Here is a 72,089-nt window from a genome sequence, read left to right as displayed (position 1 = left end):
GCCACCTTCCCCAGAGGTCACTATTTATTATGTGAACACCAAGAGCCCCTCTCTTATCCTTGCTGGCCGTGACCTTCGCAGCTCTCGGCAGATGGCACAGGTCTAGTTGAGCAGCCATTCTTGCTGGCCAGTCAGAGGGATGTGTGATGGTTTCTGAAGCCTCCGCTTCTAAGCTTCTTTGCTGATGGGCTCACCCAGTGTCTCTGTCCCTGTCTTGGGCTCAGGTGAATGTCCTGTGGATGATGGGACTTTTACTCATTGTGTGTGTGTGTGTGTGTGTGTGTGTGTGTGTGTGTGTGTGTGTGTGTGCGCACACATGGGCCACATGCATATGCCAGCAGTGGGGCTTAACTTGAGGCCCTCATCTCTCTAACGTGGCCTTTTGTTTTGCTCGTGGCTGATGCTCCATCACTTAAGTCACACTTCCACTTCCAGATTTTTGCGGTTAATTGGAGACAAGTCTCATGGACTTTGAACTGTGTCTTTCGTTCTCAGTCTCCTGAGTAGCTATGATGAGTCACAAGTGCCCAGACTTTCAGTGTTTGTTGTTTTTGTTTTTGGAGGTCCTAGGGCTTGAACTCTGTCTGGGGCTTGGAGCTGTCCTAGAACTTCTTTTGCTCAAGGCTAGCACTGTACCACTTGAGTCACTGCACCATTTCCAGGTTTTACTGTGATTAATTGAGTCTCAGACTTTCAAACCTGGTCTGGCTTTGAACCTCGATCTTCAGATCAGCCTCCTGAGTAGCTAGGATTATAGACATGAGCTACAGTGCCTGGCCAGACTTTCAATCTCAATGGAGACCCAAGTCTTTTCCCACTGCGAAACTGTTGTCTTCTTGTCTCTTATCAAAAGGGGCTTCTCAGTACTGCAAAAATTAACTGAAACCCAAAGCATTTATATCCAAGGGTCTTTATGAACTCTTCTGTGTCTGAAAAGCAAGAGCTATCCCAGTATCTATATTATGCAGTAGCTAGTAAGTTGTGATTTTTTTCTTCTGAAGTATCAATCGTTGCCCTAAAGAGGGCCCAAGGAGGAGCCTGGCATGTAGTGATGGTTTAAATGATGAATAAATGGTATAATGATGGTATAAATCATATGATGAATAAAATGGAGGAGGCTCCATGATTGTTACATTCAGGAAAGACAGTCTTAGTCAAATCTTAGAATTGTTCCCTTTCTTGATTTTTCTTTCTCTCATGCTAGATGCCTGAAACAGAATTTTTAAAATGTGCTGGGAGGGGGAGTGTAAAGAAACTCCATTTAGTTAGTTCAACTAAATGGAAAAAGACCCCAGGATCAAGAGGTAGGGGCCCACAAGCTGAGATTTCTGTTGTTTCTGAAGCAAAGGGATTTCTAAATTTATACTGGGTACAAATACATTGACATGGTAGTTAAAAAAAAAGGAGGGTCTGGGAATGTGTCTTAGTGGTAGAATACTTGCCTAGCATGTATGAGACCCTGGGTTCGATTCCTCAGTATCACATAAACAGAAAAGTGGCACTGTGAAGTGGCACTTGGCTCAAGTGGTAGAGTGCTGCACTGAGGAACAGAAGCTCAGGGATCATGCCCAGGTCCTGAGTTCAAGCCCCAGGACTGGCAAACAACAAACAGACAAAAATTAGCTAACAAGCAGGCTAAGATGTGAGTTTGAAGCCAGTTCTGACATTGAGCAACAAACCCAAAAGAAAAACAAGACTCTCATCTCAAATCAACCAATACAAATCTGGCAATAGAGCTATAGCTTAAGTGATGGAACGCTAGCTTTGAGTGAAAAAGCAAGTGCAAGTGTGAGATCCTGAGTTCAGGTCCAAAGACACACACACACACACACACACACACACACACACACAGGAAGGAAACTGATTGATGACTGTCAACTAATTGTTGCCAACAGAATGCAGTGGGAATTCTCTGGATCAGACATCATCAGCTGTCAGGGAAGTCACTACATACCTGGGTTTCAGTATTCTCCTCTGCTCCCCACAGGTGTGCAGCTACTGGGATTGCTGTGAAGAGTGAACGTGACCAGCGAACTTGAGGACGCTTTGTCAGTGCCAGTCAAGCTTTCTTGTGGTGAAATGAATTGCTTTTAGAGTGATGTGAATTGGGTGCTGAGATGTTTAAAAATCCTTCACTCCTAGTGGCAGAGTTCACAGAGACTGACTGACTCACAAGATTCTAATCTGTAAAATGTCAGACAAACCCAGCTTTGGGGAGGCGACAAGAGTTTGTGGCTGAGTGTGGTCACTTCACACCTTCTGCTCCCTCCCCCCACCTCCTCTTCTTTCTCCTCCTCCTTCTGCTGCTCCCCTTTTGCTGCTTTGACTTACTCTCTCCCCTCCCTCTTATCTCTCCTCTCCTTCTTCCCACCACCACAACACACAATGGGCAGGCCCGGGGTAGATTGATAAATATTTGTAATTAACCTAAATGAGAATATATCAAGTGTAAAAAAAGGCGGGCAGTTTCTAAAGAACAGATAAAGGAAGACATATTTGAAGATCAGCATAGTGGGCAAGCTTGGGCTTCCATTGAGCATGCACAGGCTGGTCCCAGCAGCCACCAACTGGCCGGCCATACGAGAGCTAGCCAACAAGCCAACAGATACCTGCAGAACTCGGCCACGTTCTGAGACACTCAGGGCCAGAAGCAACATTTAACCCTGGCCTCAACCCTGGTTCCACCAATGATAGTGGGAAAGAAATGCTTATTTATTTTATTTTTTTTTAAGCTAGAGAGTTTGGGGGATGGTTTGTTATCGCAAAAGGTGGTAACTGTCTTCAGAGTTAACAGAAATGTTTAGGATAGTTTATGCCTGGCAATGATGGAAATATTCAGAGCTCCTTTTATCTTATATTTTAATCTGGGAAACAATGGTTTTTGTTAGTTTGCTTATTTATAGTTATTTATTTTTGTTCCAGTTCTGGGGCTTGGAATCAGGGCCTGGGCACTGTCCCTGAGCTTCTTTTGTTCAAGGTTAGCATTCTACCACTTGACTCACAGCTCCACTTCTGGCTTTTTCGCTAGTTTAGTGGAGATAAGAATTTTAGCCAACATTTTTTGCCCAGGCTGGCTTTAAACTGCAATCCTCACATCTCAGCCTCCTGAACAGCCAGGATTAGAAGTGTAAGCCACCAGTACGTGGCTTGGGAAACATGTTGTGAGTGTCACATTTGAGGAATTATTTTTGTTGTGCTAATACTAGGCTTGAGGATAGGGTCTTCTGATCTCATTTGGCTTTCTTGCTCAAGGCTGGAGCTTTGACACTTGAGCCACATTTGCCACACTTTTAGTTCTCTGTCTCTCGGTCTCTCTCCTCCCTTCGCTGACTCCAGTACTGGAACTGAGTTGAGCTCCTGGGTTGGATGTGATCAATTAGCTTTTTTGTTCAAGGCTAGTATTCTACCACTGGAGTCACAGCTCCAGTTCTGTACCTGGTTAATTAGAGATAAGAGTCCCATTGATTTATCTGCCCAGGCTGGCTTTAATCTTGTATCATCAGATCCCAGCCTCCTGAGCAGCTAAGATTACACCCAGCCAATTCCTAATTTTTTTTTTTTGTTGGTCATGGGGCTTGAACTCTGAGTCTGGGTGCTGTCCCTGAACAAATTCCTAGTTTTTGTTAGTTAATTGGAAATAAGATCCTCACGGATTGGTGTGCACAGGCTGGCTTTGAAACAGGATCCTGAGATCCTCAGATTTCAGTCCCTGAGTAGCTAGGATTACAGGCATGAGCCATGAGTACTGGGTTTTTATGTCTATTTTGTAGCTGTTTTTTGGTCTCATTGTCTTCGTTCTCAGCTAGGTAAAGTCCTAATCAATGGATCAATCACTCATTTTCTGGCTTATACTTTTGAAGCCTCATGTGTACTAGACTCATGAAAGTTCCAGTGTCACGAGGGATCAGATAACACCTCAGCTTCTGCAGTTACTGGAAAAGGACTGGTATTTAATTTCCAACAAAATGTACAACTTCTCAGCTAGCGGATTGGCTTCAAGAAAGCTTCCAGGGTGATTTCCAACTCAGTGTGCTATTATTCTTTTTCCATTTGTCCCAACTTTAAGTGAATCTTTCAAAAAAATGCATAATCACATTGACTGTCGGTAGCTCAGGCCGATAAGCCTTGCTCTAGAGAGACAGATATCTGAGGATGCCAGATCAAAGCTGGCTGGCGCAGGAAAGATCTTGAGACTCTTACCTCCAATTAACCAACAAAACAAAACAAAATTGTCAAACAACCCTCTATCCATCTAGAACTGGAGGTATGACTGAAATGATAGCTTGTCAACCTTGAGCAACACAAAACAAAATAAAAACAAGTGAAAGCTCAAGGCCCTGAGTTCAAGCTCCAGTAGTGCGACACACACACACACACACACACACACACACACACACACACACTGACTCAAGAAAGATAACTTCTTTTTTTTAAGAAAGAGAACTTTTGTCAGTAAAGATCAGAGTGGAAATCGAATTCGAAATAATAATTGTGACAATAATGATTTGTTGTTGCATCTACCCTAGGGTTTGAACTCAAGGCCCAGACAGTTGCTGTCCCTGAACTACTTTGCTCAAGGCTAGCACTGTACTACTTGCACCTCAGTTCCACTTCTTGGTTTTTGAGTGCTTCACTGGAAATAAGAGTCCCACAAGCCACGAGCCCTTGGCATGATGATAATTTTATTTAAAAAATCAGGAGCACATGATTATAAAACAGTATTATGAATATTTTGAAGTCTTTTTGAATACAAGGGAAGGCAAGATATGAAGGAAGGTAAAAGGACAATGGAAAGATGTCTTTCTTTTTCTTTTAATAATTGATGGAGTGTGGGGCTACCTATAGGAGGTGAAAAAGAAGAGTTTGGGGAGGGACACAGTATCCTTATCCTGGTACTGAGGAACTTGGTTAGCTGACCCAGACATCAGCGAGCTGTAGCCAGGGGAAAGAGAGCTAATTATCATCCTGGGACATAGAAGGGAATATGCAGCTGAGGTGATGAAAGGCAGATTTGTAGATACCAAAAAAATCAAACACCCAACCACACCAACGCAGGGAAATGTAGAGTGGAGATGGGAAATACAGGGCTGTGAGATGTGTGTGGTCACTGGAACCTTTGGCTCAGTGGGGTCGAGGGTGGACAGACATGGTGGCAAGCAACAGGTGTGGGGAGGTTTGTCAAGTGACCTCAGAGCAGGCGCCTCTCTACTTTTTGTCACCTCTTGGGCCAAGAGCCTAAAGGGTTATCTCAGCACGGCCTGTTCCTCCAGTCCTAGCCCTGTGCACATGGCTGGGTCCCTTTGATCCAAGAGATTAGAGTGCTCTTCACTGAGTTCTCCACGAGGTGGGTGGAGACAGACAGGATTCAGAGGAAGCCCAGGGGACTCAGAGGATCAGCCCAGCCGCTACACTGAGAGGTAGAGGGCAGCTCCAGTTCAGTCGGATTCCGTGAAACTCTGCAGAAAAACAGGACTGGCTACCGTTTCATGCCTATAACGCCACTTTAGGCAGCGGGGCCTGAACCTAGATAATAGATAGCCCATGATTTTGCATGAGTAACAGGTGTGAGCCATCTGCACCTGGTTATAAAGAAAGAGGACATTTTCAGCCCTTGAAAAATGAGTGTGTGTGTGTGTGTGTGTGTGTGTGTGTGTGTGTGTGTATGCTAGCTAGCATTGGGCCTTAAACTCAGGGTCTTGTACTTTTGTGCAAGTTTTTCACTTAAGGCTTGTGCTGTAATGGTTTTCTATGATAATGGACCCACATCTGTGGGCACAATAGCACTTCGTAATTTGTACCTTTAATTATATATTGAGCTAGGACGCACTGAGCTGCTACCAGGTACCCTACAGTCCTCGAGGCCCCAGATACTACCTTCATCAAGCTTACCACCCAGGGAGGGGGGCAGATAGTGGATGGTAAGGTTATACCATAGATGCTAAGTACAAGTAGGCAAGGGAATGTATGACAGAGCAGATGGTTTTGAACGTCTTCTTCCAATCAGCAGCTCCTAAGCTGAGATCCAAACTTACCTCCCAAAGATAGCACCAGCCTCATATATACCTACATGGAAGCAGTGCAGGAAAGACGAACAGAGTCCCTAAAGCCATAGTGGCAAATGTAATTGTGGGCTATTCCATATTTTGGCACAACAGTGTGAATGCATTCAATACTCTTGCAATATAGACTGGTTAAAATGGGCAAATTTCTTGGTAAGTATATTATGACACCATTTTTTAAGAAGAGCGAAATGGGTTTGGATTGAAAAGATTTCATTGCAGGCAGAGAAAACAAGTACACATATTAGTGGATGGAGAGGCAAGCCAGTGAGGCTGATCTGTAGAGATTTAAGGGATTATGGACCAAGATAAGATCATAGTGGCCAGCAGAAGATATGACGCACAAGGACCTAGGTACTAGGTTTTTTTTGTTTGTTTGTTTTTCTGAGACTCCTATGTGTAATGGGGGGTTGTTAGAACCATGATATAATCTATGTTTACAACCATCATCCTAGCCAGGTGGCTCATACCTGTAATCCCAGCTATTCAGGAGGCTGAGATCTGAGGATCGCAGTGGAAGGATCGAAGCCAGCCTGGGCAGGAAAGTCCACGAGACTCTTTTTTTCCATATAATTTTTATTGTAATGAATGGAAGGGTTAGATTATATTCTCTAAATAGAAGGTGCATTACTTCCCAAACATGGATACCCTTTCTCATGTTTTGGTCCCCATTTCTCTCCCCCCATTCCCACCCCTCATCTTGTTTTCCCCCCTTCCCTATCCTATTTCAAATAACCAGATAAACACACATATATACAATATATCAGATAACAAGGTAAAATGCTATAACAATATGAGATAACCAAGGGACAACAAAAGAGATGAGAGATAACATAGTACATTAAGGACAACAATCACTCATTATATGGCTTTTGTTTCTATATCCTAGAGGTCCTTTCATTTAGCGTCATCCTATAGGGCCTTATGTATCTAGGTTTTGCTCTATTGTAAATCTCTGCTAGGAGAGCCCAAGGTTTCTACTGATTATGACAAATGAAGACTTTTTAAAATTTAAACTAAACTACTCAGAAAAGATGGAAGTGGTATTGTGGCTCAAGCAGTAGAGTTAAAGGACAGCACTCAGGTCCCAGGGTTCAAGCCCCAGGAATGGAAAATTAAATAAATCAATAAAACAAACACCCTGAGATGGTAGAGAGAAAAGAGGATATGATCAATGGGTTTGGTGATTGATGTGATCAGAGATCTTTAGGAGAGGGAGAGAGAGAGTAACCAACATGCACCAAGGTGTTAAGATTAAGGGTGAGGCAGTGCAGAAGGTCATATATTTGAGGACGTTTGGAGGGAAAATTCTGAACTTGCTGATGGGTTGGTTTGGAAGCTAAGAAGTGACCTGCCAGAGAAACATCTCCATTTGGATACTGGACGCTGAGATCTGAGGGGTGAGATTTGAAGTCAGCTGGGCAGAGAAGCCTGTGAGATTCTCATCTCCAACTCTGGTATTGGTACACACACACACACACACACACACACGCACGCACACACACACACACACACACACACACACACACACACACGGTCAAAACAATAGTGATTACCTTCATGCATCTGGATGATTCGGGTGCGGGTGCTGGGAAGCACCGAGGGGAGTGGGTGGAGGGATTGAGATGTGGGCAGGATGAGTTTGTGATGTGGATGTGCTTAGTAGCTGCCGGCATATTGGGGGATGGAGAGAATGTTGTATATGGTGTATTGACTCAGGACTAACTCTGGCTTGCACTCATTATTGGCAGGGTGTGTGTGCATAGTACTGTTTTCTGATTCCATGAGGATTTAGGACTACGTTGGGAAAAAAAATAGGCCAATGCCTGGTCTACCTTATATAATTCTACTTTATTGAGTAGCTGACACAAAGAACTTGCTCTTCTGAATGGGTGTTCCATGCTGCCTTTCTGATGGAATCCTGATGGGGCTATCCATGGAATGGGTGCTTGAAGCTAAAGAAGCCATCTGTGTGTCTAAGTCTGATCCTTTAGACCCAAGGGCAGCAGTCTGGGTTGGGCTCTGGACATGGGCACATGCTGGATGCTGAATGATGGTAGCTAACGTTCTGATGATGGAAGGCCCGGTCCAGGGGCTTGAGTCTCTGCAACAGCTGCCTTTTAATTTAATGATCTTGGAAAATAAATACAGACACGGTTGAGATTCACCGGAGGCAGAAAGTGGCATTGTATTTGTGAGTGTCTTTCCACCAACTCCTCTGTAACCCCCAGGACTTTGTTCTAGCCTCATTCTGAACTAAGCTCATTCTTTATTCAGGCCCCATCGATGAAAGATGTGTAAAGGCTCCCACTGAACAATCAAATGTCAAGAAAACAACATGCAGGGCATGCCACCTAGACAACTAAGCATGTAACAAATGCCTGCAATTAGTCACACAAGCCTCAAGAAATAAACACTCACTGGATACAATGACAGCCGTTTTAATTATGACCATGGACAGTCTTCGCCTTGTGTATTGGAAGCCTATGGGTCAAATTTGGGGGCGAGTTCAGGAATTTCACTCCTGGAAGTGGCTTCCTAATTGATTTAAAAGTTGGCAAAAAAAAAAAAGACTCACCCTCATACTTGAGGTTAAATCTGTACTAAAGAAAACTTGATCGTTTTCAGAGGTCAACTAAGATGACCTTGATATGTCTACAATACAAACTATGACTGAAGGTTCCCCACAAACAGGATAGGCATCTCTGAGGGAAAAAATATTCTATTTTGATAATACAAGAGTGGTGGGATTGAGGACCAAGAGGGAGAAGGAATTTATACCATCAAGAGTTCAAGTTCACTTTCTTTTGTCCATTAAAGAATGAAAAGGCAGGGAAAGGTGTAAAGCAGGAAGGGTAGGTTTATTACAAAAGTGAATGAAACAGCAAAAGCAACAGTGATCAAAATAGTGAAATGGCACTCCTCGTGCAAGGAAGGGTTGCAGAGCTGGGTGGATGACATCCATCTCTGGGCCCTCCCCCTACCCTCCTATATAGAGCTCTTTGTCTCCTCCCACTTAATGCATGCTGCTGGGGCAACATGTGTTACGACGATTGGTTCCTCTGTCCCCGCCCTTAACCAGTCACACCTCTCATTTGTGTTGCTGAATCATCCTCAGTCATCTTGAGTCCAATTCTAGCTGCAATCTTTAACCTACTAGTCCAGAGGCCTAAATTCCCCACCACATAGTGTTTACTGACTGAATGCTTCAAATTTACAACCTGTCATGTCACCAATCACTATCCTCTTCCTAAATTTGGCTTTGCTTGGAAGTGGAGGAGGCAAATACAATGAGCCAGCACCATGATTTTGATCATTCAATCAAGGAATACCTAGTTGTAAAACAGTGACTGTGATATTCAGGTTTATATGTACTTGTGGATGAAATAGGTTCTCAATGCTAGTTAGTTTAGTAGCCTCTAAATGGCTTGTATCCTTCCCAGACAGAAGAATTTGTCAGTGGATAGCATTTTGCTTTTAAACAGATGGTTCTGATTCTCTGCTATGGCTTTGGGGCTCTTTAAAGACTCCTTTCTTATCAGGACGGGTTCAGGTGTCTCTCACAAAAGCTCAGTCTTTATTTCTTTTTTTCCCCCCCTCTTTTCTGACCAACTGGTATCTTAGAGTATAATTAAGAATCTCATGAGCCACTGTGCCAGTAATTAATTAATCCTTCCTTTGGGGTAGGGATACTTAAAATTTTGGAATTTCCTGAATCATAGGAATGTCTTTTCTCTACATGAGCCTATTGGATCATGATCATTTTATCCTAAATAGATGTCTCAGACTGAGGGCTGCTCACCAGAAAGGCTTTTGTGGAATTACAGGGTTGGGGTCCTGGGAAAACCTGGCCTCTACAGAAGAAAGGGATACAAGAGACAGGTCAATCATACTGTTAGTGGTTCAAATAACTTTACCTACCCCAGAGGAGCAGACACTGAAGTGTGATGGAGCTTCATTCCCATGAGCATTTTTGTGGGTTTAAGAGTGGATGTGCCCTGATTCCACAGGAAAGAGATGTAGAAGATGATCGGTCAAATCTCCTACACCTTGTCCTTGATATCTTTATTTGGCTGATCTCAAAGAGAATGTTTCGTACTAAAGCTGTTATTCATACTAAGTGTAGTGAGTTGTTTTATTGCAGAATCAAAACTCTGGAAATCAGCAGAACCCTAAATTCATAGACAGTTGGTCAGAAGTCTAGAGAACCTAATCCATGGTTCGCATCTGAAGTATCTTGTTGGGACCTTCCTTTTTCAATGTGGGATATTTTCAGGGATCCAAAACCTTTCACCTGTAGAGTCTAATGCCAGCTCTGGGTGGTTATTAAAGCTGGGTAGTTCGACAGAGTGCTGAGGCTATGTCATGGCAGAAGGATGCCTCTAGCTTCTGTCTCTCTGATGTGCTCTGGCATTTGCTGGAATTCTTGCTGGGCTACATAATCCAAGATCAGGTTAATTTTTCTTGGCTGTATTCTATTCTATTTCTTTTGTCTCTAGAGGCCAACATATCTTGGGAAAGACTCACTAATGTACAAATGGACATTTTTGTTGATTATTATACCATTGAGATAGCTGGTAGCTTTTCTTCAGCCATTACAAGCTAAGAATTTCTCAGGAGGTCTGAAAACTCTATTTTCAATAACAGTGATATGTGAGTTTGGAATATGGACTAACATCTGGGGTGCTGTTAGCAGGTGAGGCATGCACTCTTCTCTGAAAAACAAAACCCATCATCTCCAATTCTCCAAGAAGCAGAGTACTCAGAAATCCACAAGTTTAGATTTCCTCTCTCTCTCTCTCTCTCTCTCTCTCTCTCTCTCTCTCTCTCTCTCTCTCTCTCTCTCTCTCTCTCTCTCCTTTCCTTCCTCCCTCCCTCTCTTTCTCTCTTTCCCAGTGTGTGTGTGTGTGTGTGTGTGTGTGTGTGTGTAAAACACACTCCTCTCACTATCCACAGAAGGTAGAGCTGAAGACTAGTTACTTCCACCAGTATTCAGCCAGCTATACAAGATTCAGTTTGCTGAACCTTCAGCCCCATTCCTGGGACTTGGCTCCCCTTTAGCAGTTCCTGAAAGCAACCTCCACCTTCTTCCTTATCTCTACTGTCATGCCCTAGTTAGAATCAGCAGAATGGGGGAGTGTCTATTACTGTAAGAAGTCTGTGACTCCCCAGGCACAGGAATTCTCCTGGGCTCTTCTGGGTGTAGCTTTCTCTAAAAGCCTGTCCCAATCTGTCTCAGCAGTTTTCTTGTTGGCTGTCTTGTGGGTGAGTGTAGTAGCTCACCGAAGTTTTGCTTAGTCTTTCTCATTATCTACAAGGTCCACTACCCTCTCATAGATGTATTGGCCACTTGAGTTTCCTCCCCTGGAAAATGTCTGTTCAGTAGTTTTTGCTTATCTTTCCCTTTGTTATTTGGCTTTTATGATTTGTGAAACCCTCTAGACTGAAACCTTCTTTGTTATTTATATGTGACGAAACCTCCTTCACTCCAGGGACTGCTGGTTCCTCATTTTCCCAAAGCAGGGACCCAAATGACAGGGCTCCAGTGAGATGGCCATTGCTTTCTCACTTGTATGCTCCCCATTTGCCAGTGAAGTAGAATTTGGTCTTGTACTGGCTTTCTGCCACTACAACAAAAAACTTGGGGAAGTTGGATTGCAAAGAGAAAAGAGTTATCTCCGAGGTTCCAAGTCACAGATTGATGGGCTCCATTGTTTTAGGGATGATAAATGGTATATTACCTACTTTATGCAAGGAACTGGTGGCTCATGTCTTTAGTCCTAGCTACTCAGGAGGCTGAGATCTGAGAATCTCACTGCCCAGCCATTCTAGTCAGAAAAGCCCAAGAGACTCTTATCTCCAATAACATCCAAACACTGGAAGTGGAGGTGTGGCTCAAGTGGAAGAGTGCTAATTTGGAGCAGAAAAGGCAAGTGACCATCCAAAGTCTTGAGTTCAAGTCCTAGTACCAACACACACACACACACACACACACACACACACACACACACACACACACACTTTATTACAAACCAAGGAACAAAGAAAGAAAAGGGGTAAGGGCCTTGCAAGCCTCCAATGACCTAGGGATTTTCCACTAGCACACCTCCCTTAAAGATCCCACCACTTCCAAAGCATTATTCCAAGGACCATGCCTTTAACACATGGGTCTTCAGGGGAATAATGACAGCCATAGCAGCAAGGATGCCAGTGCTAATAGAAAGCAGGTAATAGGCCTAGTCAATGGCAGCACTGGGGTTCACTCCCAGATCTTCCTGACTCCAGAGTTATGGCGTTTAATCCTCAAGCCTCACAATAACAGCTAGTCATTTGTATTTTAGTCTTGGTCACAGTCCCAGAAGGCAACACTTGAAAGCAGAGTTGGGCAATTTCTCTTCCTTTGCTAATCACATTACCACCACCATGGCATATCAGACAGACACACATTCACTACTGACTACTAATTACTATGTGTGTTAAAATGCTGTGAAAACGCTGGGTGCTTGTGGCTCACATTTTTCATCCTAGTTACTTGGGAGGCTGAGTTCACTGTTCAAAGCCAGCCTGGAAGATAAATCTGAGACACTCATCTCTGATTAACCAGCAAAAGACTGGAAGTGGAGGTGAGGCTCAAGTGGTAGAGTGCCAGTCAGCTCTGAGTGGAAAAGGCTAAGTGAGATGAAATCAGGAGCTTACATCCCAGTACCAGAATACACACACGAAATGCTGTGAAGTTAGCTTTGCAAAAGTATCTTCGGAGAGAACAGGTTGGTTAGTGTGCTGCTGGATAGCTCGTGTTGAGTGGAGGCATATAGATTGGACAAAGAAACATGAACAGGCCAGATTTAGTAAAATGTCAGCTTTGGTCCGTCTCTTTGATTAGTTTTTAAAGCAAGTTTTACTGCCCAGACTCAATCGTTTAGTATGGTCATTATACCCACAAGACTTAACAGGGAGAGAGATCAAACACGAGGATTAAAGTGTCATGTCCACTCAGCAGCTCATGTAGAGCTGCCCAGATAAAGAAAGTCTGGTGCTCGATGTGCCATGTGTCACTCCTGGCTACTCAGGGGGCTGAGAGCTGAGGATCAAGGTTAGAAACCAGCCCAGGCAAAAAAGCCTGGGAGAATCTTATCTCCAATACACTACTCAGAAAAAGCCAGAGGTGGCACTGTGGTTCGAGTGGTAGAGAGCTAGCCTTGAGCAAAAGAAGCTCAGGGACAGCACCCAGGCCAGGAGTTCAAGCCCCAGGACCGGCAAAAAAGAAATCTCACAAAAACAAAAACAAGAAGGTCAGATACTTCATTTGTTGTATTTAGTTTTACTTCTGGATGACAGTAGACAGTAAATAGGAACAAAGTGAATGCATATTCGTATATTGCACATTCCTGTAGCACAGAATAAACAGAAGGTAAATAAAAGGATGGAGCTCTAATACCGGGCAAATGCCAACCAACAGAAAACTGGAGTAGATATATTAATATAGCAGAATAACTCTGAACTCTGATTTGTTCACATCTCATAATGAAGAGTCTTTGCATTGTAATTTTTTGTTTTTTATAAAATTGTCAGATAGTCTTACAAGATGGGGCTTAAAAGGATAATGGAGGGTAGGGTGTCTTCGTGCCTTGGATACTGTTTCAGTGTGAGCCTGGTGGAAAAGTTCAGCTCTGACCTTGACCTTCATAGGTCAACATTGTTCTCAGGGTTTGTACCAAGATTCCCTGGGGTCCAGACTCTGTTCCCAACTCTATTTCTGAATAATTCCTCAGATGTTGGGTTAATACCGGGGTTCTGGGGCTTTGAATCAGGGAGAAGAGATGGAGGCTTGATTTTCACTCTCTTCTCTGTACACTCTGGACTTTCACTCTGGCCACAGGATCTACTACTGGCTGAAACTTAACCATACTGAAATACAAGTGTGACTGCCCAGTATGCGCTTGGGAAAGATAAAGACACCTTTAACAGGCAAAATCATGCCAGAGGAATAGAAAAACTCCTCTGCTGTGGAATTAGGGACCCAAAGCCTCTACGTCACCAATATCATCTCATTTATGAATCCATCATGTCAGTTGTTGACATAATTGATAGGCTTATGTACCCATGTACCACCTGAGCATTGATTTTTTAAAAATTTAACTAAATGAAGTGTGTGTGTGTGTGTGTGTGTGTGTGTGTGTGTGTGTGTGTGTATTGATACTGGGGTTTGAACACAGGATGTGGGCTCTACCATTTGTTCTTAAACATTATTGTTTTGCTGGTTAGTTGGAGATAACAATTTAATAGATTTTCCTGTCCAGGCTGACTTCAAATCAAGATCCTCAGATCTAAGCCTCCTGAGTAGCTTGGATTATAGGTGAGAGTTATCAGGGTCCAGCTTTTATTAATCTAACTAATTGTGTGTGTGTGTGTGTGTGTGTGCGTGTGTGTGTGTGTGTGTGTGTGTGTGTGTGTGTGTCAATACCAGGGCCTTTGCTTGGCTTTTTTGCTCAAAGCTGCTGCTTTATCACTTGAGCCACAGTTCTACTTTTGGCCTTTAATTGTTTAATTGGAGATTAGAGTCTTTTGGCCTTTCTGCCCAGGCTGGATTCTGAACTTGGTCCCCAGTTCTCAGCCTCCTGAATGTCTAAGATTAAGGCATGAGCCACCAACTCCTGGTCAACTAATTGCATTATACACAGACACAGACACAGACACAGACACACACACACACACACACACACACACACACACACACACACACACCCTTCTCTCTTTTCATTGGCTTTTAACTGATATATGAATAAATTTTTGAAATGGAACTTGGTATGGCTTCTCATTCCCAAAGCACTCTTTTTCTGTCCTTGTCATGGTCATCTAAGAAGTCGGCTTTGTTCCCTATCTGCGCTTTAGTGGTTTAGTTTTTCTGGTTTTAGGAGGGAGAACTGTGACCAGTGTTGTAAATAATCCTGTGATTTGCCCAGTGGACCAAATAGACTGGGCACTGCCCATGTTGTCTGCAAGCCTAGGACAATAATACTTTCCTAACTAATGTCTCTCTCGGTCTCCCCGCACTCCAGCATCAAAGCCTCTAAGTGCCAGTTCAGCTCACCCATACCCCAATATCCCAAGGCCTTGTGTACTGCTCTCAGGACCCAGAGTGTTTTCAATATGCCCATTCGATTGCTTTCTGAAAAGGAAGACTTCTCCCTTGATCTGTCACTGGTACTGACTTCATTTTGAGCTTTCCAAAAGGCAAAAAGACCTCTGATGGCTCTGCACCATCTGCCATCAACAACCTTACAGTATAAAAGTAATTGAACTTATTTCTGACTTGGCAGATTATTGGTGTGTGTGTGTGTGTGTGTGTGTGTGTGTGTGTGTGTGTGTGTGTGTGTGTGTTTCTTCCAGTCTGTGGTTTCCACAAGCTTATCACCAGGACTATGTAATTAATTTTTGTTGTTGTTGTTGGTTGTGGAGTTTGAACTCAGGGCCTGGGCACAGTCCCTGAGCACTTTTGCTCAAGGCTAGCAATCTACTGCCTTGAGCCACAGCTCCAATTCAGGGTAGTTAATTTTGAAATAAAAAGAAAATTAGAAGTTGGATGCTGGTGGCTCACGCCTGTCATTCTAACTACTCCGGGTGCTGGAATCTCAGTATCATGGTTCAAAGGCAGTCTGGACAGAAAAATACATGAGACTCTTATCTCCTAAGCAGGAAAAAAGGCAGAGGTAGAGCTGTGGCTTCAGTGGCAGAGCACCAGCCTTGAACAATAAAGCCAAAGAAGAGAGAGACACCCCCGAGTTCAAGCCCGACTTTCAGCACAAAACTAAAAACAAAACACCATGGAAATTTAAAGTTTCCTTGATTTCCCAGCTGAAGGCAAATTTGCCAAATTGTGGTCCTTGCTTCAGCTGACCAAATCTGCAGTATTATTTGTACTGTCATTCCCCTTGGACAGAGTGGATATTCCAAATAAAGCTGTTGAGATAATCATAGTTCTAACAAAGACAATCCCTAACGTCTGTAGAGTGCATTCTCCACACTACTGCCAGGGTTGTTTGACTAAGTTACTAAGATAAGTTCTTAGCAAGTTTCTTGCTTGCTTAGAAACCTTTGATGAGTCTCCATTGCTCGTGTGAAGTCCAAAACTCCTTAGTGCGGCATTTCAAGGGCTTCCCCCAACCTCATCCCAATGTGCCTTTTCTTTTCTTTTCCTACAGCCTCATGCTGGCAGCACAGAGGCCTCTTCCCAAGGCAACACCTACCCTGGAGAGCATTCACATTCCATTAAAATACCTGGCTAGCTCGGGGCTGGTGGCTCATGCCTTTAATCCTAGCTACTCAAGAGACTGAGATCTGAGGATCGCTGTTCAAAGTCAGCCTGGGCATGGAAGTGCAGGAGACTCTTATCTCCATTTAGCCACCAGAAAACTGGAAGTGGTGCTTGGCTCAAAGTGGTCGAGCAGCTAGCCTTGAGCGCAAGAGTTCAGGGACCGTGCCCAGGCTCATAGTTCAAGCCCCACAACTGACAACAAACAAACAAACAGCAACAACAACAAATACCCAACCAGCCACATAAGTTCAGTTTCAACAGTTTTATCTTTTTCTTTATTTTGTGGCAGCAGTGGAGCTTGAACTCAGTATCTGGACAGTTTCTTAGCCTTTTTACTTTATCCCTTGGGGTACACCTTCACTTTTGGCTTTTTTTGTGGTTAAATGGAAATAAAAATCTCACAGACATTCTTGCTTTGGCTGGCTTTGAACCATGATCCTCATATCTCAGCTTTTGAGTAGCTAAGATTAAAGAGTGAGCTACCCGGGCCCAGCCAGAAAGTACTTATATTTCTGAGTAAGCATGATAATGAAACAAAACAAAACCAAGCCAAATCTATAGAGACAAAAATAATTTACTTTTAAATCATATTGTCATTCAAAATACAACTATTATTATTATTACAGGCAATTCATTATTATTAATTATTATTTCTGCAGCTAGTTTAATTGTTGAAAGGGAAAAAGGAGGACAAAGAATTTTATTAGTTATTTTTAAATTTTTATTATTTTTAAATATTTGTTGACTTTCTTATTCCAGGTGATGCAGGAAAGCCAGATTTCCAATTTCTCTCCGGAAGCTCAGAGAAAACATTCAGAGATTTTTTATAGCCAATACCTAGAGCTTTCCCTGTGATTCGCAGTCACCTTAACCTCTGCAGAGAGGATTGAAACTGGATAATAACTGCTATTAGCATGGATGCTGTGGATTGGGGCTAAGGGGCAGGAGAGGGGAGGTTTCCCATGAACTTGCCCTTTACCATGAAAAGGCAAAGAGAGAAGATACTGCTTGAGTAACCTAATTTGGGCATTCATTTCATATTTTTTCCTAGAAAAGTGTTCTTGGTGATTTGTTGGCTTTGAGATAGGAAGCCCTCAGTCCGTGGGGTTAAGTTGCTTTTCCTTCTCATCAGGATTATCCAGCATCCTCAGCCTCTTCTCTAGTCTCTGCTTCCATTCTTCTCGGAGCCTGATGAGAGGGACACCATACACACAGCTGGTTAGTGTGTTCTTTTCTTTTTTTGACTTTTTGCTTTTTCACTCAAGGCTGGCACTATACCAGTTTTGTGCTGGTTAATTGGAGATGAGTCTCACAGACCTTTCTGCCCATCTGGCTCCAAACACTGATCCTCAAACCTCAGCCTCCTCAGTAGCTATGATTAGAGGCACAGGCCAGTTGTGCCTGGCTTAATTCAAACCCCTCTCTTCCCCAGTTCACTGGATTTCATAACTTCCTGACACTGTGAATTCTCTTAAATGCACAAGACCACATTTCTTGCATTTAAAACATACAGTTATAGCTGAAGGTGGGTCACTAAGATTTAGAAATTCTCAGTACTAGCAGAAAGAAAGGGAGAAAGCAAAGAGATACGAGATGAGAAGAAAAAAGAATGGAAGAGAAATAGGAAAGTAAACAAATATTTGAAATAGGATAGGGAAGGGGGAAAACAAGATGAGGGGCAGGGGTAGTGGGAGGGAAATGGGGACCAAGACATGAGAAAGGGTATCAATATTTGTGAAGTAATGCACCTTCTATCTGGTGAAGATAATGTAACCCTTCTATTAATTACAATAAAAATATATGGAAAAAAGAAAGTAAACAAAATGAAGAATTACATTGAAATGGTAGTTGTATACCTGGGCCATCCCAGGCCAAACAGGAAGTATGTTCATAGGTCACACCTCTTGTCTTTTCTCAGATTGCCCAGCCAGTTCTATGTTACCAATTCTCACCTTCTTCAGGACACCAACCCAGTAGTGCTGAGTTGCTAGATTTACACAAACAAAGCCAGGTGGGGTTCTAGTTCTGGGGTTGCCCACTTCACTTGTGAGTGATTTCATCTCTAGGACCTCTGCCAGACGCATCAATTAGCAGTGAAAAATGGATTCTCTCCAGTGCTGGCTGTCTACTGTCAGTGAATACACAGGCATGTGCTAAACATACTCCACCAAGTTTTGGCATAGGCCGTTGTTAGATTAGCTTAGGAGAGGCAAAGCAACACAAAATGAAAACATTGCCTTTGTTGTCTTGTTCCCAAAAGGGTTGGTGGAGACTTTCACGGATTTTTTTTTATCCTGTTTACTCAGAACATTTCTGTGTGTGTGTGTGTGTGTGTGTGTGTGTGTGTGTGTGTGTGTGTGTACTGGGGCTTGAACTCAGGGCCTAGCCATTGTCCTTTAGCTTTTACACTCAAGACTAGCACTCCACTTCTAGTCTTTTGGTGCTTGTTTAGATCTAAGAGTCTCAGATTTTCCCTGCCCAGGCTGGCTTTGAACCATGATCCTCAGCTCCCTGAGTAAAGTTTATCTAACTCTCTCTCTCTCTCTCTCTCTCTCTCTCTCTCTCTCTCTCTCTCTCTCTCTCTCTCTCTCTCTGTCTTTGTCTCTTTGCCTGTCTGTCTGTCTTAGTCCAGTATGATTGCACAGATACAGCTACATGGACTTAGGGTAACCACCTGACTAGCAGAATAGGTAAATATCACCCCTCTGCGGCATAAGCTCTCTCCACTATGGACATAAAGCAGCTAAGTGGCTCCATTTGAGTCGATGGACTGGGCCTGTGAAGGCAGGGTTCTGGCCTTGAATTCAGACACAAGTCTTCCATATAGGAAACATTCCCTTTGGTAGGACATTATCCTCCCCTACCCCCTTAATACGTACCATTCCACAAGGATCTCTTTATTAAACTAGCTTCTCCCATTGACAAATATCTCAGTCTAATATGCAATTTAGTATACGCTCATACACTAAGGATCATAAGAGTCAAGAGATGACGATGAGGTTTTAAATAACAGAATGACCTTTTTTTTTTGCCAGTCCTGGGCCTTGAACTCCGGGCCTGGATACTGTCCTTGGGCTTTCAAGGCTACAACTCTGCCACTGGAGTCACAGTGCTATTTCTGTTTGTTTGTTTTTTTTTCTGTGTATGTGGTACTGAGGAATTGAACCCAGGGCTTTGTACATGCTAGGTAAGCACTCTACCACTAGGCAACACTCCCAACCCATAGAATGACATTTTTGTCTGTGTTTACTAAAAGTTCATCCATATCTGAAGTTGCTGGGTACACTTTGTCACAAGAGGGCTGAGTGGAGGGACAATCCTACTGATACCAAAGATTTGATGAGGCTGAACAGTTTCAAGAAGCCAAGACACCCTTCCACAGGGAAGAGTTATCAGGTCCTAACTGTCAACAATGCTGATCAATCCTGCGAGAGGTGGGCTGTACATGGGCCTGCAAGATCCAAGCATAAATGTTTGTGGTACTGGGGATAGAACCCAAAACCTCACACAGTGCTAGGCAAGTACTCTACCTCTTGAGCCATGCCCCCAGCTCTTTAACGCTTTTGTTTGTGTATATTCGTTTTCTAAGACAGGCTCTAATGGCCTAAAACTCGTGATTCTTCCTTCATCTCTGCCTTCTGAATAATTAATAATTTTTTTCTTTAATTATTTTTTGTCATAGGACTTGAACTCTGGGCCTGGGCGCTGTTCCTGAGCTCTTCAGCTCAAGGCTAATGCTCTACCATTTTGAGCCATAGAGCCACTTCCTGTTTTCTGATGCTTAATTGTAGTTAAAGGTCTCATGAACTTTTCTGCCCAGGCTGGCGTCACACTATAATCCTCAGGTATCAGATTCCTTAGTAACTAGGATTACAGGTATGGACCTCTGAAGGGATTAATATTGTTTTAAAATATTTTGTATTTTACAATTTGACTTTTGTAAACCTTGCTGGCTGAGGAGATGTTGCCTGTCTACTATGAACGTTTTTAGAGATAGCAAAAGGCTTAGCCAATATAACAAACAAACAAAACCAAAAATCCCAACTCTCCCACATCTGTCTCCCAATGCTTTCTTTTTTTTTATGGAAACGAGGTTTATCTTTTTTTTAATATATTTTTATTGTAATTAATAGAAGGGTTACATGATATTTGCCAGATAAATGGTGCCTTAATTCCCACACATTGATACCCTTTCACATGTCATGGTTCCCATTTCCCTTCCCCCCTCCCCCACCCCTCATCTTGTTTTCCCCCGTCCCCTATCCAATTTCAGATAACCAAATACAATTATATCCGATATATCAGATAACCCAATGCTTTCTTATTCAAATCCTGTCCTAATGCATCCTGGAGCCAGGTAACTCCTTAGAAATCACTAGGATAGCTTGAAGCTTAGTGCAGTTATTCACACTAGCTGATCGTAAAAGATGTGATCTTTTCTGCTGTCTTTCCATGGGAATCTGAAATGGAGTATAGTCTTTCCCCCTTGTTCCTGTCTGCTGCTACCTGGTTAAAGGGCCTCTTTACACTTGCTCTGTTTCTGGGATAGCCTACTTAAACAATAAAGTCAGAGAAGCCAGGAGGCCAGTAGATCATACTTATAATCCTAGCTACTCAAGAGGCTAAGGTCTGATGATCATGGTTCAAAGCCAGCCCAGAAAGAAAAGTCTGTGAGACTCTTATATCCATGAAACTACCAAAAAAAAGCCACAAGCCGAGCAGTGGCTCAAATAGTAGAGCCCCACCCTTGAGTAAAAGAAGCCAAAGACAGTGCCCATGTCATGTTCAAGCCCCCAGTACCAAAAGAAAAATAGAAAGAGAGAAAAAACAGTCCACACACTTTCTCAGGGCACTCCTTCCCTGGCGAGTCTCCTCGAGCTCTCTGTAACAAGTCTGCTTACTGATTTCTTTTTCCCAGAAGCTTTTGAGTTCATCGCAGGTCTCACAGCAGAAGACTTCCCGGCGGATGTATTGATTGTTCATCTCTGAAACATGACACAAAAGCAAGCCTCAGGTCCTGGAAATAAGGCCACTCCAATCTGGGATGAGTTTGAATCCAGATACTGCCATTTATTCGTGTGTGTGTGTGTGTGTGTGTGCGTGTGTGTGTGTGTGTGTGTGTGTAAAGAGAGAGAAAAAATGTTCATATTACTAATTTGAAATGGAAATAAAGGTAATAATTTTGTCAAAATATTTTGAAAATAATTGAAAGAATGTTTTGGTGCCAGTCCTGGGGTTAAATCAGAGATAGTACTCAAGCACTACTGAAGTCTAGTGCTCTACCACTTTAAGCCATAGTACCATTTTTGGCTTTTTGGTCCTTCATTGGAGATAAGGGTCTCACAGATTTTCCTGCCCAGGCTGGCACAATCTGAACCACAATCCTCAGATCTCAGCCTTCTGAGTAGCTAGGATTACAGACATGAGCCACCAGTGCCTGGCATGAATACTTTTTAATAAAAATAAAAAGTGTCCAATAACTCTTAGATTATTTGATTTTATAAGGGTCTGTCCTCATTATGATCTCTGAATCATTTTAGAATCCTGAAAAATGATAGTAAATAAAATAATTCTTGGACACAGAAATTCAAATAGATTGTGTCCATCGAAATACAAATGACGTAAATGTAGGTATCAATTTTCCACCTACTTGTAAATTGTATTTAATTCATTTGAATATATATGCATATCTACTTTTTTTTCCTGAGATGGGTTATTGGTATGTTTGTCAACCTGGCTACAAACTCATGATTAAATGATCTTCCTGTCTCAGCCTCTTATAAAACTAGAACTACAAGCATATGATACTATCTCCTTTGTCTTAGGAGGAAGTTACATAGGCAAGTTGCAATTTAGGAAGGTAAAAGGTGAGACCTCTCTCCACGTACCAGATTTAGTCACAGAATCTTTAATTACAAAATGCTCTTAAAGAAACTTCAAATTCAAACCAGGTATCTGGTATTGCAAGAAAGGCCCATTTGGTGAAATAGCTACTCAGGGAAATGTTTCTCTTTTTCTTAACATTTCAAATATCATTCTAAGCAGAAGAGTTCTGTGGAGAAAACAGAATATTCTGTGAAGGAAGCTGGTCTTTTTAACTCATGAATTTCACATCTGTTTGACTGGAGCTTGGGCTTTGCATACAGATGGAAGATTTCCTTTTACCGTCATGGCATTCATTTACTGTCAAGATCTAGAGGAAGCAAACCAGTTTAAAGCAGACGATATATACACACCCAAGGGCTGAATTAAGTCTGAGAAATCTCTAAAAAGCTATCAGCAGGCTAGGATCTGAGTGTGTTGACCTGTTTCTTATTTTCTATGGTTCACAGAGCACTGGGGGCCAGGTTGGGTGGGGGCGGGGGAGGATTCTGTTTTCCTGGAGGAGCCTGGATGACATAAAAAAGAGTCAGGGACTCAGATATCCAAGAGCCAAGCAGGAAAAGCACCTGGTGCTGAGCAGCAAGCTGTCATGGTCACCATTCTGGGTGTGTGTTTGTGGTGTGGGTGTGAGCACATGTGCAAATGCATGTGTGTTCTGGGGCTTGAGCTCAGCATCTTAAACTCCTGGTTAGCTGTTTTGCTTAAAGAAGGCACACTACCACTTGAGCCACACTTCCACTTCTGGTATTTTGCTGGTTAATTGGCAGCCAGAGTTTCTTAAATTTGTTTGCCTAGGGATTGACTTCAAACTGGGAGCCTTAGATCTCAGCTTCCCAAGCAGCTAAGAGTACAGGCATGACCCACTGGCACCTGGCTAGCCCTCTGGTGTTTTGAAAAGGGTTTTGTTACATAGCCCAGTCTGGCTTTTTGCTAGAGTTTATATCTATTGGGAGAATGAGTTCAAACCAAACCAATACCTAGGTAGAAAAGCTATTATTCCACTAGTGATTTTTCTTTTTTCTTTTTTGGTGAGTCATGGGGCTTGAACTCTGGGCCTAGATGCTGTCCCTGAACAATTCAGCTCAAGGCTAAGTGGTCTACCACTTGAGCCACAGTGCCATTTCTGGATTTCTGGTGGTTAATTGGAGATAAGAGTCTCATAGACTTTTGTGCCTAGGCTGGCTTTGAACCACGATCCTCAGATCTCAGCCTCCTGTGTAGCTAGGATTACAGGTGTGAGCCACTAGCTCCCAGCTTCCACTGGTGATTCTTAAATTTACTTTCCTACTTAACTTATACTTCCAGAGTCCTAAAACTCACTCTTAAATACATTGTAAATTAGACATGCACTTGATCAAGCTAGCATTTGTTGAAACTTGGCTTTGTCAGGCTTATGCATTTCTAAATCTGTCTAAGGAGAGGCTACAGCATAGTCCACTGTGCAAAACAAAAGGAAGAACTCCAGTTTAATTTCCCATGTCCCAGGCTACACAGCCAAATAAAACCCCCAAATCAAAGATTAATACTTCTAACCATGAGCTTCCTGAGAGGCTTCTGTGGTCTGGCATGGAGAATGAATGTTATCCATCAATCAACACGAGATAGATCTCTTATTTGGTTAATCTTATTTGGTCTGAGTCTTGTTCGGTGAGATTGACAAATTTCACACTCTACAGCCTGAGATTCTCATAATATTGACATTTAGGGGGAAAAAATCAAAGATGGAAAAATATGTTTGTTCTTCTAATAAAATAGTTAATAAAGTGTTAGAAATAATTTTCAACATCTGATTGGTCAGTTGATATTCAAATGTGGCTGTACTTTAAAAAATATAGAAAGCTAAGCATTTCCATATACAAAACTTTGGGTATAGATTGCTTTTTAAAATCAGAACACAGATAACATTTAGAACATCATCACATAGTAACTTGTTAAAACAACAACAACAAAACAAGTGTGGCCAATTGAAATCTTATTATTTGGCCCATTTAAATTATTTCCAGCTAGTTCTGGGATAGCATGTTCAAAATAAGGTGAAAATGAGTTCAATTGGCCAATGATGATCATATATATGAGAATGGCTATACATTTTAATTTCTAGCCACACACCAGATAAACATATACTCAGTAAACATACCGTACCTTAAAGATGAACTTGCTGGTGAACTGATATCCTTGTCAGATACAAAGAAAGCCAAGAGTCCCTGTCCCTGCCCTTATCTCTGCACCTCTGGCTTGAGAAGGCCACAGTTCAGTCACTGAAATCTCATTATTGTAGCTCTTTTATATAGAGAGTGAAGGGAGTTACAGAAATCCCTCAACCGTTCAAGGTCATTTGAGCCAAATTAGTAGCAGAATCAGACAAAAATCTTTCCAGGGACATTGTAGCCTTCCTTCGTGGTCAGAGATGCTCTAAACAAAATTCCATCTCTCGCTACCCTAACCCATTCCAGGGCAAGCTGCCCTGTTTTGGCAGGTCTCAAAGGCAGTGTTATGACTTGGCCTGAATCAGCAGAGATGATTTCGAACATGTAGTGGATTATCGATGTACCCTGTTCTTCTATGACCTGTAGAAAGCCACCCACTGCCTTTTGGGTCTGTAAAGGGGACAGGAATGGCGGGATGGGGTCACACTTGGGTGTTACATTACAGGACGACTTAGTGAAGCATCTTGTTCTTTGGAGCCATTAATCCTTGAACAGAATCTGGTGATGACATATCACGGTCTGCTTAGCTCGCCACCAGTTGGAATTGACCCCTGATGTGTGTTTTCCAAGAAGACGCATCCAAGTGAGGTCGACTGCTCATTTTAGTGTGGCTCTCACCCCATGATGGAAGAGGCACATTGTGTCCTGAGGAAAAGCGTTTAGAATACTCACTCATCTGGTCACAGAAATAGCACTGGTTTTCATCAAATCCTTGGACTAGGCCAGCTAATTGCAAATCCATTACTTGATTCTCTGGGTTATAAATTTGTAACTTACATTCTTCTTGACAATCTCGTCTAATATTGATGTTCTGATTTTATCTTGCTGCAGTGGCAATATTTAATGTTGACTCTGTGAATGTATTTTAATAAGCTCATTTACTATCAACTGGATGCCTAATTTAAATAGTAGGGACAAATTTTACAGATGAGGGTTTTTTTTTCCATAAGGAGAAAGAAAATTTAGTTTTGAAAACTTTCATCACTTGAACTTTCATAACCTAAAGCTTTAAAAACTACTCATACAAGATGATTTTAAAAAGGAAAAACAATAAGAAAAATTCCATGGGAATATATTAAAACTATAAATGAGCCAGACACTGGTGACTTATATCTATAATCTTGGCTACTCAGCGGGGTAAGAACAAAGGATCTCAGTTTGAAGCTAGCCTGAGCAGGAAAGTCCATGAGACTCTTATATCTGAGTAAAGCACCAAAGAGCCAGAAGTAGCGGTATAGTTCGAGTGGTATCATGTCAGCCTTAAGCAAAAAAGTGAAGGGACAGCTCCCAGGACCTAGGTTCAAATCCCAACCCCAACAGAAATAAACAAATAACAACAAAATTACAAAGTGAAGGGAAGCCTAATCAAAGGAACTCAGTAGTTTGCGGGATGAAGGAAATAACTTCATTTAATGATGGGGGTGAAGATTGTTCTGCCTTTACTCCTCTACCCTTATCTTATTAGTGTCTACCTCCAGACCAGTTAGAAACTGGATACTTGTAAAAGAAACAAAGAAAGAGAGAAAGAAAGAAAGAGAAAGAGAAAAAGAGAAGGAAGGAAGAAAAGAAAAAAGGAGGGAGGGAGGATAGGAAGGAAAGAAGGAAGGAAACAACTTAAGTGCAAATACCAACCATTCTTTTCTTTTTTTTTTTTTTGCCAGTCCTGGGCTTGAGCTCAGGGCCTGAGCACTGTCCTTGGACTTTCTCAAGGCTAGAGCTCTACCACTTGAGCCTCAGCACCACTTCCAGCTTTTTTCTATGTATGTGGTACTGAGGAATCGAACCTGGGTCTTCATGCATGCCTGGCAAGCACTTTAACCACTAGGCCAAACTCCCAGCCCCAACCATTCTTTTCTAACCAGCTACTGACCCTGATACCAGTTCTGACATAGAAATTGAAGAAGGGTCAGTGAAGGGAGCAGTTGACAAACTACCAAAGCCTGAAGAGGAACTGTGCAAATGACAAGAACTGCAAGGAAACTAACTACAGAGAAAAGTGGAGGTCTCACAAAAACACAATTTCTGAACTCTTAGAAAAATTTAAAAAAACAGTCCATATACTAAATATAAGACAGTGGTTATTTGACGAGGGCCAAAGAACTATTCTGAAGGAAGAAAAGAAGACCATCGTAATGTATGAACATTAGTCAGAAGATAAAAAAAAGGAAGAGAAGGAAGAAAAGTAATTGCTCAGTATATATTAAGAGAGCTTTTCCTAAACCAAGAACAGCTTGCCTTTAGGTTGAATAAAATCACTGCTCACCAGGGTAGGAATTCATGAAAAACCAAGCCAAGCAAACCAACCGTCAAAGATGTTGAAGTTCCTGAATGATGATGGCAAAACAAATCCAAGCTAGAATGGTAAAGGAAATACATTAAGTCCTTTAGAAAGAAAGGCCATTCCACTGGCATTCTTAATTCATGAAGGGAAATGAAGGAGGGTCTGAGGACAGAGAAGATCTATTCCTAGACATGAGACTCTCAGATCTAAACCACTGAAACGAACCACTGAAGAAATCTTGTAAACAAGTGGCCTTTAGTGAGGAAAGTATTCTGAGAGAGGGCAAGGATAGGACAAGATGACAAGATGGGGCTCTTGTAAAGTGAATAATAATGATGACAATGAAGGATTAGGGCTCAAAAATGACATAGACTGTAAGGGAAAGTCAAAAAGAAGTGGGAAATTGAAAATAATGCATTACCTGGATTGGAAAACAGATGCTGTGTTGGTAGAGGAAGCAGGAAGCAGGCTGGGAAAAGGGCTAGGAGATGTTAAAGGGCTAGGATGATGGATCTGGCAGAGAGTTAATTTTGCTTTTTGCATACATGACTTCTGTTTGGACGCAGTCCTAACTAGGATTGTGAATGGGTGGTATGGTATGGAGACCAGAACAAGCAGTGTTATTCTCAGGAGGGAGGGAACACTGAAGTAGAGTTTTTTGCTTGTTTTTTTGTTTTTGTTTTGTTGGTTAGTTGGAGATTAGGGTCTCTCATATTTATCTGACCAGGTTAACTCTGAACAGAGATCCTCGTATCTCAGCCTTCTGAGTAGCTGGGTTTACAAGCTACTGGAAGTGGAGCCACCAGTTCCTGGCTCTCCTTGTTATTTTACATGTGGGGTTTCCCTTTTATTTGCATAATTTTTTTTGTCAGTGTACTCTGCATACCTGTTTGACTGCATAGGTCAAGTAATCATTATAGTTTTGCTCAAGCCTTTAGGCCAGTATGTTTTTCCTTGCTTACATATAATATAGATAAAGACTATTTCATATGTGGATAATTTACAATTGTGTTCTGGACTTCTGTTTTGCCCTACGTTCTCATACCTCTTTTAGGCATCCATGTAACCTCATATGGAACCAACAATGAGTAGACAGCCAGGTGTTTTCTGCTTACCTACTCACATGCATAGCCTCTGTATCGTCACATCCTTGTCCTTGCCCATGTATGTCAGACAGAGCAGGTAGCAAGCATAACATCTGTGGTTGCCAGGGAAACAGACTTAATAAGACTATATCTGCCCATAAGCTAGCCTTTCCTGGCCTTGGAAGAAAATTCTGAGGTTAGCAAATGGCTCACCAGATGACTCTTGAAATAAGTCCCCCAAAAGGGAGCTCATAAAAGTTGTTGATAAAAATTCCTGGGGCCAAATGAGCTGGCACTGAAATCTGGTGACCAGAAGGTTCATCCAGTGAGTAGAGATGCATGGGAAAAGAACAAGAACAATGTCCTCTTAGCTCTACTATGCCTGGAAACTTGATTCAAGACTTCAGTTTCCAGAAGACATATACACAGATGTACATCTGGTACAAAAACAACACTTGCTGTCCAACCTGCCCATCAGCGTTCTCACCAACTGGAAGATGGGTCTACACCTCACTTTGGCCTGAATAAAAACTCCAGTCAAATGAAGCACCAAGGCTCTGGTTCCTTGCTTTAGCATACAGCTCTTTTACTGTAGTCAACTTTTTTTCTGCCATTTTCATTATGTTATGTTTTGCTTGAATTCATCTCTCACTGAGGTCTTGTTACCCTTCTGGTAAAGAGACCATCTGGGAGAGGCTTATTTCACCAGTGTCCACTATGACCTGTTGGCTGCACTGATTATACTCATTGAGCTGCACAATTACATTTCTTTCTAGTCTGCCATCCTGTCATGCGCCTCTACCAGACCTATGAAAGGTCAAGCGAGCTGTGCTGTTGATTTTTTTCCTATTTGTTTGCAATCAACATTGCTATTATTTCTAACAACTCCTCTGGGCTTTCTGAGCACCACTTGAAATAACAGCCATGCACTGCTCAACGATGGGGATAAACTCTAAAGGATGCATTATTAGATGGCCCTGTTGTGTACAAATGTCCTCAAGTGTACTTACACAAAGCTGGAGGGTGTAGGTCAATCACTCAACTTGGCCTTTTGATGCCATCAAGAGATGTGGTGAGCATGAGGATAAAGAGGCAACTGCCAGTATAATACCATAACCCACTGTTTTCCACTAAACTGTGCTTATTTTTTAATAAGTAGAGGGAATTCACTCTAATAAAAAGATGAAAGTGTATAATACATGCATAAACCAACAACATAGTTGGAGTAATCATTATTAACTCTTCTGTACTGTATGTCATGGTAACTGCTATGCTTTCGTCTGTGAAACAGTTGATTTTATTTGTTTATATGGGACAGGGTTTCATCATGTATCATCTTCCTATGCTCTGCTAAAAATGGAAATATTTTATTTTATATTTTTGTATGCTTATTTTATTTTTGACTGTTGGTACTGGAGTTTGAACTCAAGACCTTGTGTTCTAGTTTAGTTTATTTTGGTCATGGCTGGCATTTTTCTACCTGAGCCACATCTCTACTTCCACTTTTTTGCTAGTTAATTGGAGAAAAGAGTCTCTTGCATTTGTGTGCTCAGGCTGGCTTTAAACTGTAATTCATAAATCTCAACCTTCTTGAAAGGGAAGGGGAGAAAAAGATGAGGGGAGGGGTTGAGGGAGGGAAATGGGGACAAAAACATGAGAAAGGGTATCAATGTGTGTGAAGTAATGCACCTTCTATCTGGCAAATATAATTGTAACCTTTCTATTAATTATAATAAAAAAACTGAAAAAAAACCACTCAGCCTTCTTGTAAAGGAGTGAACCACCAGCTCCTGATTTTCTATTTTTCAGGTTTTCTAATCACTTAGTCACTGTGTGTGTGTGTGTGTGTGTGTGTGTGTGTGTGTGCTCTGATGATAATGTATTTACAATCAGAAACCATTGATTTCAAGGAAGGTCAAAGAGCCTACTAATTTTTTCTATGAAGCAGCAGAATCATCTGACCATGGATATTTTCAATCAAGAGAGCTATTGTTTCCAATTTCCTAAGTAGAAAAAATTTACACCAAGTTTATCTGTCCAGCATTTAGTAAATACTTCTGACAAGACAAGTGTAGGAACCGGGTAAGTGGCATACATACATGATTGCATGGAACCACTAATACCCAACCTAGCAACTTCTTTTTCAAAAACAACAGAACACACACACACACACACACACACACACTTACATTTTTTCTTGCTCCATTCTTTGTTTATAAGGCATCCAGGTTGTTTCCATAAATTGGCTATTATGAACAGTGCTGCGATGAACATGGGTGTGCAGCGGCTTTTATTTTATCTTAACTTGCAGTCTTTCAGATAAATGCCCCAAGTCATTTCACTGGATCATAGGGTAAATTTACTTTTAGTTTTTAGAGGAATCTCTATATTGCTTTTCATAACAGTCACACTAAGGTATGTTCCCACCAACAATGTATTAGGGTTCCTTTTTCTGCATCCTTCCTGGCGTTTGTTGTTTTGGAACGAGTAAGAAAAAATACTAGAGCTCATTAAGAGCATAGGCAGAAATGGAATACTAGGAGCTCAGCAAACAGGAAAGTACTGATGAATGGTTTTGTATCTACCTAAAAGGCTTCTGCACAGTAAAGGATATAGTCACTAAATTAAAATAAATATTAGCCTACAGAATGGGAAACAGTCTTTGCCAGCTATATTTCAGACCAATATGTAAGAACTCAAATACACTAGGAGATAAAACAAACAAAAAAACCTAAGAAACAATTAAACATCCAAAGAATCAATAATTCAATTACTAAATAGGAAAAGGAACTACAAAGATAGTTTCCAGAAGAATAAATACAAAAGACAAATAAATATGGAAAGAAATGTCCAACATCTCTGTCTATAAAAGAAACATAAGTCAAATGAGATTTCATTTTTGAGATTCCATCTTTGTCCAGTTAGGATGGCCATTTTCAAGAAAGGAAATTCTAACACATGATTTCTGCAACAGGATCTGTCAAAAGACATATATTGTATGAAGAATATTCAGATTCATAGGGAGAAGGGAGAAATGGCAGCCAGTTAGTAGTGTTCAATGGGGACATAATTTCAGTTGGGGAACACGGTATCATGGTGGTAACAGAAATACAGAGTATACACTAAACATTGTTAAAATGGCAACTAGTCTATATGTATATTTTGCTATTTTTTTGCTAGTCCTAGGACTTGAACTCAGGGCCTGGGCACTGTCCTTGGAGCTTTCTCAAGCCTAGTGCTCTGCTAATTGAGGCACAGCACCACTTCTGGCTTTTTCTGTGTATATCGTTACCGAGGAATCTAACCCAGGGCTTTCTAACCCCAGCCCCATTTATTGTATATACAATACATTCTGGAACTTGTCTCTAATATCATCTGTCTTGATTTTTTTCTCATAAGTTGATACAGAGGAACTATCAATGTCAATTTCAATTTCGGTTTCACCTCTCTGATAGTTAATGAGGATGCACAATTTTTTCAAGTGCAGTTGGCCACTGGTATAACCTCCTTGTGAAGTATCTATTCAAAGCATTTGTAATTGGATTTTTTTTAGCGTTGGAAGAATTCTTTATATATCTGGGAAACAATTCTTTGTCAGATCTATGCTTTGCGAATATTTTTCCAAAGTCTATGGCTTGAAAATTAGGAAGAGTGCAGGTCAATTCAATCATGTTAAAGTCAGTTAAAATTCAAACAGAAAAGTAAAAGGAAATTAGATGGCAATAGTAAAACAAAACAGAGTAAGTCTTTTGCTGATACTGGGGTTTGAATTCAGGGCCTCTCATTCAGTTTTTCCTCTCACATTTGGTGCTCTACAACCTAAGTTATATCTCCAGACCAGTCTTTTGTGAGTTAGTTGGAATGGAGTGTCTTGAACTTTCCTGCATAGGCTGGCTTTGAATCAAAATCCTCTCTACTCTTATTCTCCTTAATACTGGGATTACGGGTGTCAACTACTAATATCTCATCAGTAAGTTTTTTTTTTAATGAATGCACACTGCACTTTCTATTACAAGAGCAAGACCACACAATTCACTAGAGAAAAAGAAGACGTAAAAGAAGGCAAAGAGAATTCAGATAGTAACATCTCCAGGCTTATCATCACCTTCAAGATTATGGGTATAAAATTTCCAGTAAAAGCCTGGGAGCATGGCCTAGTAGTAAAGTGTTTACATAGCATATACAAAGCCCTGGGTTTGATCCCTTGGTACCACATACACAGAAAAGCCCGGTGCTATGGCTCAAGTAGTAGAGTGTTATCGTTGAGGAAAAGAAGTTCAGAGATAGTGGTCTGGCCCTGAGTTCAATTCCCAGGACTGGCAAAAAAATTCCAATAAATTGTAAATACTTCATTTGCGTTTTACTTCATCAAACATGGCTATTTGAATGTCTATTTGGGGCTACACATAATCTGGTTTAAGTCTCAAGTTGTGAGCTCTTGTTAGAGACACAGGAACATTTCAAACTTTGGCTCCTATATTGGCCTTAGGGGAGAAAGAGAGAGAAGAAAAAAAAGGATAAGGAGGAGGGAAAAGAACTAAGAGGAAGTGGAGGAGGAGGAGATGACAAGGAGGGCAAAGACAAGGAGGAGAAAAATGCTAAGACATTTTAGAAAGAGCAGCATTTACAGCAATGCAATTTAATTCTTTTAAATCAATGGTTAGAGCAATACTTTTAATTTTGCTTTTATATGCTTCTAGTCTCTCATTAATAGGTAAGGCTGCAGGTGCTGTTTAGTGTCAGAATAGGTAACTGTTCTAACAAGACGGTAACAACAATGACAGCAACAAAAATCAGTCTTCAAGATCACAAGCTCACTTTCAAAGATGGGGCAAATCCCTTCATCTTTCTATAGCCTATAGCTTTTTAAATCATTTAGTAGGGGATAAAAGCCCCATAAGAATGACGTTTTCAAATTGAACATTGTCATTAAAAGCCAAATGAAAAATAAATTGCATTTGGATAAAAGGTAAATGAAATACGTATACGAAACATATCCAAGTAAGATATTTTGTGTGTTTTTTTTCTAAAAATGTTTTGTAGGAAAGTAGAAGACAGGAAATAAGTTGGGAAGAGACTGGCATTCAACCAACTGCAGTTGATCTGTTCTGTTCCTTATCAGTTGTATGCCATTCACGAGCTGCTTCAGGTTTTTGAAATTCCAGTTCTTCTTATCTAACACCAGAAGTGGAGAGAAGACAAGATTCAAGATGTGTGACCTATGGCAGCTCCCTGTTCCGTGTGATGTGCCAGCATTGAAGATATGTAGGAGTGAGACTAATAGCATTAAAAAAAATTCCACACTAGATCTCCTTGGGCTGCTTATACTGAGAGCGTGGAGACACTGTGAGATGCCAGTTGAAACCTGAAGTGTTGTTGACTAGCCAAAGCCTTCTCTTGCATTAGTTAATAGACAGAAGATCCAAATTTCGAATGCTTATAAAGTTTGTGACTCCAGGTCAGAGAAGGGATAGGGAATAGATTCATTATCAGTACCCTTATGCGCTACTGGAAGCTTTCAATGCATGTTTCATTTCATTGCCAAAGATGACTGCTTGAAATATTGCCTCTGTCTTATTTCTCAGAATATGGCTGTGGACTCTGGATGTGCTGAACCTCAGGGATACACTGGTAAGCTACAAGGGGTGTGTGTGTGTGTGTGTGTGTGTGTGTGTGTGTGTGTGTGTGTGTGTGTGTGTGTGTGCTGAAGTCCAGGCTAAGATAGGAAGGCATAGATCCAGGGTACTGGGGAGGGGAATCCACTGGCAGCGACAACTCTCACAGAGTTGATGAGAAGATGGGGTTTGGTCCTGTAGAGAAGCTGCTAAAGCCTGGACCCTCAGGGCAGGTCCTTGTAAATCAGCTTCCAGAGGCAAATCCTGTCTCCTTGAGAGAGGAAGGAGCATTCCTGACAGGGTGTCAAGCAGCTGAGGGTGGTGACCTCCTGGAAAGAGATACTCATTCAGTATTTGCCACAGCTCTGTGGTTACAAAAACTAGATTTGTACTCATACGGATGCACAGTGGAGTGAGATGCCAGTGGGTCACATCTGTAATCCTACCTGCTTAGGAGACTGAGATCTGTGGGGTGTTTTGAACCCAGCAGAGGCCAAAAGCTTGTGAGACCTTTTGTTCAACGAATAATTGAATGTGGTGACATGCTCTTGTCATCCAGTCATACAGGAGGCTGAGATTAGGAGGATTGTGGTTAAAAAACAGCCCAGGAACAAAGCCTGTGAGACTCATATCTCCAATTAATCACCAGGAAACTGGAAGTGGCTCAGTAGCTCAAAGTAGTAGAGAGCTAGCCTTGAGCTGAAGAGGTCAGGGACAGCTCCTATACACCTATGCCCAGAATTCAAGCCCTAAGACTAAATAAATAAATGGAAGAAAAGGACTGAAGACCTGGGTCCGTGGTAAAGTACCTGTCTAGCAAGCAAGAAGATGCACTGATAAACATCTTATAACAAAAGGTAAAATGCTCCTCAAACAGGCTTTGACTTCTTATCATCCGCTCAATAGAGCCATGCTTGGCCTTTCTCCTCTCTAGTCCCCAAGTCTGCCTATTTAACATGCGGTCAATATCAAAGCTGTACTGATATACTGTCTTCTCATAGCTACCATGGAAGAGCTTTCCTTTCTTTGCCCACCTTTTCTTCCCCCCCACTTCTCCCTCTCTCTCTCTCTCTCTCTCTCTCTCTCTCTCTCTCTCTCTCTCTCTCTCTCTCTCTCTCTCTCTCTCTCTCACTCTCTCTCTCTCTCTCTCTCTCTCTCCTTCTCAAGTACCAATACTGGGCCTTAAGCTCAGGGTCTCACTCTTTCACTTGACTTTTTCACTCAAGGCTTGTGCTCTACCATTTGAGCCACAGCTTCCCTTCTGGTTTTTTTTTTTTCTAGTTAAGTGGAGATAAAAGTTTCACAGACTTGTTGCTTGAGCTGGCTTTGAACCACAGTCCTCAGATCTCAGCAGTCCAAGGTCACAGGCATGAGCCACAAGTACCCAATAACTCACCATGTCTCTTTATTTGACATATGGGGATGAGTGGCTAGATTTAATGTGGGACTCCTGGACTTTGGATCTGGAGTCTAAACACCCAATCTTAGACATAAGGAGGAAGAGGAGGAGGAGGAGGAAGCTTCTTTCTATGGCTTAGGCTGACATGAAACTCATAATCATCCTGCCTCAGTTTCCCAAGTGCTGGAATTATACACATGAAGCAGCATATGCAGCGTACAGCATTTCTTTAGTGCATTTTGTACCCTTCTTTTAGTTTTAATGGCATGAACTTGATTAAATGCAAAATGAAGGAGGGAAGGAGACAAGCAAAGCTCAGGCTGCACTCAGCAATTAAACCATCTCTAGCAAAGAACACATCCTGTATTTATGGTGTACCATAAAACCCATCCAGCTGTGTGTAAAAAAATGTTTCATCTTTCCCAAATTTTCTCCTTGGGAAAATTCTAGTAGATTTGTGCCATAATCAATTCAGACTTTTTATGAGGGTATGAGGAGGATTCCTTCATAATGAATGATTTGTTTATATTCTTCTCTTGTGTTTTAGATGCTTTAGTTATTTTCAAGCATCGATTAGTGAGCAATAAATAGCTCATACAACTTTCATCAAAGGCCACATTTAGCATTCAGTAGACTTTCTAATGGGATGGTCTTTCAGAAACATAATTATGCAATTATACCTGCTGAATTTGGATCCATAAACATTTACCAAGTACCTGTTTAAGGCACTGTTGCAGGTGTACAGGTAGCAAAAATTATTAAGATTGAAAATATTTATAACAATTTAAGATGCATCTTCCCTCCTTTCCCTTGACTTTCAGGCTCTGGTAACACTCATTCCACATCTACCTTGTAAGTTCAATTTATTTAGAGTACACTTTGGTCCAAGGGTGCAATGTTTCAATTAGACATAAGGAATAAGTTGTGAGATACTTCAGAAGAACCTGAGTGAAACCAGGTGCAGTAGCTCATGCCTGTAATCCTAGCTACTCATGAGGCTGAGATCTGAGGATCAAGGTTCAAAGCCAGCCCAGGCACAAAAGGACCTGAGACTCTTATCTCCAATTAACTTCTAGAAAACAGGAAGTGGGGCTTGGCTCAAGGGTAGGGTGGTAGCCTTGAGCTGAAGAGCTCAGGGACAGCACCCAGGCAAGTTCAAGACCCAAGACCCACAAAAAAATAATATGAGTGAAAAAAATGTCTCACTACGAAAAAAAAGATAGGCAAATTAGGCTGAACTGTGTCTCAAGTGGTACAGCATATGCTTAGCAATGCATATGGTCCTGAGTTTGAACTCCAGTATAAGGTAATTAAGATGTTGGAAAAATTAATAGCTTGACGTAATTATTCAATATTGTATTCACATATATCAAAATATCACATAGTTCCACCTTCTTGTTATATGTATTTATGTAAGTGACAACTTAAAAGTCAGTAGTCAGCTTTGTAATCACCACAGGCTCCAAATGAAGAAGAGGTTCACCAGTAATTCCAGCAATCTTGTGTAGAAAGCAAACTGCACCTCGAACAGTATAATAATAATAATAATTATTATTTTAAAGCAAACAGCCAACAATTTAGGAGTTCACCTTGTTCCTGTTCTGTTCCAGTAAATAGAGTGATAATAAATTCTCTGGAATTCCTCCTCTGACAAAGACTGAGCTAATGGTCAACAGGGCATATCTGTGACTTCAGAATCTTTTTTTTCTTTTTCCAGTCCTGGGCTTAAAGCTCAGGGCCTGAGCACTGTCCTTGGGGTTTTTTTCTCAAGGCTAGAGCTCTACCACTCGAGCAACAACACCATTTCCAGCTTTTTCTATGTATGTGATATCAAAAAATCGAACCTGGGTCTTGGTGCATGCTAGGCAAGCCCTCTGCCACTAGACTAAACTCCTGGCCCTTCAGAATCTTAACTGGATATATATATATATATATATATATATATATATATATATATATAATTTTTATTTCAGTGTATATAGGGGTTACAGATATATTCACCAGATAAAGGGTGCATTACTTCTCGCACATTAATATCCCTTCTTATATTTTTGTCCCCATTTCCCTCCCCAACTCCTCCCCTCATTTTTCCCCTCCTATTTTAAATAAACAAGTAAATATCTATATAATATACCAGGTAACAAAGTGGGATACTGTAACGATATGAGGTTAACCAAAGGTAACTGCATACTTTTCTCATCCAATTTTCTCATCTCCAGTTCTCCTTATTTAACGTAAAGCCAACATCTGAACCTCTGAAGATGCCTGAAGATGTACTGAAGGCTAGCACTCTACCACTGGAGTCACAGCTCCACTTCCATTTCCACTTTTTTTTCTGATTAATTGGAGACAAGAGCCTCTTAGATTTGTCTGCCTAGGCTGGCTTTGACTAGCAGTCCTCAGATCTCAGCCTCCCGAGGAGCTAGGATTACAGGTGTGGGCTACTGGCTTCCAGCCATTATACATTTCTTATTTGTAGTACAGAACAAAAGATGATTTCAGCAGCACCCAGTACATTAGAGAGGACTTGGTAGTTGGCTCTTTGTTTTTGAAGGTGATAAGATATGAGCATGGAAGAGGTGAAGACTGAATTCAGAATCAGGATATCAGGATACTCAAGCAGAGATCCTCAAACTCCTGAAGTAGCTGAGTGATTCTGTTATGATATTTAACCTTTTCCACCACACCCTTCAGTCCACCTCCTTAGTACTGAAAGTCAAGTATCCATCTGGTGTGCTCCTGCACTCCCCCCACCCCCCATCACAATGTATAGGAAAATGTAATCCCACATTCTAGTTAGAGACAGGATGTAAACAACTAAGTGAACATTCTGTTATCATAAAGGTGGAATCTTAGGGAAGACTACCCCGGGCAGAGGAACAAGATAAAGAGAACTTTGGGCAAGACCAGGAAGGCTGTTGTGTTCAGAGGGGTTGGTGATTAATGAAGGATGAAGGGGGAAGGTTGTACAGATTGTACTGCAAGCTCAGCTGTATTGGATTCTGAAAACCATGATAAGATTGTGTCTTCTCTTCTGCTGTCCTCTAGATAGTCTATCTGCTATCACCATGATCGTTATCAGTGATTATAGGATACTGTCCAGTTCTTAGATGGTGCACTGAGCAGCCCACCTTGTAGGCACAGAGTCTGTGACCAGACTTCAGAGACTCCTGGCTGTGTGATTAGAAGGCCAAGGAGTTCCTTCTGTGTCTGGGAGCCTCTGCTGGCTCAAAGCAGGCTTCTGAGTCTGCTTGCTGTTAGGATGGAGATAGCCAGGAGGCACAGGTAGAATCAGGACACTTTGCAGCCAACCTGACAAGACAGGATGAACTGTTGGGCCAGGATATAGAAAGGAGCAGATGGGTGAGAACTGAACTTGGCTCTGGCTCAAGACTTCAAGGGCAGTGCAATGTCACTCCTCCTCTCTGGCTCCCAGGGCTCACCAGATCATCAGAGCTTCAACCTCCTTCACATAGAGGCAGCTAAGGATGACATGTGCCCTGGCATGCAGTTGGCTTTCAGCCTACACACCGCTTGCTCACACACGGTTAAGATTGTATCAGTCATGTCTCTAAACAAATTTCATAACCATTAGGATGAAACACTAAAATCTCGAGATTTGTTTTCCATAAGGAAGTGAATGTCTAATGAAATGGGCAAAGCCTTGATCATCTGACTGATGAGGCTTTATGGAAACAAAAGCTTTAGCTCACTGTCATTTCCTTTCATTCTCAGATAGTTTTATGGTTCTTAAATTGCATGCATTGTCAATGGGGTTTCTTACTAGCACCTATGGCATCTGTGATATAAAGATGAACATCCAAATAGTGTAGTTGGCAATAAAATTGAAAAAATGCACTATTTAGATTGAATTAAATATGATTAACACATAGGGAGAAATTAGAGATACATAACTGCTCACTGGCCAACAATGAGAATCTCACATTAAATGGGGAAAACGAGCGGTTTGCTTCTCATTAAGGCTTCATTGGGACTCTTCCCTAAGGTGGATTATTTTAGTCACACCAAACTCCAATGATATTGTCATATATATAATGTTTCCTAATTGTAGTTCTATTAAATTACAAACAAGGGAAAAATTTTACTCAGTTATAATGATGATGATGGGCTACAAAGAGGAACAAATAAAATTGTTTTAATGAATTCCCATGGATAAGCACATAAACCAACCTTTCCTATTCTTTTTATATTTTTATTTTTTGAGTCAGTACTGAGGTTTGAAATCGGAACCTCACTTGTCCTTCTTTCTCAAGGCTGGCCCTATACCCCTTGAGCTACACCTCCAGTCCCAGCTTTTTGCTAGTTAATAGAAATAAAGGTCTCTCAATTTGACTGCCTAGAGTCACTTCACATTGTGATCCTTATATCTTAGCCTCCTGAGTAGCTAGGGTTACAGACACTATCCACCAGTGCTCAGATAATGGATATTACATGTATGTATGTATGTATGTATGTATGTATGTATGTATGTATGTATACCTGTGCATATGTATTTGTTATTTTTGCCAGCCCTGGGTCTTGGAATAAAGGGCCTGGGTACTATTAGTCCCTGAGCATTTTTGCTCAAGGCTAGTACTCTACTACTTGAGCCACATCTCCACTTTCAGCTTTTTGCTTGGAGATAAAAATGTAAAAATCCTTCCTTTCCTGGTTGGCTTTGAACCTGTGATGCTCAGTTCTCTCAACTTCCTGAGTATCTAGGATTATGTGTGTGAGCCACTGGCACCTGGCTGATTTATACTTCTTTATGAGAGAGGGACTGAACGTATCATTCACTGGCAAAAATGACCTAGTGCCTTTTGTGCAAGAAATGGTGTCATAAAGGGTGTAGAGAATAGATTAAACCTCACTGTGACACTGAATAAGATGCAATATATTTTGTCTCAATGCCAATGACTTTGTCATTTTTAAATATACCTGTCCAGGGTACTTAACTGGATGACTGTGAGCTATTATTGCTTCTGGAGATCTGTTTGGAATATGCTAGCTCCTTAGGTGTTAAGTTACTCTGTCACACTGGCCCTTGGGCTCTGATATCACTCCGTGACATATTGTTATTGAGTTTGCCATCAAAGCAGTGGGGCTGTTGTGTTGTTATTCATTCAAGTTCTATTTCTTTCTTGTTATTCTTTTATAACACTTCAGAACTGATTGATGCTTATCTGAAAAACTTGAGGCTGAATGATTCTTCCATGTGTTTGACTTGCTCCACCGGAGGAGATGCACATCTCAAATTGCTGTTCTGGACTCTAATGAGCTATGTATATTTTTGTTTTTAATATTTAAAGCATATTTCAAGTTCTTATTTAGTTATCCTGCTTTAAAACAGTATGGATGTGAAGGCCCTGGAGATTCACGCCTGCTGAACTAGATACTGAGGAGGCTGAGATCTGAAGAGGATATTTCAAAGACAGCCTGAGAAGTCCAATCTGGGACACTTATCTCCAATGAACTGGCAAAAAGTTGAAAGTGGAGGTGTGACACAAGTGGTAGAGTGAAAAAGCTAAGGACAATGTGAGGCTCTGCGTTCAAGGCAGTACTGACACAACAAGAAACTAACAAAGGAATAATAAAGTATGGGTGACATGGGCTCTGGTTAAGTATGGACATCTTGTACTTTTCATCCAGTCTGCTGGATCCTGTATGACTTTTCAAGGATAGAGAAAAATGCTAGTTTTTATTAACCTGAAATTTAAATGTAACTGGGCCTTCTGTAATGTTGTTTACTGAATGGGGCACACGTACACATGTTGGGAAGAATAAACAGCAGTGTCTCTTCAACCAGACAGTCATGCAGGCTAAGATGGGTGAATTTTCAAAGGTCCCCCAGGTGTTTCCAGTGTGCAGCTAACCTTTAGAATCCATGCTGGGATAGCGATGCTTAATTCATCAGGCATCTGTGATTAATGTCAGGCAGAGAACAGAATATGCTCAGGATAGAAAGCCAGTCAACTGTGATGATCACATGAACTTTCCCGGCTGTATGTACATGGTCCATGAGCATTGAACATCCGTGAGACGGGAATATATGAAGGAATTCTCGGCAGTCCTTTTTTCCTCTATATGATGTGCTATTCCAACACCATTCTGCGCTACAGGAAAAATTGAGCTTCTTTTGCTCAAGGCTAACACTCTACCACTTGAGCTACAACACCAGTTCCGGCCTATTCTATGTATGTGGTACTGAGGAATCACACCCGGGGTTTCATTCATGCTTGGCAAGCACTCTACCACTAAGCCACATTGCCAGCCCAAGATTCTGTTTTTTACAGCACATATAACGGAAGTGTTGAAGAACTAAATCCATAAAGAGAAAGGCAGTTCTACCAGGAGCAAGGCACCAACCTAGCAGCAAAGGAGTCTTGGGAGGCATGAGGCCATGGTAGATTTCTCTCATGTACACATGGTGCAGATGAACAGATGAACTGTTTAGCTTTGTAAGGAAAAGCTAAACAATAACATGTCAGGCGAACAAGAAGAATGCCCCTAAGAGCAATGACATAGGGAGGAGAAAATGAGCTCTTGGACGGCTGGATTTCAACTTCAGATTTATGAATGAACTAGTTTATTTATAGGAACAAAACTGCACAATATGTGGGTAGTAAATGTCTGGGCTTGTTGATATTTTTAGGGTCCCAGATTTTAAAAAGGTTTTACTGTTATTATTTAGTTGTATAAATGGGTTACAATTCCCTAAGTCAATGTTTCTTGACAATGTCATTCTTTCCTTTGTCTTTTCCCATTTTTCCCTCCTGTCCCTACTCATTTGTTACATAATTCATTTTTTACATAGTGTACATTGAGTACAATGGTTGCATCTGCATTTTCTCCCTCCACTCCTATGATCCCTTTGTCCTAGATTTTTACTTTGTTTTACTTTTTCACAGACGAGAAGTCCTTGATTTATTATAGTCTAAAAAATCTGGGCCACATTTCTTCATTGAAATGGTATAATAAGTAGCGATTAAGCATCAGAAAGCTGCCCAGTCAAAATATGCCTGTAATAGCCTATTTTTTGTTTGTTTTTTGCCAGTCCTGGGCTTGGGGTCAAGGTCTGATTACTGTTCCTGGGTTTTCTCAAGGCTAGAGTTCTGCCACTTGCGCCACAGCATCACTTCTGGCTTTTTTTCTATGTATGTGGTACTGAGGAATCGAACCCGGGTCTTGGTGCATGCTATGCAAGCACTCTACCACTAGGCCAAGCTCCTAGCCTGTAACAGCCTATTTTGTGTCCTATTTTATTGCTGTAACAGGAGGTAATAGAGGTTAAGTCATTTCTTTTCAGCCTTGATAACTAGAAAAAAAATTCTTTCTGCATTCTTACCTAGATCTTAGAATTGCTCACCTCTCGTCTTTGCTGTGAGAGAGGGATGCATTTTTTTTCTTTCACATTTCAGACATATATAGGCAGTCAAGGTCTCTTAGTTCTCAATCTTTCCCCAATGACTAACGTTGAAAAATGTGTATAGGCTCTCTTCCCCTGTTTGCCGCACAAAAGTTTCATTGGATAGGAAAGACCAGTATTCTTTGATATGAATTTTTAAGACTGGAAGTGAATGTCATGATCTGGGGGTGTCATTTTGGCATGAGATCCAAAATTCAGAAATGACTTGACAAGACACATTTCAGTTCAGCAAAAGGATGTGTAATTGCCCAGAGTCAGATTGGCAAGCACGCTGGTGAGGCATGCCATCCACATTTATCTCTTGCACCTGACTGCCTGTTCTTCTGGTTAGTCAGAACTTAGGTTCATAGTCTTATGTAATCAGTTATTTTGAAATGGGGTCAGAAGTTTACCAGATCAATTACCCCCAGAACAATTGGTTCAAAACAGGCACTAGTTAGGAAAAACAACCTTTTCTTCATAATAGGATGTGACTCAATGGAAATAACTTTTTGTCCATAAGGCTGGATGAAAGAACATACAGTTTTTTTCCTGAGAACTTTGGGTTACATAACAATTTAGGAGATGATGGCCCCTCTAAAATAGCATTGCTTATGTCAGGCAACCATTTATAGAGAAGACCGTAATTCCTTCCAGAGGGTCTTATAAAGAGTTGGGAGTGGAGAAATGAGGCTTGCATCAATGATTTTGAAGATGCAGAAGTGGAAAACTGGTATAGGAAGAGTGACTGAAAAGTCCTGTAGTTCCTAATTCTAGATTAATAATAATAATAATAATAATAATAATAATAATAATAACCTAAGAGATGCAGGCCAGGACCAAGTTTAACACATAGCTCCACTTCTTCCCAGTGGTTCAGGCACTGATTTGTTCCTGGGTGTGAGAGAGTTCTCCAGGTGACTGTCATTCAAATTTAAAAAAATGACAGCATGGGATGGAAAAAATACCCAGGTTCAGTTTTCTTTCTTTTTTTTTATATCATTTTCCTCAGTTGTAACTCTTTCCCCTCACACCTCTGAAGAATGGGGGTAGTTGGGAACCTCCAATTTTGTAGATAATGCAGAGCTTCAATTTCCCCAAGTATGATTCCTGGTCAGAGCCTACTGCTCTCCCATGACAGGTCTTTGTCTTTGGTTCATTATTTAGTCTACTTTCTCTGGACAAGATCTCATATCAAACTGAACAAGCTGGCACCTCACTTCCACATTTCCTATCTCAGCTTTCTGTTAAGTTTGCTCTTTAAAAGCCACCTTGAGAGATGTGAACTCTTACTTAAAAAAAAAAAGCCAAATAGTTTCTTTCCTAGTTCTTACTAATCTTACATCTTCAATTCCTCCTTCTTCCCCCCTGGCATAGGGTGATAGATCTAGACAACCAGGACACTCAGATTTCTTTAAGGAGCATTTCTGATTCACAAGGGAATTGTGAACAGAAAGACGCCATCCTTTGAGAGGCAGAGACCTTAGCTCCAGTTTGTGAGGGATGGGTTGTGAAAAATGACTCTGTTTTCAAGGAGTAAAGAACTAAGAATGATGTGAGTTCAAGCCAGATTGTTGAACAGGCAACCTTCTCTCGGGCCAAACACTTCATGTTTCTAGAACATCAAGGAACTCTGCATTTGGTTACACCTACTACCCTGAGAACAAGCAATTTAGAGCTATAAATAGACAGACCGATATCTACCTATCCATATAGATAGAGATAGGTAGATAGATAGATAGATAGATAGATAGATAGATAGATAGATAGATAGACTGAGAGACAGCATGGGGGAGTGTGAAAGTTACTGATTCTTCCCTTGTAGTGCTAAGTCACAGACTATACAGAGATTAAACATAAATAAAAGTTCTCATAAAAGTAATGACCTAAGAACGTATTGAAAAGCTTTGTCATTGGAGTGGATTTATAGTTTCCCACTCATCTAAGTACTTGGCCAAAGATAAAATAAAAATAGAAGTTAGTAAGTTGTAGGTGGAAAAAATCTCCATTGATGAACTATCAGCACATCTAGACTCATGATCTACTCTCTGTATCTGAGCTATAGCTGGGAAAATTCATACTGGTACAAGCCCCACTACCATCTATTATTTTTAATAACTGACAGGAAAGTAAAGTCTTTCAAAGACACATTGGCACTTCCACGTGGCTGGCCTGATTGCCCTGGAAAATCCATATGTCATTTACACACTAATCATTTAGCTTCTCTTTTACAGGAACTCTGTTAAGTATCTGCCTGTGTTCTCATCCTTTATTGATCTTTTTGTTTCAAGGACTAGGTCTTAAATGGAAGACTATATAGGGAAAAAATGGATAGTAAAATTCTTCCTGCTACAGCTTCAATCATCCTTCCTTTAAGTTGCACTATTTAGCCAGCTGAAGTAAACTCTTCTCTTCTTCTCTCCTCTCCTCTCCTCTCCTTTCCTCTCCCCTCTCCTCTCCTCTCCTCTCCTCTCCTCTCCTCTTCTCTCCTCTTCTCTTCTCTTCTCTTCTCTTCTCTCCCCTCCTTTTCTCTCCTTTCTTCCTTTCTCTTCCTTTCCATTCTCTCTCTTTGTCTCTCTGTCTCTGTCTCTGTCTCTGTCTCTGTCTCTCTCTCTCTCTAAACTGATGCTGTACCATTTGACTCACAGCTCCATTTCGGGCTCTTTGCCTTGCATTTTAAGGCAAAAACTGCCTTTTCTATCTGATGATCATAGAAATAGCAAAGAGAGGTAAATAAATAAAATAAGGGAAAGGATATTCAGTTAAAGGATGTCTTGGAACTGTGATGATTTCTTTCTCCCTTCCAATTATTTTGTATAGGAAACTGTGAAACACATATAAAGATCCACAGGAAGCTGAGAAGATTTCTCATTACCTGCACGATGGCAGTTCACATGATTTCTGCAAAGCTGTTATAAACCAACAGACATACAGGATGGATGACAGTGTAACATACACCTAGTGTGAAAATGGAGTGTGGAAAGAAATAATCTATTGCAAAAGGGACAAAGTTGGCTGTAGAGAGGCTGAATGCCTGCAAGACTTTTCAACAATGTCAGCTTTGATAAAGGGAAATCTAGCCCTGACTTTTGTATTAATTTTCCTGTGGCTGATAGGATCTGGGCTCTATTAGCAATCTGTCACAATGCTTTCATTTGTGTCTGAGCCACTGAGGGATATTGAAGATGAACAGCACAATTCACGGCTTCACTGATAAAGATTTAAAGGACTCTTTAAAATTAAGTCGTAAGACTAAATTAGATGCTATTATTGCACCTCTCATTAAACATGAGATTAATACACAAGATGTAGAAACAAAATAAATGCCCCACAATAAAATAAAATGTGATATATGCAAACATTATATTGAATGATATACTGATTTGTCGTTCCTTACATTTCAAAATAAGCCAGGCACTGGTGGCTCAGCTCATGACTGTAATATTAGCTACTCAGGAGACTGGGATCTGAGGTTCAAGGTTCAAAGTCAGTTTGGGCAGAAATGTCCATGAGACTCTTATCTCCAATTAACCATCAAGAGGCTGGAAGTGGATGTATGGCTCAAGTGCTAGAGTACCAGCCTTGAGCTCAGAGATGGCACCCAAGTCCTGACTTCAAGGCCGAGGATTGGCATTAAAAAAAACTCAAAATAATCTTCAAGGAAGTGTCATGTCTTCTGACTAATACCGTTCCAATTTGTTCATACGGGACAGCAAATCATTTTCAGCTATGTTTGTGAACCTTTTCTGTTAGGTATGTAGGGCGGAATTGGTTTTAAGTCTGTCCTCATGAGTATCCTCACCCCTCCCACCCCACTCCAACATCCCTCCAGCCTGCAGGAATGTATGCACTCATCAGAGCCAAAGAACAGGGCCTGCACTGAGCAGAGGCATTGGATAGCTCAGCACAGCCTTAGTGGTGCCCCATCCAGTGTGGCTTCATACTGGATTGGGACTTTGACTGTCACTTTATGACTGGAGCTTTCCTACAGTAAGAATAATTGAGTTATAGCTGTGTGTACAAAGCTGAGACTGCATCTAACTTTAGCTCCAGAGTCCTAACAGTGGAGGAGATGGGGCTAGTCATTGTTTGATCCTAAGCCTTGATCTTGAACTTCACATCATGTGTTAGTTAGTTGGTTATACAATTTCAAAGTCAATCCTTGGGAAACTCAGATTTTTCTCCTAGAGTTTTCTAGTTTTTTTCCAGTCATTGAACTCAGGGCCTGAGCACTGTTCTTGGGCTATTTCAAGGCTAGCATTCTACCCCTTGAGCCACAGAACCACTTAAGGTCTTTTCTGTGCATGTAGTATCAAGGAATAGAACCCAGGGCTTCGTGAATGCTAGGCAAGCACTCTACCACTAGGCCCTATTCCCAGCCCTAGAGTTTTATAGTTTTATGTTTTACTTTAAGGTAACAGATCCATTTTATGTTCATTGTGTGTGTGTGTGTGTGTGTGTGTGTGTGTGTGTGTGTGTGCGTGTGTATGTGTGTGTGTGTGAGAGAGAGAGACAGAGACAGAGAGACAAGAGAGAGAGAGAGAGAGAGAGAGAGAGAGAGAGAGAGAGAGAGAGAGAGAGAGAGAGAGAGAGAGAGAGGATGAGATTTGAGATCATGCAGGTTTCCATTGGTTCTGGTATCACTTGTCAAAAAAGACTATTCTTTCTCCGCAGAATATAGCTGATTCTTGCAGTTTTTATACCATGTCTTGAAGTTTGGTGTGTTCATCATCTATGATGTGTTTGTTATTTGGGGTCTTTTCCCTTTAAGTAATTAGTTCATCTTTTGAAGGTAGATCTCAAGTTGAAAAAGTCCTGACAATTACCAATTTAAGTGAAAGGCCCTATTCTGTGAGTATAGAATGTCTCACTGTTCACTTAGACATTTGTTTGAATTATGTTTTTATTGTCTTTAAGTAGTTGTACAAGGGTTTAGCATTCAACATGTCAGTTTATGACTACAATGCATCTTGATCATCATCACGCCTTTCATCGTTCTCCTCCATCCATCCCAACCCCATCCCTCCCCAGTATTTAAGTTTTAAAATGTAATTGTATTTTTATTATTAAGGTCCAATACAAAGAAGTTACCATTTCTCAAGTCAGGTAAAGAGTACATTTCTTTTTTGGACAATGTCACACCTTCCTTTGCTTTACCCAGTTTCTCCCTCCCATCCCTGCCCACAAGTTACATAGTTCATTTTCCGCAGAGCGTATATTGAGTTACGTGATCTCATTTGTTCACCCTCCTTCTCTCCTTTTTTGAGTCCCCCATTGTCCTATCAAAAAGATTAAAAAACTCAAAGCAAAACCAAACAACAACAGAATCACTACAAACAAAAAGAAGGTGTTTCCATTTCCTGAAATTAATATAGTTCATGAGGGCTTTGCCATTTTCCATATTGAGAACAAATACTCATCACTTCTTAAGCTTTTGGCTAAGATCAAGTGTAAAACAAATACTTTTATTGGCTTTATTCCTGATTATTTCTAGTTTTTTAAAATTATTGTTAGCACTATAATAAATCATACATTTTTAATCTTAAATTCCAATTTTATATTGTTGGCATATAGAAAAGCAATTAACTTTTGTATATTAATCTTGCGGCCCTTGACCTTGCTATAATTGCTTATTAGTTCCAGTAGCTTTTGTCAATTTTTTGGGATTTGTATATTTGCACTAACAATCATGGCATCTATGAAAAGGATTGGGGTGTGTGTGTGTGTGTGTGTGTGTGTGCATGTGCATGTGCATGCATATGTGCTTGAACTCAGGTCTGTGCTTTCACTTAGATTTCTTGCTCATGGCTGGTAATCTACTACTTGAATCATGCTTCTAGCACTACATTTTTTCTTTTTTTTCCATATATTTTTATTGTAATTAATAGAAGGGTTACATTACATTCGCCAGATGGAAGGTGCATTACTTCACATACATTGATACCCTTTCTCATGTCTTTGTCTCCATTTCCCTCCCCCCACCCCCACCCTCATCTTGTTTTCCCCCCTTTTCTATCCAATTTCAAATACGCATATATCCAATATATCAGATAACAAAGTGAAATACTGTAATAATATGAGATAACCAAGGGACAGCAAAAGAGATGAGAGATAATATAGTACATTAAGGACAACAATCACTCATTATGTGGCTTTTGTTTCTATATCTTAGAGGTCCTTTCATTTAGTGTCATACTGTATGGCCTTATGTATCTAGGTTTTGCTCTGTTGCAAATCTCTGCCAGAAGAGTCCAAGCTTTCTAGTGATTCTGGCAAATGAGGGAAACCATTGAGCCTGTGTTCCTTTGAGTCTGGCTTACTTCACTTAATATGATTTTTTTCTAAGTCTTAACATTTCCTTACAAATGGGGTGATGTCGTTCTTTCTGACAGCAGCATAGAATTCCATTGTATATAAATACCACATCTTGTTGATCCACTCATCAACTGAGGGACATCTAGGTTGGTTCCCTATCTTTGCTATGGTAAATAGTGCTGCAATGAACATCATTGTGCTAGTGGATTTAGTATGCCCTTGTTTCTGGACGGTTGGGTAAATGCCAAGTAGTGGAATTGCTGGGTTATAGGGGAGCTCTAGGTTTAGTCTTTTGAGGAACTGCCATACTGCTTTCCATAGTGGTTGAACGAGTTTGCACTCCCACCAACAGTGTAGTAGTGATCCCTCCTGGCCACATCCCCTCCAGCATCTGTTGTCATTTGTTTTCCTGATCCTGGCCATTCTAACTGGAGTGAGGTGGAATCTTAGAGTTGTTTTGATTTGCATTTCTTTTATGACCAGAGATGTGGAGCATTTCTTCATGTGTCTATAGGCCATTTTTGTTTCTTCTTCAGAGAAGACTCTCTTTAAGTCTTTGGCCCATCTTTTGATGGGATGGTTGTTTCTTGGGGATTAGTTTTGGAGTGATTCAATTTTTTGAGCTGTTGATATATTTTAGATATGAGGCCTTTGTCCGTTGTTTGATTGGTGAAGATCTTCTCCCTTTCTGTAGGCTTCCTAATTAATTTACTAGCTATGTCCTTTGCCATACAAAAACTCTGCAGTTTAATGCAGTCCCACTTATTCAGCCTTTCTCTGATGCCTTCCTCTATGCCAACAGTGAGAGGAATGAGGCAACAATCAGGAAAGCAAGTCCTTTTGCAGTAGCCTCAAAGAAAATGAAGTACCTAGGAATTAGCTTAACTAATTTTTGATGAAAACTTTAAAACCCTGAAAAAGGAAATTAAAGCGGAACTGAGGAAATGGAAAAACTACCCACGCTCCTGGATTGGAAGAATCAACATCGTGAAAATGACAATCTTGCCAAGGGCTATCTACAAATTCAATGCAATACCTATCAATATCCCAATGTCATTCTTTAAAGAAATAGAAGAGGCAAGCCAAAATTTCATATAGCATAATAAAAGACCCCGTATAGCAAAAACATTTCTTAGCAGAAAGAACAGTGCAGGAGGAATTTCAATACCAAACTTTAGACTCTATTACAGAGCTATAATTATCAAAACAGCTTGGTACTGGCACAAGAACAGGCCTGAAGACCAATGGAATAGAACTGAAAACCCAGATATGAAACCACAGACCTATGGCCACCTAATCTTTGACAAGGGAGCCAAAAAGATAGAATGGAAGAAAGATAGCCTCTTCAACAAGTGGTGCTGGCAGAACTGGTTAAGCACCTGCAGAAAACTAAAGTTGGATCCTTCTTTGTCACCCTGCACTAGAATTAACTCCAAATGGATCAAAGACCTGGAGGTAAAAGCTGACACACTGGAAACTTTACAAGAAGGAATAGGAGATACACTAGGCCTCCTTGGCACCGGTTGAAACTTTCTCAGTAAGGACCAAAAAACACAACAAATCAACACCACATTTTTGAAGGGAGTCTTGTAGACTTTTCTACAAGGGCTGTTTTTGCCCTTTCCTCCAGGTCTCAGCCTCCTGAGTAGCTACGATTATAAGCGTCAGCCCTGGGCACCAGGTAAAAGTTTATTTTTTCTCCCAATCTATAATTCTTTTTTTGTCTTATTTCATCAGTTGGAGTTTCTCACTCCTTCATTTATCTATTTTTATCCATATGCTAAAATCATATTGATTATTATTTTATTTTATTTTGCATTCACTTTGAGAATATTTGTATTCTTGTGTCTGGACTAGGGCTTGAACTAATGACCAGGGCACTGTCCGGTCTTTTTACTTCAAGGCTGGCCCTCCACCACTTAAGCCACAGTTCCACTTTTGGCTTTTTTGGTGGTTAGAAATAATATTCTGTGAACTTTCCTGCACAGGCTGGTTTGAACAGTGATGCTCACATCTCAGCCTCATAAATAGCACCTAGAGCCCAGCCAGTTTGAGAAATTCTTCTGGCCATATTTTCAAGCTCTGTGATTCTATCTTTGATCTTTCTATTCTGCTTATGAGCCCATCAGAGGCATGTTCACTCCCATTTGTGGTTATTAGTTTTAAACCATTTCCATCTTGGCTGATCAATTTACCTATTTTTTTCTGAATGTTATCTACTTTTCCCATTAGCACTTTTAATATACTTATCATTGCTAGTTTAAACTTTCTACCTGGTAATTCCATAACCTGTGAAATTTGAGTGTGGTTCTGACATTTACTTTTTCTCTTCAGAGTCTGTTGTAAGTCTTGACTTTTAGTGTGCTCTGTAGTGTTTTCTTGAAAGTCACATTTGGCATACTGTTAAGGAACAGAAGGAAATAGGCTTTCAGTATAAAACTCCATGTTGCTCTGCTGTGGTTCTCTGGATTTAGGGTTTGTGCTCAGGGTTCAAATCCCTCCAAAGTCTTTGCGTGGGGGCAGGGAAACGTATTAAGTCTAAACTGAATCTCAGTTTAGAGTGGACTTGTGTCTCTGAACCCTCACAAGCCTGGACAAATAGAAGCATACTATTCAATGCACATATGTGAAAATGGAACCAGGTGACTTGTGGTGCAAGATAGGGTTGGGACAGATTGGGCGTAGAGGGAAAATGAGTAAAAAGGGATGACATCAAGATACATTGTATTCATAAACTTACATGTTTGACTGAAAACTCTTCATACAACTACTTAGAGATAAATTTCAAAAATAAATACAATAAATTTCTTTCCCTGTCACCTCAATTCTATGATGGGCCTGAGAAAATATTTCATTTCTTCTTTTCTGAGTTTTCTTCTTTTTTTCTTTTCATTTTAGATCTAAGACCAGGATTAGAACAGTACCTACTGCTCAGTACCTGTTCAGTACCTGCTGCTTTTGATTATTGGCTAGCTCTCTACCAACTGAGTCACAGCCCTAAGTCCTTAACATTTTCTTATTTTAAGAACAGCAGGGACAACTCACAAGGTCTGTATGTATTAGAATGGGAAAGAACTAGAAGAAATCTTGCTTTAAAAAAAACCCTGTGTTCTAGCAATGAATTATAATACTTTTACGAAAACAAATGTGCTGTTTCCTTTAGCCATGGATCCCATAGCCACTAAAGACCACTCTGTTAGATAAGTGACAAGTTTTGATGGATAGAACTTAATCCTGCTTCAGGAGCTCTCAGGATACTAAGGATACACACCCATCTAAGCGCTTCAGTCCTATTTACACATATATTAGTCTGTTTTCAGCAATGAGAATCTGCCACTGAAGCTGCCAAAACAGCAATTTCCCATCTCTCCACTGGAATTGCTTGGCAGGCATCTTTCTGTGGCAAGCTGTACACTGATAGGCAATTTGGCAGATATTGTACAAACAACTTCTTTCAGCAACTCCCTTTGGGGAGAAGGGAGGTAGGGCAGTTGCCTTTATTTACAGCGTTCTTCATCAGAACTGCCAGCCTTCATGCCAAACCAAATAGAAACTAGCCCTTGCATTAGCTCAAGAACTAACCTCACCTTTTGCAGCATTGAAAGATATATTCTATTTTGTTTTTGCATTGTTTCAAGACAGTGCCCTGCTACATAGCCAAAGCTGGCCTTAAACTTGTGATCCTCTTGCCTCAGCATCCCACATGCTGGTATTAGAGAAGATACTGCTTTTGTAATTTTTCGAATAAGATTTTGGTTAATGGGGTGTGTGTGTGTGTGTGTGTGTGTGTGTGTGTGTGTGTGTGTGTGTGCGTGCATGTGTGTGTGTGTGTGTGTGTGTGTTGTGCGTGTATGTGCTCACATGTTTGTGTGCAAGTGTACATGCCTGTACTGGTGTTTGAACTCAGATCCTAAGTTTTTTACTCAAAACTGTCACCCTGCCATTTGGGCCACAACTCCACTTCCAGCTTTTTGGTGGTGGTTAATTGAAAATAAGAGTTTCATAGACTTTCCTACCCAGGTTGGCTTCAAATTGTAATCTTCAGATAGATGTTGGCATCCTGAGTCGTTAGAACTGCAGGCATGAGCCTTAAGGGAACAGCATCTCAGCTACCCAAAAGCCTGAGAGCTGTAACAGTAACCACTGTCAATTACTAAGGATCTCACCCTGTGAAGATCTGTAACACTAGCAGGTGCTGCCTGCTGCTGTGTGATGCTATGTGTTGCTGCTGCTGGATGCCTCGGATTACAAGGGCTGCTGATGCTGAGAGCCTAGAGCAACAATCCTGTAACCTGAGGGTATTTCTTGGTGCCACATTCCTGTGGCTTCTAAAGCATGGGATGGTAAAATAGACCACCATTCACCCTTCAAGTTTATCATTGAAAGCCTCTGTGTGTGCCAGTTTAGACCCTAGATCTTGGACATTACAAGGGCCAAGAGTTGACAGCACCAGAAGAGCTTTTCGTCACTTTCCCATCATTCCTCTCTGGATAGCATAGCAGGACCCCAGGCAGATATTTGTTTGGTAGCCAAGTGCCCCACTGATACCCAAAAGCCAGAATAACCTGGATCAGGACCTTTGTCTCTATGGTCTTCAACAATGAGCCCACAGACACAGCGGAAGAAGCAAAATGGCAGCCATTTATTGAAAAAGTCCAGCACAGCAGCTGATGGACAGGAGGGGACGCCAAGGCAGTGCACTGTTTGGGCTGTGTTAGAGGGAGCTATGGGACTCTCAAGTCCATTGGCAGTCTGCGTGTCACATCAGTTCTCAGACCCAGTCAGAAACTCCATGCAGCCTCCACAAACACTCCATGTATGACACTTGGATCCACTCAATCCATCGTTCATGTGCAAGTCATTCAGAGGACATGGTGTGATGTGAGCATCCCTAATACGTGACTGCTTGTGGCCATGGCGTTGCGATGCTAGGGGCCTAACATGCAAGGCCGGGCTGAGGGATGCAGAACCTTTATGAGAAGGGGCCTTTGATCTGATTGCCCACTCCGGCAAAGCCCCACTTGGTGCCCTGGCACTTGAGATCTAGGGGTATAAAGGAGAACATGTCAGCAGCAGGCCACGTGATTTAGCCTGTGGGACTGAAAACACCCTGCTTACTCATACTTCCCACACAGGGCTTCCTGGCTTCCAGGGGGAAAAGATCCTACAGGGTAACAGCATCCATTCACTTAGCTTGATTTCACCTGCTCTTTGTAGGAATCTCCTATTCTCTCCAACTCTCTCCCCTTTCTCTCCCTCCTACAGCCAGTTTTTGCCTCCTCATTAGAAAGGAGCTATAGTAAAACTTTGGCTTTTGACTCTACCTTTTGGGGATCCTAGGCTAAGTAAAATACCATGCAACATCTTTTCTCTAAGCAGAGAAGTGTCCTGCTTCTTAGAAGCAGTGCTGCTTATTGAAATACTTTCAGCCACGGATCTGTGGAGCACCTAGGGAATGGTAGAACTGACAGTAGTGTAGAGTGCTTGGGATGTGTCTTCATCTCTTCCTTTCACAGAACTCCTGCAGGCAGCCAGAAAGAAGAGTTCCCAGTGTGTTCTCCTTCTGCCTTTCTCCTCATCTCATTTCACACTCCATTAATTCAGGTCAGGAGCTTCTCTTGTGGAAGAAGGTTTAAACTCTGACAGACTCTAAATACAAGGGGTGGGGGCACTCAGCCACAGAGGTTATCTGCTACTAAGGCAAGAAATGATAAACACAGGGTCAGCCAAAAGGGTTTTACTGACTTACTTTACTTTGTGATTTGTTTCTTTGCTCTGGCGATGAATTTTTGCGAAGTTGTGCAGGTTCTATTTTCTTCAACGTTGCTGCACAGCTGGGAAGTATTTTCAAGTTTGGGATTCAAAGTGGAGTAAGGAATCCAATGCTTCTGGCTCATGCCTGTAATCCTAGTTACTTAGAAAGCTGAGATGTAAGGCTTATGGTTCAAAGCCAGCCTGGGCAGGAAAGTCCATGAAACTTATCTCCAATATCTACCTTCCCCACCCAAAAGGTTTGAAATGGAGCTGTGGATCAAGTGGTACAGCATCAGTTTTAACTGAAAAAGCTCAGATTCAACATCCAGGTTCTGAGTTCAAGCACTGGAATCTGTACCCCCAAAAGAAAACAAAAAGTGGAATAAGGGTGATGGGAGGTTCAGAAGGTGACAAATCACTGGCCTCTTTTCTCCTTCCATAAAGAATATCTCTAGAATGTTTACCAAGCATGTTGAGAAAGTGACAAGTCATACTTTGGGCTCTTCATCAACACAATTATATTTATGACATCCAGGCAAAATGGTGTTTCATAATAATGTTTAAGAATAAAAATCTGGGCCAGGAGTGTGGCCTAGGGCTTGTTTAGTGCATGAAGCCCTGGGTTTGATTCCTTGGTATCACATATACAGAAAAAGCTGGAAGTGGCTCTGTGGCTCAAGTGGCATAGTGCTAGCCTTGAGAAAGCCTGAGGGCAGGGTCTAGGTACTGAGTTCAATCCCCAGGACTGGTAAAAAAATAATGTCATTCTCTTATTTAAAATTTCATCTTCAGCTCTTCATTCTTATGATTCCTGGCACATGAGTTTATACTGATTTTTTCCTGTTGTTATTTATTCATCAAATACCCATCAAATAGTCTGATATGATGGATGCCATTTTAGGGTTGGTGCTGGGGAACCTCAAAAATGTTTCTTCCAGTGTGGAGCTCATAGTCCACTTTGGGAGAGGTGTGGTTGGATGTGAGTTGGGAGTGTCCCTCAAAGCTTCAGGTTCAGTGTGATGAGAGGTGGTGGGGCCTTTAAGAGGTGGAACTTTGTGGACAGTGCCTGGAGCACTTAGGTGCTCCCTCGAGATGCTCCCTCTCAAGAGGGGAGAACATTGTGTCTGCAGAATTAGTTCCCAGAAGAATGAATCTTTATTAACACAAAACAACATCACCACCAACAAAGTACAGCAATCTACTCAGGAGGGCGAGACCTGAAAGATAGAGGTTCAGTGCCAGTCAAGATAGAATAGTCTTCTAGACTCTATTTTTAATTCTAAAAATGTCAGATTGGAGGAAGGGATGGCTCAAGTGCAGGAGCACCTGCAGTGAACAAGAAAGCCAGGTAAGAGCATGAGGATACATGTGCATACAAGCAAACACACACAGACACAGACACAGACACACACACAGACACACAGACACACACACACACAGAAACTTTGCCCCTGTACCCATGGGCCTCTTCAATTTTCTGTCTCAGAGTGTGGTGTCTTCCCTATTAGCTCTTGCCACCACGTGGCAAGAGGAGGAGGCCTATCTCAAAGTTACTGGATCTTGAGCTTTGAGCTTCCAAAATTGTGAGACAAATAAGCTTTTCTCTATAAACTACCTAGTCTTTGGCATTTTGTTATATGAATAGGAAGTAGCTTACTACAGAAACAAATAGGGATAATTAACAGCAACAAGTAAGTGTGAGGAAAACTGGGACATAATGGGATGGAGAGCGACAGAGGATGTTGAGGGTCTGGGAAGAGCACATTGAGGGTGTTCCCATAAAGAATAGTCTTCTCTTTTACTGTTTGAGGAAAACCCATGTACTCCGGAGCTTTCGCTGATTTAGCATGTCCTAATTTCTTAAGGCAATTTTGAATTTTGCTGATCAGGTTATCCTAAATGAGACTGGCAGGAGGCACTTCACACCGGCTCCCCACATTCTGGCATGAATGTCTGTCTTTCAGTGCCTCTTGATTGTCTGGAAACAGCTAGTAGCTTAGCCTTAACAAGTTCATTTTTGTTGTTGTTGTTGTTGTTTATTCTGGGGCTTGAACTCAGGCTGGTGCACTGTCCCTGAGCCTCTTTGTGCTCCAGGCTAGCACTCTACCATTTGAGCCCCAGCACCACTTCTGGGTTTTGAGTGATTTATTGGAAAAAAAATCTTACAGGGACTTTTTACCCAAGCCAGCTTCAAACTGCAATCCTCAGATTCCAGCCTCCTGAGTAGTTAGGATTACAGGCATGAGCCATTGGCAACCAACACAAGTTAATTTCTACTTTCATTTTTCCTCACTTGGGGTTAGTCATATCCTCAAAGACTGGTATTATTACTGAGGGATTATGTATAACAGGTATGAAAATTGTACTAACTTAAAGTATATCAATGCAATGAATTTTGATCTGGTCTGTAAAGTATATAACCACTTCCCAACACAAGAAAGTTCTCCTAGGTTCTTTTCAAGTACTAGCTCTTTCCCTGAACCCCCAGAGGGAATTACACCAGTCCAGATCTCCATTTTTACTCAATATTATGTCCATTAGAGTCATCCAAACTCTTGCATATCAAAGTAAACCATTCTTTTACTTTCCTATATAGTATGCTGCCCAACTTTGGACGACTATGTCAGTTGCTGGAAGTTTGTGCCTCTTGTGAATAAAGCTGGAATGTGAAGTTTTATTTTGTTTTTGGTTGGTTATAGGGCTTGAACTCAGGTGTGGATATTGTCCCTGAGCTTTTATAATCAAGGCTACTGCTCTACTACTTGAGTCACAGCACCACTTCCAGTTTTCTGGTGGTTAATTGGAGATAAGAGTCTTATGGACTTTTCTCTCCAGGCCAACTTTGAATTGCAATCCTCAGATCTCAGCCTCCTGAGTAGCTAGCATTACAGATGTGAACCTGGGACCTGAGGATCCAACATGAAGATTTTATTTTAAAAACAGATTTATGGTCACAATAATGATAGCTTAATGGCTAAATAGAGTTTACACAGTGGAACTGGTATTAGTCATTTTTCATTAATAATTATTTCCTTGGCTTTGTAGACAATGTCTGTCTTAGTCAATTTCACTTCCTGTCCTTTAGGCTGAAAAAATGACATGTTTTGCTTTCTCTTGCCTAAAAAGAAAAAGTTACATGGCTTCCAAATATCCTTGCTTCACTTATAAAAGATCACCATGTTATTCTCCAGTTGGGAGCAGTTTGTTGAGATCCTACTTCCACCCCTGACTTATCCACACCTGGGAAGAGAGGTGATGAGTGACATTAAATATGAAATGAATTCAGACATCAAGGGAGGTGCCTCATACTCATTCTTCTAATGGAAAGTGACTCAGAGGAGCATAGGAACATCTGGGTATTTGATGTTAATTCCATGTGACTGACTTAAAAGACTGCATCTATTCTGAGGATGTGACACTGGTTTGCCAGAGATTGCCAGGAGGCATTTGGAAATTCATCAATAACATGGAAGGTTCATCCAAGAGGATTCTGACAAGACAGGGTCCCAGCTAAGGCTTAGCATCCATGGTACAGCAGAGGGATATAGTTTTGGGGGGTAGGAAGGGCAGGGAGGGTCAAGATACACACAGATGCTCTTACACACATTCCCCCTCATCCTGTTCTGAATATTCATTTAAGAAAACCATAAAACTTAGGTCAGGCATAAATGGCTCATGCCTATCATCCTAGCTATTCAGGAGACTGAAATTTCAGGATCATGGTTCAAAGCCAGACCAAGCAGGAAAGTCCATGTGACTCTTTTCTCCCATTAAGCACAAAAAGCTGGAAGTGGCACTGTGGCTCAAATGGCAGAGCACTACTCTTGAACATAAAAAGCTCAGGGACAGTGCCCAGACCCCCGAGTTCAAGCCATAGGACCAATAAAAATATAAAACAAACCAACAAACCAAAACCTAGAAAACTTTTACAATTCAAATACTAAAGCAAATAAAATAAATCACTTTTTGCTTCTGGAAAGAAGGTGAGTGAAACCCTCTCTTCCCACAGATGACAGGGTTGTAGAATTACCCCCACAGCTTCCTCTAGATCCTCACAAGGCAGGCAGAAAAGGCTTGTTTTACGTTAAGTCAGAACTTCAGGGGTGTGGATACTTCTCCTCTGAGATATTAATTTCTATGTATACATACATGCATGTATGCATATTTCTGTACACACACATACACAAACTTGCATGCATGCTTATACACTATGCCAATACACATATGCAAACACACCTCTCTTTACATTTCAGGTATGATTATCTTGAAGTACACTATCAGGTATGTATTATCTTTAAGTAGTTTCCCTCTGTGTCTAGTTCTTTAAATGATTATAATAATAAAATAATACTAAATCTTAATAGTTTAGTCATCATTAGTATATTTAAGAAATAGATATGATATTTGTAGAATAAACATACTGAATTATCTTGACCCGGCTGTCTTGTAGTTCTGAATGGACAAAATGAAAAACAATTGCACACTGGGCATTGACACAGAGGTATACCAGTTGGTTTAATCTGTGCAATAATGTGACACAACACATGCTGGCTCCTACACACTGTGATTGTGACATCCAGACAAGGAGAAACATCTGCATCTCTGACTAAAAGTTCCTCCTGACCTCCTGCATGCAGTCCAGGTGACACCTCCAGCCAGCAGACTAACAGCAGCAGCATTCTGCTATCTCAGAAGCTGGTGATTTTGCAGGAGGAAATACCAATGTGCAATCTGTGGTTGGGAAGATAATCCTGGGACAAGGGCAAAATATGAAATTAAACTTTTCAAAGTCTTTTCTATGATAGTAAATTCTAGCTAACAAACTCATAGTGAGTGTCTACCATGTGGGGACATGGTAAAGTAAATGTGGTCTTTCAGATGGTAAAGTAACCAGGGAGTTACCAGAGAGTTACCATCCAGATGAATAGTCATAATCATCACCATGGGCCCATTTTCCTCTTTCTTCAAGAAAGCAGAGCAATGCCAGGCATAGTGGCACATGCCTCTAACACCAGGATGTAGCAACTGGAGGATCATGAATTTGCTTGCTAGCCAAGACCAAGTTTATGAGACCCTCTCTCAAAAACAAAAATTAAAATTAAAGGGCTTGGGGTTTCAGCTTATGTGGTATAATGTTTTTCTAAGCAAATGTGAGGCCTCGGGTTAATCCTCAATGTAACAAAAAAAGAAAAAAGAAAGAAAGCAAAAAGAAAGAGAATAAAAGAGAAAGGGAAAGAGAGAAATAAAGACTGAAAGGAAAGAGAAAAGAAAGAGGAGAGGAGAAAAGAAGGGAGAAAGGAAGGGAGAAAAAAAGGAAAGAGGGAAGGAAAGAGAAAAAGAAAGGAAGGAAGAAATAAGAGAGAACAGAAGAAAGGAAGGAAGGAAAAAAGGAAGGAAAGTAGACAGGCCGGCAGGCAGGCAGAAAAGCAAACAGATCAGAATCCCTGTTTACTGTATCAAGAAGGATTTCCTTCCTCTTTCACCATTATTATGATCTTTAATCCAACCTTGTCTCTATCAGTCTTCTCTCCAGACTCTTACTCTATGCTCTCTAGAATTCCTGACATGCTCTTTCTCTATCTTTATTTATTTTACAAACTTCTCAATTCTTTGCTTTAATATGCCTTACAACTATTCCCAGGCTATTTACTTCCTTCCCACATTCTGAAAACCAAATTCTATAGAAGTTGTGCTATTTGGGAAATATTACCCTCATTTTATTAGTCAGGATTCTCCAAAGAAACAGCACTGAGAGGACACACACGTGCACATGATTGTGCATATTTATTTTTAGCAATCACTTCAGCCAGTCATGGCTGTTGATCTGGTTTGGTATTGTATGATTTCCTTCTGAAGTCTCCTCCAAAGTCTCATGTCTTGATCGCTTGGCCCCCAAAGGAGCAGACTGGGGACTTCTGAAAGTGGTTGGATTATAATAGCCCTGATCCCATTGGTGCATTCATCCCTTGATAGGTTTATAATTTGATGTGAAATTGGGAAGCGATGAAAATGTAGGAGTTGGGACAAAAACTGAAGGGTATAGGACCTTGAGGGCACACCCTTGGGGGTAAATCTCCTCCTTGTCCCAGCCCTGTCCTTGCTTTTCCTCTCTGTCTCCTGTCCATCGTGAGACTGAGCTGTTTTGCTTTATTTAGCACATGCTCTCCACCACGAAGCTCAGCCTCACTAGGAAACAATAGAGCTGAGAGACCATGAGCTGAACCCTCTGACATTCTGAGCTAAAGTAAATCATTCCTCTTTTAAGGTTATTTCTCTCAGGTATATTGTCACAGAATGGAAAGCTGATTAATATTAAAAAAAGAAAACAACCATTTCTCCTTTCTGAAGTGTTTGAGCCCTCAGTAATCCTGGATGCATTGGAAGACTATAGTTTTCCATTAACTTCCATTAGCCTTAATCACAGGGATGGCTGTCTCTGATGTCCCAAGGGACTTCTTAGATTGCAGACATATGCGTTGTTATCTCAGTTGTGGTGTAGCAACCCAACTTCCTATAGTGTCAGGGTCAGTCACTGGATCAGCATAGAACTTGCTGCTTCTGCTCATTCAGAGGGAGGAGGAACCCAACATAAAGACTTGGTGACAGTCTTTAACTTCCAAATTAATGGAATCATTGTTGTGTCTCTTGGGAGAAGCTTGTCTCACTTATGACTAAGGCTCTAGGACAACAAGGCATAAGGTCATGGAAGAGGAAATAAATAGTTCACAAGTGGAACACTCAAGGACAGGGGTTTCCAACGATGAGTGTGTGTGTGTGTGTGTGTGTGTGTGTGTGTGTGTGTGTGTGTGTACATTTTGTCAGTTCTTGGTCAGAAATTTCCAGAGGCGTTCACTGAGAGAAATTCTGAAAATCTGAAGACTGATAAATCTTGTCTGCAAGCCAGAGACCCATGAAAGGTGGTGATATTATTCAGTGTGAATATACAAACCTGAAAACTGCTAACAGTACCAATACATCCTAGATCAAGGGCAGGGGATCAAAGTTGCAGCCCTTTGTGTTCTATTTAGGTTCTCATGTGACTGGGTAAGGCCCCATCTTACTGGAGAAGGTAATATGATATATACAGTCCACTAACAGAAATGCTACTCTTTTCTGAAATTACTCTTCAAAATGCTAATCTTTCCTCTAGGTGCCCTAGGAACGTTTAACCAGATTTCTGGGCACTTGTAGTCCAGTCAAGTTGACACAACATTGGTCTCTATACTTATAACTCCCTTCCGCTACTGTCTCCCTGCCCCTTCAGTGAGTTTCTCCTCCTTCTTTCCATATTGAGCTTGGTAAGTTCAACCTCTGGGAGTCTAACCAATAACTGAGATCCTTGATCATAAACTTAATCTCATGTCTCAAAATAAAATTTAGTATGTGACTTTGTAAATTTCATGGTTTGGTAGATACCAGTATTTACTGAACTATGCAGAGAAGAAATGGATCTGAGAAGTCTCAAAACAAATCAGTGCATAAATGTTAGTAGACTGGTCTTTAAATTTTGATTATTCACATTGAAGCAATTGTAGTTATTTCGTTATTGTTTTAGTTGGAACCATTTAGATCAAACTCTAGTAACAGATAATTGCAAGATTCTTGTGATCTGAAACAATAAAGGATCATTTCCACTCAGGATAAAAGTCTTGTCAGAGTAGACAGGAGGCTCTTCTACACAGATACTCAGAATTCTAGAATGGCAGTGGTTCTATACTCTTGTCCCCCCATTAGTCACTCCAGCTGGTGAAGGAGGCAGAAGAAGCACTGTGGGACTTTTACTGTTTTTGCCCCCACTCCTGTTCAAACTTCATTGTCTCTTTCTAAAGTCAGGGACTATGCAGTGTACTCTTGCAGGTACCTAAGCCTTAGGAATGCTTTATCTCTAGTACTCTGTGGTTGTTTTCATGATATAACCTCACATAGAGAAGGATTGGGAAACGAGTGATTTATGACTGGAGAAATAGATAGGAGCAGTTAATTCTGGCTCCTCAGGTCAAAGGTCTCTAGATTGGGATATTGGGAAGAATGTGGAAAGAAGCTCCTGCAGAGAGGAGTGATAAATGAACTAGAAAGCTACAGGATGATCCCATGAGCAGTTCTGCTTTGTGCTGGGTAGCTTGAGCTTGGAAGAACAAAGGGTTGGGCAAAGAGGAATTTGGTGGTGAACTTGAAGGTCAGGCCAAGGAGTTTAGATGGACTTTTAGGGGAAATTCAGTATACACACTATAGTATCAGATGATACTATACTACTTTGCACCTTGATTTTGGCCCTTGCAAGATCTTGATGAAAAGGTAAAATCTCCTACCCATTCTAACCTGGAATTTTAGAAATATGCCATGTAAAATGTTATCATACACCTCGAAGTTTGTGAGGATTTATGTGGCAATAACAAAATAAAAGAATTGGTTTGTTTCTCTTTTAAACTGAATAATTTTTCCACTTTACTTTCTTTTTAGGTGGTATCGGGGTTTGAATTCAGAGCCTTATGCTCTCTAGGCAGGCACTGTACCATCGAGCTACACCTGTAGCCCTTACTTCCCTTCTCTAGCTCCCTTTTCTCCTCCATTGTGGTACATTCTTTGTGGAAGATATCTTTAACTTCTCTTTAAAATAGTATTGCCTATATATATATATATAGATATATATATCATATATCAACTGTTTGTTGCTGTTGTTTTGTTAGAGCAAGTGCCAGTATGGACCTTGAATCCTAGGCCTTGTGCTATCATCTGGCTTTCTGTCTCGAGGGTGGCACTCTACCCCCATGCCCATGGGGATCCCTGCCCCCACTTCCTGCTTTCTGCTGGTTAACTGAAAATAAGCATCTTTAAACTTACACCGTCAGATCTCAGCCTCCTGCGTATCTAGGGGAGCAGATGTGGTCACCAGTATCCAGCTACGGCTAATCTTTATGAATATAAAGAACCACAACTAGAAAAGAAAAAGAATAACAATCTCATCCTTTTTGCGCTCTCTCTCTCCTTCTCTCTCTCTCTCTCTCTCTCTCTCTCTCTCTCTCTCTCTCTCTCTCTCTCTCTCTCTCTCTCTCTCTCTCTCCTCTCTCTCTCTCTCTCTCTCTCCTCTCTCTCCCTCTCTCTCTCTCTTTTTTCCACACACACATTTTTGCTATTTGGGCTGTTAGACTATCGCAAATAAGTAAGTCAATGAGATCCATAAGAAATGCCTTGTGTGCAGTCACATTGAAGAGGTAATTTTCCAGTGGCCCCATTTCCATGCTTGTAGTGGTAAAGGACCATGGCACATGGCAGGAAGACTGTCCCGATTCACAGGATTGCTTTGGCCCATCCTCATGGCCCATCCAGTAACAAGAAGAGCTTATCCAATCATCTGACTTGTCCCTTGTTTGCAAAAGTGTCCGGAAGGAGCTGAAGAGTAATAAAGATCTTGCTGAGGGTACTCAGTCTCACCTTACTCCAAAGGAGAAATACTTCTTCCACAATCTCTGGTGGGGGAAGGAAGTTCGGAGGAAAGAAGTTGATGCCAAAACATGATTTCTTTGTTGGGTGTATGCAAATGTGTGAGATACTGGTGCAGGTGGGTGGAGAAGCATTGTCTACTCACCCTGAATTCCTAGGTTAATCCACAAGCAGGTTTCTGGGTTGTACTACCCATGCATGAGCTGATCTTAGGATCTGTACTGACAGTATCTTTGGTTTGCACGAGTCAATCCTCTTTACCAATTGCTTCTTCACAGGATTACCTTGATTTTTGTTGTTATTGTTGCTGTTTTTGTTCTGGTCCTGGGTCTTGAACTCAAGACCTGGGCACTGTCCTTTAGGTTTGTTGTTGTTGTTGTTTTGCTTAAGACTGGTGCTCTACCACTTAAGCAACAGCTCTGTTCCTGACTTTTTGGCTTTCGTGGCTAATTGGAAGTAAGAATCTCAATGACTTTTCTTTCCTGGGTGGCACTGGTTTTAAGCTTCAATTCTCATTTCTCAGCCCCCTGTATAGCTCTAGGATTATAGGTGTGAGCCACTGGCTCCAGGCTCATTTTGTCAACTTCTTAAGGTTTAATATTTATTTATGTATTTATTTATTTTTTTTTTACCTAGCCAGGGGTCACATTCCAGAGTGATGAGTGGTCGCAGTCAAGCAGCTTCCCCTGGGGAAGTTTTTCCCTTTCATTCTGATTCAGATGGAAGATAGGGTTGTGGGAGCAGGCTGGTAGCCGTGGCAGGACAGTCAGGAACCAGTAACAGGCCACCTATCAGGACAGATTATTGGGAGAACCATTTTGCAGTTTCTTTTCCCTTTCTTCTACTTACATTCACTCTAGATCACTTACCAAGTGCTTTCTTTCATGAAAAGGAGTTTTAAATTACTCTTGTTAAGAGCCAGCTTTGTGTGGAAGGTTTATGAAAATTGCCTCTGTGGGTGAGGTGCTCCTGTCTCTAGGGCAACCAGGATTTTTAGGTCTTGTTGTCATAGAGACCTGGTAATCCATGGACCAGGGATGCAAATCCACAGGCCAGATTGGAAACACCTTTCTCTAAACCCAATTATACATTCAACAAATTCAATAAATGACCCAGGGTATAAGTCTCGTAAGATGTGTGATTGGACATTGTAACGTCTAGCCACATGCTTCTCTGACAATAGGCTATCAGCACACTGATTCCTCCACTCCTAATTCTCTTCTCCCCGGCACTTCCAGTAGCCTAGGGTTGCAAACTCACAATACAATTGGATTACAAGTTTGCATTCTGGTAGATTGCACAGATTTGACTCCAAGCTTAGCTCTCCGCTATGCTTTCAAGACAGCTACTAGTGTTTGTTTGTTTTGTTTTCTCTAGAATTAAAGATCTATTTGGGGATTAAGTTTTGTTTTCTAATATGGATGGCTAAGAGTCAAACCCCAGTTTTGTTTTTTTGTTTGTTTGTTTGGTTTTTTAGCACAGCTTTTCTCTAGGGCATTAGGGATTGAATTCATAGCCTCCTGCTTGCCAAGCAGGTGCTTTACCACTTCAATCTCTTTTTGTATTAGTTATTTTCCAGGTACACCTTATGCTTGTGCCAGCCTGGACTGTGATCCTGCTACTTGTGTCTCCTTGGGGATAACACGGAGGCACTACTCAATTTGGCCATCATGATTCCTCTGTTGCTACGAAAGTAGCTCCTGACACCCCCCCCTCCCCCGTGTCCCACCGTTGATTGACTTAGAGTCTCACCATATTTTGATCACTGATCTCTGCTTCCTAAGATTATAAGGCACAGCCCCTACACTTGCTGCTATTTGTTTATTTATTTATTTATTTATTGTTTTTCTTCACAGGTTCTTATTCTGTAGCTCAGGCTGACCTCAGACTCACAATCCTCCTGCCTCAGCCTTCAAGTGCTGGAATATAGTTATGCGCCACCCTGCCCTTCTATTTACTATTTTTATATAGTATAAAATAGATCAGTTCAAGGTGAATTTAAAAGAAATTACGAAGGATATATTCCTAACACTTAAGAAAATGTTAGATTATTTATGAACCTCTGCAGAACAACATTCTGGTAAATAATTCATTAAAAATGTTCTTTGGAATGACAGTCCAAGCATACTTGATTAGACTTTTTTAAATAAACTTTTAAGTTTATAAGAGTTGGAAATTTTTTCTGCATGAGAAATAAGGACCTCTGGTAAGTTTTATTGCTCTGTTTGTCTTCTTTCACAAAGGAAATGTACACCATCCACATTTCTGGAACTTGTAAGAGAAGACATTTGCATTGTCTAAAGGCCCCAGTTGGTAGCGATTTACTATAACATCTATAGAAGCTTAGAGAAATCTTGATGCTATCTTATCTTATTTATTACCTCTTGTTTTATGGTTTCAGACTGGGCAGCCAAAAATGTTATCACCTGATTCTTGGTATCTGTGGGCCTACCTTCGAAGGTGGCATTAGTAGAGGGATTTTAGTTCAGGCCAGCTTGAACAAAACATGCTGGATCCTATCTCAAACATAATCAAAGTGGAAAGGGACATGCCTTTAGTCATAGAGTGCCTGCCTAGTTAGTGCAAGGTACCAAGTTCAATCCCCAGTACCACCACAATCCTCTGGATCTCTGTTTCATATGTAGCTGGGATTCAAGGATAGCCATCATTTTAAATACTGCTGGACAGCAAAATAAAAGAGCTAAAAATCATTTAATAAGAAGTGTAAGTTTTATGTCTCATTAGGGGAAAACATCCTTTTGTTTGCTAAAAGAGAAAATTAAGTTTCTTATCGAGGCAGAAAGATTTGCCTACACTACTCATTATAATTAAATGTGCCAATTTATCACTGATAGTACTGATTGTAAAATCGAATTACTTTAGAGGGTGAGAGAGTGACTACCAAAAGGGCATTAAATAAAATACGTGAAAGAGGAATGAAGGAGGTTTCCCGGACCCATTAGATTCAATCAAGAGTTTCTAGGCTGCCACCTTCTATTTCTTTAATCATATTCCTTCTATGCACATGACCCTGGGGAGAGACACAGGATCATTTACACAGTGAAATTACTTTACAGCTAATTTCATTTTGTATTTTCAGACTAAACAATTCCCCACCTTCATGCTGGTTCATCCTTGGCATAAGATAGTTATAATAGCTCTGCGCTTACATGGACAGAAAGTTCCACTTATTCTGAAAATTATTCCACCTTTTTATTTGGGCCATTTGCTTGTTTTGTGGAGAGAAGTAAACTTCAAACGAAAGAACTTGATCAAAACATTTTGTTTCTATATTTTATATACAGAATTAAATTTTGTCTACTTGTTATAGTCCTTCTTTCTTCCAGTATGGTGGCTCAAACTCAGGACCTGGCACCCTCATTAGGCTTTTCCTCTCAAAACTGATCTTCTACCCCTTAAGCCATATCTCCACTTCTACACTGTGGGCTTTTTTTCTTTTTTTTGGTGGGTCATGGGGCTTGAACTGTCATCTCTTCAGCTCAAGGCTACCACCCTACCTCTTGAGCCTCAGCCCCCTTTCCCGTTTTCTTGCAGTTAACTGGAGATAAGAGTCTCACAATCTTTTAGTGCCTGGGCTGGCTTTGAACTGCGATCCTCAGATCTCAGCCTTTTGAGTAGCTAGGTTTACAGCACCGCACCTGGCTACTCCAGTTTATTGTAGATAATATCCTGTCAAATTTATCTTCTTGTGCTATCTTTGAATTTCAGTTCTCAGATCTCAGCCTTCTGAGTAGCTAGGATTATAAATATATGCCATCAGTTTAGGGCAAAGGTATGTGTTTAGTATGACCTCCCCCTCCTGTTTTTCTTTGGGATGTGCTGACCAGGTTGAATTAAAGAAGTATTCAAATGGCTAGTAAAATTTTATGAATATAGTAGCTGAGTTCTAGTACTGTTTATCTGTAATCCTAGCTACTGAGGAGGGTGAGATCTGAGGAGTGTGGTTCAAAGACAGATCAGATAGGAAAGCCTGTATGATTCTTATATCCAATTACCCACTAAAAAGCCAGAAGTGGAGCCAGATTTAGCAAACATTTAAGATACAGAGATAAGTTCAGAGAAGCAATACATACATTTTATATTTATAAACATGTCCTCAGCGTTGTAGTATATTTTAGTGTGTGTGTGTGTGTGAGTGTGCACGCGCATGTGTATTTATTCATTTCTGACAGTCATACCCTCCAATGTCTGCTCCTAGCTGTTCCCCTTATCTCAGTCTACCCCACAGGCCTTTTAAACACATATCCACAATTTACTAATGTTGGCCTTCAGCTACCAGATGCAAGTGGGGGGGGGGTGAGATAATGGGTAGGAATTCCAGAGATGAAGATCTCGGTAGGTTTAACCACCTTTATGCCTTTTCTTTCAGTGTTAGGGATTGAACTCAGGGCCTTGTACAGACTAGAAAGGATCTGTATCACTGGACTACAGCTCTGTGCCCATGCTTTCAGGGCATCCTCCTGTTGTTGGCATATATTGGGTCTCTGCCTCCACTGGTTCTAAGCACTGCCTGGTGGTTGAAATTTGCTCATAGTTCATGGCAGCACATTAGGTATGCCATTGCAGAACTGGCATTTACCCATCAAGATAATTTAGTACAGGACATCCTCTCACATCGAAGGAAAGGAAAGAATGGATGTGGATTTGGGTCACTGGAGATTAAACTATACCTAATTAGCTGGTCCCTCAGGGGACCATGACTTAGACCACCCCCCCCCAAAATGGCATATTTTCTGATTAAAAACAAAACAAGACTCTGAGATGTCCCAAATATAATGACAGGGGCAGGATGATAGAGGAGAGGAGAGACAGGGAAGTTAATCAGTGAATAGCTTCCATGTAGACAGAATTCCTATGCCTGAATGTTTGTAGAAGCCCGGACTTTAAACGCCACTAATAAGGACCACCAGGTGTCGCTGTGTCCTATTTTCACCCCTAACCAACCCAGTAGTAGAACTTACAGATGGTCCACCTGACAGTCCAAGGCAGATTACTGTAGACAATTTACCCTTTCTTCTCCAAGTTTTCATTGTAAAAGTATTATAAGCTTCCAGGTCCTCCTAGGCATTTTTCCCCCCAGCCACTGCCTAGGCTTGTTGCTGCCTCATTGTAAGAAGTAAACCAAGACGGGTGAGGGGTGGGGGAAGGGTAACGGGTACCAAGACATGTGAAAGGGTATCAATATACGTGAATTAATGCACCTTCTATCTGGCAAATATCATGTAACCCTTTTATTAATTACAATAAAAAATAATAAAAAAAAGAAGTAATCTCAGAACCTGGTTGGTTTTTTCTAAGTGGTATTTTGCAGGGCTCAGCAAGCCCTTTATTTCAGAGCTATTTCTCACGAGTTTGGATCTGGCACTGTAAACAAAAACAGGTATGACTGAATCGTATCTGGTGGCTGAGGCCCTATCATCCTAGCCACTAAGAAGGCTGAGATCCAGAGAAGCCCAGCTGGAGGTCAGCTGGGGCAAAAATGTCTGGGAGACTGACTCCCAACTGCCTAGCAAAAAGCAAGGCTGGTGGTGTGGCTTAAGTGGGATAGCACCAGCCAAGCAAGCAAGTTGAACAAGTACAAAGCCCTGAGTTCCTATCCAGGTACAGAAAAATAAAGTATGATTGGCAAGAGATTCTTAAGCTCCCTTGACCAGTGGTGTGACTGGTTAATTTATGGCATGCTGGGAGCAGAGAAAATAGTCTACAAGGAAGTTGGAACAAATGCCAGTCTGTTCTGTATCTCTCGCTGTGCTCTTGAGTAATCCTGTATACAGGCCACAGGTATATCACCACGGCCTTGAGCAAGTCATGCAGGCAGCCCCTGCTGTCACAACATAGCCTGTGGCCCCTAGAAGACTTTTGCGCCAGGAACAAGCTGATTGGACCACAGAGGTGGACTCCAGATTGGACATTTCCATCGCAGGGGCTAAATGACACTTGAAAAGCTCATGCCATCAGCATGGTGCCTCTGATTGGTCTTGCAATTCACCTGACCCTCAGGCTGTCCAAGGATCTTGAGAGTCACATAGCTCTCTCCTATTGACACCTTATCAATCCCTGCACAACACTGTTCAGGGGATGTTCTCTTTTTGGACTTTCCCATCTAGCAGGAGTTCTGTTTGTCTTTTTCTAAAAATCAGAGTGTATATGTTTGCGTGTGTTGAAGCTGGTGTTTGAACTGAAGGATGGAGGCTCTGATTCAGCTTTTTCACTCAAGGCTGGCGCTGTAGCACCTGAGCCACATCTCAAGTTTATGACTTTTGCTTGCTAATTGGAGATATAAGTCTCTTGGATTTGCCTGCCCCAAATAGCCATAAACCCCAGCCTAACAGATCTCAGCCTTCTGAGTAGTTGAGACTACAGGCATAAACCATCAGACCTGGCTAAGACAGGAGAAAATGAGCTGTAGTAGTTTTCGGTCTGTTACAATTAAGGTTGTTTGCAAAAAAGAGCATGCGCTGTATGAAAGAGGATTTACAGGCTTGTAAGCAACTATTCAAATTCTAGTTCAAAGAACAAGTATGGGCCAGAAGCGTGGCCTAGTGGTAGAGTGCTTGACTAGCATGCACAAAGACCTGGGTTCAATTCCTCAGTATCACATACATAGAAAAAAGCTGGAAGTGGTGCTGAGGCTCAAGTGGAAGAGCACTAGCCTTGAGAAAGTCCAAGGACAGTGCCCAAACCTTGAGTTCAAGCCCAGGACTGGCAAAAAAGAAAGAAAGAAAAAGAAAGTTAAAAATGCATAAATAAAACCCAAGAGTGTAGGCCCAGGACATCCTTCTCAAAGCTCATCAGAAACTTTGTCTTCATGAGGACCGGGGTTTTAATTCCTTTCTTTTTTGAGGGACGTTCTTTCAATTTCTACTCTTTCTACCCTTTCATATTGATATCTTTACTGTAAATGAAAGTCATAAAGAGAGCTTCAATAACAATACACATCTGATTATGTTTCTATGAATATACAAAACATTAAAATTGCAAAAGATTTTGCTTGAGTTTCTCAAAGTAACTTCTCAAACATTAATGAGCCCTCTTTGAATCAGGAAGAAATCTTCTAATGGGGCTATTATCACTACATCATCTCTTCAAAGAGTTCATTTTTACTTCCCATATTTCAAATTTTTGTCATTCTCTTTTTTAAAATTTAGTTTCAATTTGCTTCTTTGATACAGCTATAAAACACATAAAACTTGTTATTAATGGAATATCACGTGATACATAAGTCAGGCTAAATATATCTAATCCTAAAATTTTACCCTATTTTATTGTAATTTTACATTTTGTGTGTGTATGTGAGTATGTGTGTATGTGGGGAGAGTACTAGGGTAGATTGGTACTTGAATTCAGGGTTTCTGGCTCTCACTCGGCTTTATTTGCTTAAGGCTAATGCTCTATCACTTCTGATTAATTGGAGACTGAGTCTTTATTTTGTGCCCAAGCTGGCTTCAAACTGATATCCTGAGATCTCAGCCTCCTGAGTAGCTAGAATTATAGGCATGAGCCACCAGTGCCTGGTTGTAATCTTACTTTTAAGATCCAAAGAATAGATCAAATCTGTCAGAGAAGGAGTCTGACCAGTTATTTCAAGAAGCCAACGGAGAGGGAGGTTTGTCTTGGTTTACTAATTTAAGGTACTCTTCCAGATAGAGAGGTAAAAGTTAGCTTTCTTTCTTTCCTGCTTGATCAAGTTTAAGACTGATAAATTAGCCACGAGTTGCTTCATAATACAAGCATGTTCTGAGGTAGGAATTGTTTGTATGAACATCCCAGGGGGATTTTTACTGACTTAGGGGACCATAAGGTCGCAAGGCAATATAGTCCTACGGGACCATTATTGTGTGTGAGTCCTTCTTTAAATCAAAATGCCATTAATTGTGCAGTACATGATTTAATAAAGACCACAGTGGCATAAATTATTTTCTTCTTGACGTATATAACTATTTGAAATCATGTCACATGTCCAGTTATCTATGTTGCTATTTTGTCTTGCTCACTGAAGGTCCATAAGATTTTTTTCTGTCACACGCCTGGCAATACAGCAGGTCTTCAGGAATTTCTTCCTGAAGGTAAATAAACACATAAGCAGTGAACTTTTTCAAACATTCATTTATGGTGTTTATCATACAAATTGTAATTTCTTAGGGAGCATTCTTTTTCTTGACATCTTTGCAAAAGAAGTTGTCTAGGGTGATGTGAATCACAATCTAAGCCAGGCATTGGTGACTTGATCTGTAATCCCAGCTACTCAGGGGGCTGAGATTTGAGCATCAAGTTTCGAAGCCAGGCTGGGCCGACAAATCCAAGACAGT

At 41.1% G+C, this 72,089-nt stretch overlaps 1 protein-coding gene and 1 long non-coding RNA gene across 5 annotated transcripts; one reads left to right on the top strand and one right to left on the bottom strand.

Moving 5' to 3' along the window:
* Positions 1-17,468: 17,468 nt before the first annotated feature.
* Fam240b (family with sequence similarity 240 member B) lies at positions 17,469-21,360 on the bottom strand. The gene is made up of 2 exons (XM_090329078.1): positions 21,215-21,360; positions 17,469-17,562 (listed from the first exon to the last, which is right to left on the bottom strand). Exons 1-2 carry the CDS (start codon positions 21,355-21,357, stop codon positions 17,469-17,471), a joined length of 237 nt encoding a protein of 78 aa, XP_090185204.1. The 5' UTR covers positions 21,358-21,360.
* An 11,811-nt stretch (positions 21,361-33,171) lies between these two features.
* On the top strand, positions 33,172-45,840 carry LOC150065126 (uncharacterized). 4 transcript variants are annotated; one of them, XR_016534906.1, is made up of 3 exons: positions 33,172-33,461; positions 40,195-40,340; positions 45,070-45,840. It is a non-coding gene; the product is annotated as an uncharacterized LOC150065126 (long non-coding RNA). The 4 variants fall into 4 exon arrangements; XR_016534905.1 differs by lacking the exon at positions 45,070-45,840 and having other exon boundaries at positions 33,172-33,288; positions 33,416-33,461; positions 40,195-41,567; XR_016534903.1 differs by lacking the exon at positions 45,070-45,840 and having other exon boundaries at positions 40,195-41,567.
* Positions 45,841-72,089: the final 26,249 nt, after the last annotated feature.

This window comes from Megascapheus bottae, chromosome 3 (genome assembly GCF_031878675.1).
Source record: "Megascapheus bottae isolate mThoBot1 chromosome 3, mThoBot2.hap1, whole genome shotgun sequence".
In the NCBI taxonomy this organism is placed as follows: Eukaryota; Metazoa; Chordata; class Mammalia; order Rodentia; family Geomyidae; genus Megascapheus; species Megascapheus bottae.
The sequence above is the reverse complement of the archived record's forward strand: the minus strand, read 5'-3'. Positions and strand labels throughout refer to the sequence as shown.

Coding starts and splice junctions, on each gene's coding strand:
- Fam240b (XM_090329078.1), bottom strand. CDS start 21,357: ATGAACAATCAATACATCCGCCGGGAAGTCTTCTGCTGTGAGACCTGC. Junction 17,563..21,214: donor GGAAGGAGTGCCCTGAGAAA/GTGTGTGGACTG, acceptor CCCTCTCATCAG/GCTCCGAGAAGAATGGAAGC.